The 60948-nt window shown below is 37.8% G+C and overlaps 4 protein-coding genes across 12 annotated transcripts; 3 read left to right on the top strand and 1 right to left on the bottom strand.

Moving 5' to 3' along the window:
• The first annotated feature begins 306 nt into the window (after positions 1 to 306).
• On the top strand, positions 307 to 24571 carry map7b (microtubule-associated protein 7b). 7 transcript variants are annotated; one of them, XM_044107476.1, is made up of 19 exons: positions 4891 to 5068; positions 12508 to 12654; positions 12769 to 12846; positions 13315 to 13478; positions 14102 to 14219; positions 14889 to 14999; positions 15848 to 15943; positions 17990 to 18109; positions 19685 to 19833; positions 20411 to 20547; positions 20699 to 20943; positions 21023 to 21173; positions 21260 to 21431; positions 21703 to 21807; positions 21895 to 21945; positions 22028 to 22052; positions 22146 to 22263; positions 22371 to 22555; positions 23022 to 24571. In XM_044107476.1, the coding sequence occupies exons 1-19, from the start codon at positions 4906 to 4908 to the stop codon at positions 23030 to 23032; spliced, it is 2346 nt and encodes a 781-aa protein (XP_043963411.1). In that variant the 5' UTR covers positions 4891 to 4905; the 3' UTR covers positions 23033 to 24571. The 7 variants fall into 7 exon arrangements, 5 of the variants coding, with proteins under 5 accessions (XP_043963414.1, XP_043963411.1, XP_043963410.1 ...); XM_044107475.1 differs by having other exon boundaries at positions 19661 to 19833; XM_044107479.1 differs by lacking the exons at positions 4891 to 5068; positions 15848 to 15943 and adding an exon at positions 307 to 463.
• Positions 24572 to 24800: 229 nt separating this feature from the next.
• armc1l (armadillo repeat containing 1, like) lies at positions 24801 to 27009 on the bottom strand. The gene is made up of 7 exons (XM_044107481.1): positions 26929 to 27009; positions 26365 to 26543; positions 25970 to 26061; positions 25652 to 25835; positions 25459 to 25575; positions 25267 to 25341; positions 24801 to 25193 (listed from the first exon to the last, which is right to left on the bottom strand). Exons 2-7 carry the CDS (start codon positions 26515 to 26517, stop codon positions 24999 to 25001), a joined length of 816 nt encoding a protein of 271 aa, XP_043963416.1. The 5' UTR covers positions 26518 to 26543; positions 26929 to 27009; the 3' UTR covers positions 24801 to 24998.
• A 60-nt stretch (positions 27010 to 27069) lies between these two features.
• mtfr2 (mitochondrial fission regulator 2) lies at positions 27070 to 32389 on the top strand. Its single transcript, XM_044107480.1, has 8 exons — positions 27070 to 27244; positions 28104 to 28277; positions 28408 to 28512; positions 28890 to 29014; positions 30093 to 30310; positions 30385 to 30700; positions 31299 to 31482; positions 31564 to 32389. Exons 2-8 carry the CDS (start codon positions 28206 to 28208, stop codon positions 31615 to 31617), a joined length of 1074 nt encoding a protein of 357 aa, XP_043963415.1. The 5' UTR covers positions 27070 to 27244; positions 28104 to 28205; the 3' UTR covers positions 31618 to 32389.
• A 3202-nt stretch (positions 32390 to 35591) lies between these two features.
• LOC122825264 (cAMP-specific 3',5'-cyclic phosphodiesterase 7B-like) lies at positions 35592 to 57292 on the top strand. 3 transcript variants are annotated; one of them, XM_044106531.1, is made up of 13 exons: positions 35592 to 35909; positions 39910 to 39970; positions 48438 to 48527; positions 48715 to 48878; positions 48983 to 49046; positions 49222 to 49317; positions 49945 to 50045; positions 51064 to 51195; positions 51294 to 51385; positions 52078 to 52222; positions 52816 to 52912; positions 53070 to 53150; positions 53220 to 57292. In XM_044106531.1, exons 1-13 carry the CDS (start codon positions 35889 to 35891, stop codon positions 53435 to 53437), a joined length of 1362 nt encoding a protein of 453 aa, XP_043962466.1. In that variant the 5' UTR covers positions 35592 to 35888; the 3' UTR covers positions 53438 to 57292. The 3 variants fall into 3 exon arrangements, with proteins under 3 accessions (XP_043962466.1, XP_043962465.1, XP_043962464.1); XM_044106530.1 differs by lacking the exon at positions 39910 to 39970 and having other exon boundaries at positions 35601 to 35909; XM_044106529.1 differs by lacking the exons at positions 35592 to 35909; positions 39910 to 39970 and adding an exon at positions 43839 to 44448.
• Positions 57293 to 60948: the final 3656 nt, after the last annotated feature.

Genomic DNA, 60948 nt, shown 5'->3' with positions numbered 1-60948 from the left:
TCTGAAATCCCTCCTACTAGTCACCAGATGGCGCCCTTATACATTGTGCGTTTAATCCAGAACTATTTCACCTGGCCCTTTCTCGTATAAAAATGTCTGCAAACCCCTTAAAGATCATGTGCCATTTTTCTTCATTTACAGTAAATCGGGTACACGTCTCACCAATCCAAGTGTCAGAAATCGTATAAGCGCAATAACATAAATAATTTCAAATGTTTTTCTCTGCAGAAAGGAAAATTGTAATGGTTTTTATGTGTATTTATTATTTCTAAGAAGCACAATTTTTCTTGGTGGGGTAGAGTTGGAATGATGAGCCCGTACCTGTCAGTGGGAGGGGCCCCAGTCACCGCAGCCCTGTGTAGGGATCAGGTCCCTCTGGTTCCTGCTGCTGATCCCTCTCAGCTGACGTCAGGAGAAATGGCGGAGCAGGATGGCAGCGACACCTCTCCTCCGGAGTCCCAAGGTGAGCTCTAATGCCGAGGCGACTCTTAACTCCTATAAATAATTTTAACTTGCAGACATTCCGTCTGAGCTGTGACGCGGCGCTCACTTGAGCCCCTCTGGTGGTTTTCCCCTCGTTGATTTAAACTCTAATTTATAAACAAACTCGGGTTCCCCACCGGTCCGTCACGGGAATGGGATTATCTGTCAACCAACTCACCCAACCGGTTGCTTTACTTTAGTTTTGCTTGACTTTACCTCGAGCCTCTTCTCTTCACACCACTCTTTAGTTGTTCATTTGTCTTTGCTGTTGAACGACATTGTGAGCTCCTCCTGACAAACACCTGTTGCTGACATTTTGTCAGCTGGTCTCCGTCAGTGCTTCTTCCCTCGATGTGTGACAGGTGGATTAATGGATAAACGAAGGTTTGTTATTCTGGAGATTTGACGTAGAAAAAAAACAACAACTTTAAATTTGGCTTATTGATAAACTTACCGCCGTCTGAGAAATGAAACGAAATTGTTCCTTAGACCGGTGTAACTATTTTTCTTTTAACATCTATTAGTAGCATTGCAGCAAAAGATTAATCAAAGTATAAATAATTGCTGGTGTGAGGGAATTTTAGTTTATAAGAAAGAAGTTCTGTTAAACGTTTATCTCTTAATAAACTTTTTCCCCCACATGTAGCCACACCCCTCAGTGTAATAGGGATTGAGCAGGTGCTTGTCATCTATTGTTAGTGTACTACCTACTGTGACTCCATGACTGGGATTTGTCATTGTTCTTTCTTCCGTAGTGTGTTGGGTCATGACTTTTTCTGTTTGGACAGATTTACAAATGAAAATTAGCGTGTCATTTTACAGCATGAATCACTTTCAGTCATTTTCTATTTTTAACTATTAGTGCAGCATTTTGGCAACAAAAATAAACACGTCAAACATATAAATTGAGAAATATGAGGAGTTAAAACGAATAAGGGGCAATAAATCAAGGAGTCTTATCTTTTCTTTTGTAAATTTTGCTGTTTTGTTTATATGCTGGCCATTATGATCTTAAATTTATGTGAAAGTATAGGTGCTACTTGTATTCCTAACCTTTTATTCACAGACAGTGTTAATCTGTCTGTGAATAAAATGATTTGCTGTTTTTGGTTATTACAAATAATGTCCAATTAAGTAGGCATGAACTGGTTTCCTGTATCGAGGAATACCAGGTTTTAAAATGTTATGGTTCCTGGATTACTAAATGTCTCAACGCGGTGGTCACTATATTTTGTCTTTGCATACAAGAAAAAAAAGTGTCTCTCAATATTTTTGGCTGCAAAGACCCCGATACCCTGACAGTGATGCTTTGAAAGAAACAAAAGCATGCAGGTGGCAGCATCATGCTTTGGAGATGTCCCCAATCACTCTAACTAAGGTGACATTATGTTATGAATCTAACAAATCTAACAAAACAATCTGTTTGTTAGATTGTTGTCTAGTTTTAGAATAATAAATGGTGTGCATATTATAAAAAATATGATAATTCATGCTTTGCTAATTTAGCAGAACAAGGAATATGTGTTTCAAAATAAATGAATTGGATTAGGACTAGTTGCATTTGTAAATATATGAGTCCATAAAGCTGTGGTATTTTTACCCAATCATTGTACCATGAAAACTTCAGACTGCCTCATACCCACTGAATTGTAGCAACAACACGTTTTTACTCTGAATCCAGCCCTAAAGCCTACGCTCTGACGCTATGAATGGGCATTCAGTGTTGGCTAAAGCATAATTAGTTTTAGTTCTAAAAGTCAATACATTAATACCAGGGAAGTGTAGTTTCTCCACTACACTTTCCTTTCTCCAGCACACCTGAAACATATTAATGGCCTTATTTCCTTCCATTAATATGATTAAGATTGTATGAATGATACAACTGAATGATGCTCTGATGAGAAAATTCAGCTATTTGATTCAAATGTGTTGGAGAGGAGGTGGATCTAAAAGTTGCAAGATAGAATTTAATTTCTGTGTTTGTTGTCTGTTGTTTTGTCTTTAAAGAATTTTTTGGGGCACTGTTGGCTTTTATTTGACAGTAATCAGACAGGGAGGGGGCAGAGAGAAGTGGGGAAAGACATGCAGCAAAGGGATCGAGGATGGGAGTTAAAATCGGGATGGCACGAGGTTTATAGCCTCCGTATGGAAAAGGAAAATGGGGCATAAGAAAATATTGGTTTTCGCTCTTTGTGTCTCTCCATCCTCCCTTTCTTCCTTAAAAACATACTTCCCTTTGCCCCTCCTTATTTCCTTCCTTCCTGGTGCTTTGCCTACCTGCCTTGTGCCCCAACACCTTTTCCTTTCTTCAATATATTCTTCTTTTGTCTTGTTTCTTTTGTTGTCCTTCCCTTTGCCCTACACCTTTTTTGTATCCATCCTTCCCTTCATCCTTCATTTGTCTCATTCCAACTTACTTGTGCTCTACCTTCTTTCCTTTCTTCCTTTACTGCCTTTCCTCTTTGCCTAAGTTCTTCTGTTCCTTTCTCCTCTTCATTTTACTCATTCAAGCCCTTCCTTCTTTCTTTCCTCCCTTGATCATAACACACTTCTTCCTTCTGTCCTTTTCTTTCCTCTTATTTCATTGTGTTAACCCTCTTTTCTTCCTTGTGTGCTTTCCTCTTTCTTTCATTTAGTACTTCCTGTCTTTCACTTTCTGGTTGCCTACTTATAATATATATTATATTCACTGTAGGAATATTTGATATAAGTTTTTGTTAACTGTAATATCCCAGTATCAATACATCCACTCTCAATAATGAACTTCATTTACCTTTTTCATGTAAAAATCCTATTCGTACTGGTGCTTCATTGCCACACTGAATATGAGTGAGAAGGGTGTGTTGCAGAGCCTATCACGTTAAAGTCAGGTGTAGGCTTACAGCGCTGCAGTGTCCTGTGGGGACAAAGATCAGATCGCTCGTCCATGATTGTGTTTGTGCAGCACATGCTCCCCGAGGAGATGAGGCTGCAACTATTGGCCTGAATTCCTTTATATTGTTATTACTGGAAAAAAAGTTTCTTTAAAGGAGATATTAAATGAATAGCCCCAATGACAAACTATTCATTAAGCATTTTGACTTCACAAATGTATAAAGTGTTCACAGTCATTAAAACTTTTCACATTTTGCCTTGTTATTGCTATAACATGTTAGTTTTATATATTATGATTGTATGTGAGTAGCAGCAAACTAGTGTGTAATTGTGAAGTAGAAAGAAAAGCAATGTTTTTTTTTGTTTTTTTTTTGAAAATGATGAATAAAAATCTGAAATAAAAAAAATACATGTAGACTGGGGAACCCCGAGTTAATACTTCTTAAAACCATCTTTGGTCAGTAGGATTGACAAAAACAACAACAAAAAACTTTTTTTAAAGTTTGCCTGCTTATTTGGTTGTTTGTTTGTGGGATAATATATCAGAAGCGGTTGGCACTCTGAGTTTTAGGGGAAGATAAAAGAACAGGTTGAATATAAACACATCAACTGAGCATAACTTGCTACCAGAAACCGGCCCATATAAAAATAATATGATTTTTCTTTAAATGGAGACGGTGGGTGGAGCCATAAACCATGTGCTCTCTGGACTCCTTCCAAAGCAATGGCTCCTGTACTGCATTATTTGACTTGGAGTGGGAGCATCAGCAACTGTGCTTCTTTGCTCTGACGTCCACCTGTCAAACTCCTACTTTTGCACTGTGTCACTGGTCCTTGTGCTGCTGTTGTCAGGGAAACCCATTACGTTGTGCCGGCTCACCTTCCACTACTGGAGCTGCACTGAATATTTTATCGACTCTCCTAACCTCTTTTTATCCTCCTCGTCCCTGTGTGCGCATATCTTTATGTAGTAGAAGGAATTGCTATGTGATGTAATTCTCCTGGCAGATTTGCAGATGAGATCTAGTGGGGGGACTATAAAGACGGGAGGTGGGGCTGTATGTGGAGACAGCAGATGCAGCATCCTCCTGAGGAGTGCGGGAGTCACTTGTGCGGTTCTTGCAGACCTCTGCGGAGCCACTCTTGTGGATTAAGTCTTCTTTTCTAAGCCACATCACCAGAGCTCATCCTCATCCTCACTCTCTCTGCTCGCTGGTCCTCTGAGCTGCTCTGTTTGTCTGCTTCCCATTCCTTCCTCTGCATTGCTCTGGGTTTATTCTTGACTCATCATTTTTGCCTTTCTCTGGCTGTCCTCAAAATTACTTTATTTTTGTATCATCTGAAAACCTTTTTAGATTTAAAGTAGCTTGTTTAAAATGGTTATTTATCTGTAAGACACCTACATCTTCCTGAAGAAGAGTGCTGCTAGGGGTGACCCTGACCTCCAAAGTCCTCTGGAACAGTTCACTATCTCCTATGGGTGGGGTGGGATGGGCAGAGCTCAGGTGAGTTAGCCTGGGGGCTCGAGCGGTTGCAACAGGGCAGGCGATGCCGGATAGGAAAGCAGGAGGAGGTGGAGGAAGTGGATCACCCAGAGACAAGTGGAAGCTGAGGAAGAGAGGCAGCCGGCTGACGATTCAACCGCTCTTTACCATCACTGAGGAAGAGGAGGTACAGAGACGGAGGGAGGCTGGCAGGAAAAAGAAACGAGGTATGAAGGAAAGTAGACTGACGGGTGTCCAATGTGACCATGCAAGTTTGAGTGTGCATTAATGTATCTAAATTGAGGGCATTATCTGGGACAAAGAGTTTATAATTGAACTGAGGAAACTGAGCATTCTCCAGAGAGTCGGAGCTGCAGATGCTCTGAAAATGTCAAGCACCAAAGATTTTTTTACTGTATGGCTCATTATATATTTATACTCAAAAGTAAAATATCTTGCTCCACTTTGCTTTATGGGGTTTGGATTAGCCTGCGCTTTGCAGACATTATTGGTGCACAGAGTCTGTGATGATGGACACTTTTGTTTGTGCAAGAAAGAAAATTAGCTGAGCCTGCAAGATTGGGTCAAGACAAGGACAGCAGAGATGAGAGCGGAGGTGCAGTGTGGTTCACACGTGTATGCGATGGCAATGCGTTTGTAAGCAAAGAGGTCTGTTAACACCCCAGCATACGACTGCAGTCGCAGCAGTAAGAAATGTGCAGTGCTGGGACTTTCTCTTAAAATTGGCAGGTCTTCAAAAGTTAAGTATTTCTGGTAATACTTTTTAGGAAGAGGTTGGAATTACAGCTTTTACCTGTTTCTGGTCATAAGATACCGCAACTGACAATAGCAGTGGCTGAGAACTAACACATCACCCTGAACATGATATTACCACTGTCAAACGTGGTGGTTGCAAAATTATTCTGTAGGGAGCCTTTTTTTAAAAAACAGCTTATAAGAAGATGAACTGAATTAAATGCATATCAACATTGGAAGAAAAACCTAAGAGACTGCAACTATTGGAGTTTCTAATAGATGAGTGCTGTCGCTCACACTCCATCAGGATGAACCTCAATCTATAGCCATTAGCCAGAGCTATAATGACAAATTTTAGATCTTAAATTTGAGTGTTGAGGTGCCCAAACCTACATTTGGTTAAGAATGTACAGCAAAACAGTTTACTTGTTTTTCACTGACTCCATGGGGAAAGGTTTCAGCAGACGTCTTTTCTTGTTACAACTATGAACGACTTTGCTTTCCCAATAAAATACACTGTAGTTTGAGGGTGAAACATGACAAAAATGTGTAAAAACACAAACTTTACATTTTTTTAATACATACTATGTGTTTTAACTGGACGGAATAGCTGAAAGTTTTGATTCATTGTATTTTGACTGTTTAACTTGCTTTGCAAATATTTTCCCAGAAAATTATCAGATGAAGTAATATCACCTTTAACTCGAGTCTCAAACATTGTGGACAGTTCAAAAGTATAATAAGGTAGCCTCTGAAAAATCTCTTGACAAAAGTAAGATGGCACACTTTCAGCCTGATTTTTGTTCTTGCATAAATATTGCTGTTTGTGAGGACCTAGCAGACATTCTTGCGCCCAGTGCAGGTTGGAGCACAAAATTCTAAAAACCTCTGTTGTTGCACCTTTCGTCCAGACCAGAATGCCCATTCCAGAGCTATAAAGGAATACTCTCAACCCTGCCCCCTTTTCCGCTCCGGTGTTTGGAGGTTACAGTTTGGCTTAGCATTAGCAGCAGCTAATCCTCTCAGGCTGCAGAGAAGGAAGGAGCTGCACACTGTGCCTGCCTGTTACCCACTGGCCTGGACAGCAGAGCATTAATCGCCAACTCTGACCATTTAATCTGACCGGCGATGAATGCAGATAGACTGGGGGTGGGGAGGGTGTGCAGACAGACAGACAACGAGCGTAGAAGGAGGGAGGGCCAGATTAAACAGTCACACTCTCGCTTATATCTCACGTTGTGTAGCACATATTCATGCAAAGCGCATAAACACATACACACATGCACACGCAGACAAAAGGATAGGGACTGGCGAGCGGTGACACCGTCTGACCTCGTTCAATTTCTAAATCTGATTTAGAAAAAGTGGGATGGAGGAGTTTTCCTTTTGGCTTCTACCTGGACTGTGGATTTTGTATTTGAGCTCAGATTCTGCCGGGAAGAATGTTTTCAGGAAGTAGGAACCCTGCTGCCGACCCTGTGATTGATCTAGTTGAAGTGGACAGACCAGGCAGGGTCAGAGGTCCCACATTTGGATTAATACATCTGACATTATGAACAACTCAGGTAAAACCTTGTGCTTTGACCATGTGGAGGCTCTGTATGAAATAAAATTTTATTGTTTATTTTGATCAAGCAATAGATTAAGATAAGAACTGTGGAAAAGAGGAGTGAAAGGGCATGAGATTGGGTTTTATTATGATCAGAAGTCAAAGATGATACTTTGTATCTTTTACTGTGCATTATGCTTTTAGTTCACTAAAATCTCATTACCATCTGGAGATTTTTGTACTTATATTCTGTACAGTATTATATTTTGGCAGGGGAAACAAAACTTTTATCTCCAAAAATTGAACACTTCATGAAATGAACAAATCTTCTATATGTACATGAATGCTGTCTGGCTAAAGTCATGTGCTATTTTAATTATTTTCAGATGATTATTATCACTGAAACCACAGACAAATATGAAGGGTGATAAATACAGTGGATTATCAGAAGAAAACAAAAGTAAAATTGGAGATGCACAGCAAAAATTTCCTTTTCACCACTTAACTTGTCAGTTTTAACATCTTCAATCACAAACCACAATCTTCCAGTTTCCGAGAAGCCCTCCCTTTTATGCTTTGTAATGTATTTCATTACTTAACCCACATAGTTCAATGTTTAAAAAAAAATGTTGGAAGCTTAAGAGCCGCATGACAGGTGGACCTGGTTATAGGACGCCTCTATTGTGAGCAGGTTCAATTACACTGCATAGCAGGTTTAATGTGTTTGCGAACGGTGTTAAACAGCAGGCGAGTGTGCACAAGCAAATAGACTGTGCGCTATCTGAGGTTTGTTGATTCAGTGGCCTCTGCAACAGAAGGATGCCTGTGAGATGCACAGAAAGGACATGGCTACGCTGAAAGCAAAGCAGATCAGTGGAGAGGTTATTTTTTAAAATATGCTATTTGTACCAAAAGTTTGATTTTATTATTATCATCACTTATTTGATATGATGTACCCATCACTTGTTTTTTGGTTATCCAAGATCGGGTTGCAGAGATAATGGCTCTCTCTTCCCAGTTACTCTGGCATGATTATTGGTTTTTCACTACATGGGTTTCATAAACTCCAAGTGAACGTTCAAATTTGAAGCAGAAATATAAGGCAGTGTTGGGATTGATGTTTAAATCTTTCATTTTAATGGACAATATTGCTTCATATTATGGGGATAAATTGGAAAATGACATTGCACAATATTGCAATGACCATATCATATCACTTCAGTATATAAAACATGGGAAAATAAAATAGAGCACAGAACAAATAGTATTTCTACACTCTAGTTTCTGTCTCTCTGTCTGAAATGTCCATTTATTCATCCACCGACTGATCTTTTTTCTTGCAGACTTTGTGTTTAAAGCCTAACTTTGCAGTAAATTCACTTAATTTAGTTTGTATTTTCACATAAACTTGTATTAAGAATTTAAGTATGTGAAAGTATGAAATTTTCTCAGGAATACATTGTGGGGATACACTATATGATTACTTATGTATCTTCTCTTTTTTTTCTTCCTGTTCAATAATCAGTCTATGAACTTTAACCAGTTGGTGACAAAATCAGGTTTGAACATTCAGAGCAGTGAATTATTTCAACTGGCTAAAGTATGTGCTGTTGGTGCATAATAGCTGAATTAATGGGACTAGGATGTCGCGTCAAAATCCTACGCTTAGTTTGTCTGAAGAAGACACTTTTGTAACTCATTAAATATGTATTTACCTCAACATAGTCTCATGTTTTGAGCATGTCCTTGTTCACATATATATTTGATAGCCTCTGTGTAGCTTTCTTTTGGACGATGCACACTGCTTCCGAACTTAGCTTTGTGCATTTCTTTTAACAATGGTAGAGTGGGGCATAAAGCACCTCACACTACTGAGCATCCTGTTCTGCATGCTGCACTCAAAATCCAGTTTATTTAAGCTTTCACTTCTTGGTGAATCCATTCACACAAACTCCTCTATATTGGTGTTAGTGTTTTCCAATCACTTTGAGATACTCTCAACTTGCTTTTTGTCTTCAAAGCTGGCCCTTGGCAAGTATAATTCCAGAGCTTTAATTTAGAACCTTAATACGTAACACTGTATTCAAAATCCAGTCTGAGAAACATGCTGCTTCTTTTGATCTTGTAAACCCCGCCACCCTTCTAGGTGTAGGGGCCAAACAAAGAATGTGTGGTCTCTTTTGGCACAATTGAACGGAAATTAGCACAGTGCATGAAGCATGAAAACTGAGGAAGCTTTTTGTCTTGGTTTACTGCAAAGCTAAAGGACCTACTGAAGTAGCCTAACCATTATGATAAGTAATTGTGGACTTTAACATTGACAACACTCAGCTCTTTCATACTGCAGCCTATTGTGTTGAGTTATATCTGAATTCTGCTGGCTAAGAATAAGGTGGCTCATTCCTGACATCTATTCAGGAGAAAGTCAAAGTAAGGATGCACCAATCAGGTGATCAGAGGCACACAATAAAAAATCAGCTACTACATCTTAGCTATATATGCTTTGATGGATCGTTTGAGATAATGCAATGCCTTCATTTGTGCTAGATTCAAAACTCTACCAAAGAACCTGTAGCATATTTTTCCATTTGATGTTTTAGCATCAGAATAGGTAGCTCAGACCTCAAAGGAAACTAGACATTGTCAATAAGAAAGGATCCAATCAGTTAGTTCAGACAAAACTAATGTTTTGCCCTCTCTTAAGTTACTCTATATCACAGACAGGTTTTTGGACATCTTGCTCCTCTTTAACTCTCTAGATATACATTTAATAAATTTCTCACTAGGACAAGGCCTTTTAGGACAGACTCTAAAATGAGATGAACAGGTTTTATCTCATCTGATTCCGACCTTACCTGGATGAATTGTGGGACTAAAGAGCTGGGGAAAGTTGGCTATGAGGGAACATATTTGAATGGGACATTGAACGAGGTTTATTCAAAGCTTTGGGAATCAAAACAAGTTGCCAGTTGTGGTGGAGTGCTGCACACCCCCCCCCCTACTTGATCTCAGAAACTCAAATCTATATTTTCTTGCACAATTTTTTAATGTCATGCCAAACTCATAATGATAAACTTCTAGACAAATATCAAGTTAAATATTGAACTCCGGGAAATGATCCTTTCCTTTTTGAACTGATCTTTTATTTGAGGAAACTGATTTTCATGTGCGAACAAAGTCCTGGTTCTGCCTTTCTTGTTCTAACAATAGTCATTATGACCACATCTACCTGAGGCAATGCAGACCTGTGAATGCTTGTGTACACACCTCTGCAGCTGCCCTAAACACGGTGACATACAATACTCAGTCATCTGTGACCTGATGTCTTTTCTCGACTCTTTGTAAGTTTGTGTAAAACTCTAAGCCTGGTGTGGGTGGAGTCAGCGACGTCAGATGCATGAAAGTACACAAGAAATTGAGAATTAGGTGTTTTAATTTTTCTCTAACCTTAGACACCGGTGGAGTCAAATATGAAATCTGTACTTTGCTCCTCTTTTGCATTGTGGGTAGTTACTAAACTAGCTGTGATGTTGCTGAAAAGATAGGAAGCTTACATGAATGTTGAAGTGTATTATTTTATTTGGGCTTGAAGGAATTGAATGAATTGTGACATTTGCCTCTTCCACACAAATTTCTGTTTTATTATTCTAGTTATATTTGTACATAACTCTGTTTTTGTCATCTCAATTTACTAATGACACTAATATTATAACTCAAAGGGTTTTAGTGCTTTTATTTAAAATGTATTGTAGCCCATTTTAAATAAAGCTTTGTTTCCAAATGGCTAAAATTGAGAGCTAAGTCATCCTGGAGCCAATAGAATCAATAATCAATAGCTCAGCTCTATGAGAAGTGAACATTGGTGATAACAAAAACAAAATATGAATATCCATCCATTTTCTGTTCACCCTTGTCCCTAATGGGGTCAGGAGGTGCTGGTGTCCATCTCCAGCTACGTTCCGGGGGAGAGGCGGGGTTCACCTTGGACAGGTCACCAGTCTGTCGCAGAAAATATGAATATAAATGGGGGGGTTTTCCTACAAGGAGACCGTAAATATGTAACAGAAACCACAGGCACACTCTTAGTCTGCTTTTATTCTCACAGTTCATAAGATGTGCTTGTTTTAAGAAATCTTAGATTTATTGCTGCAAGCATGTTCCAAACATATAAACACACCTCTCTTTTGTTTGGACATTTGCACTATAATGCAGCTACAGTATGGCTTAGGTGTATTAGAATACAGCATGCATGGAGTTTTCATGCTCTCATGTAAACTCCATGCAGAAAGACCCCAAGTAGGAATTTGAATGCCGGACCTTTCTTTCCTTTTATTTTGGTTTCAAAAGTATGCATATCTCATAATGAACATGAAGATTTGGGGGGGGGGGGGTGCATTCTGTAATATACATTAACAATTGGAATTGGTAGATTAGACCTCAGTGAAAATTAGAAATTGTCCAAGAAAAGCTAAGTACATCTCTATTTAAGAGAGATATTTTATTGAGACTTTTGACTTTAGTCTTCAGGATTATGACATGTATGTCTCTACTATTGTACTATGATAATTCACAACTCATGAAATCTGATTAAAGATTTCATCTGATTCCGACCTTACCTGGATGAATTGTGGGACTAAAGAGCTGGGGAAAGTTGGCTATGAGGGAACATATTAATGATTAGTTAAGCAAATTCCAATTGGACAAGTTCACTACCATTACAGTAAGATCACTGAAATGAGCTTTGACTACTGACAAGTAAATAATACTGCAACTAGTCACATTAAAAAGAAAGTTCTAGGAGTTATGGAAGTTTATATGGTATGATTTTAAATACTTTGCAAAGTAAAACATTATTTAGAGAAAATCTTTTTTTTTTTTACAATTTAAGTAATTTAACAGTTGCGTAAAGAGTAGATCATTTCTAAGTTGAAACTTTAGATCAGATATTTAGATGTTTTTCTCAAATGTGCTTAGTGAGAACCATTACACAGGAAACACCCATTACTAACTCAACAGTGTAATGAACCAGAAAATCCTGTCATTCTGGTCCTTTCAAAAGTAAAAACACTATTGAAATCTTATTAAATCACTTCAGTACCTACACTACAGGGATGCAGTTACTGTTATAATAAATCTCAAATTTAGGGTCTGATGAAAAACCTCATCCTGTAGGAATAATGCTGACTGTAGTTTGGAGGTAAAACTTCTTTGCCTGGGGTGGTTTCTCATTTTTCCATGTTGGACCAATTAATCTCCTCTTGTGACTTTCTGTTTTCATGGCCCTGATGTATCCTAGCTTTTTTTTTTTTCCATCTCAGTCTTTTTGCTCAGTGTTTGATGCCAATCTGTTTTTCTTCTCAGCATCTTACTCCCAGTATAGGTCTGAGGATTGTCGAGGGTCTTCAGCCTCTGGGCAGACCTACTCCCCCACTGGGACACCTATACCCCCTCCCGTTCCTAATCGGACCACCAGCAAAAATACAAGTAGTTATGCTGCTACCAAAACAGGTAACTCATTTAGAATAAATGCCTTTTACTGAAAGAAACCTGCCAGTTTCTCCTGGTTTTTTTTACCCCTCTAAAAGGAAGACTTGCTAATAGTACTAGTAAACTGTGCTGCAGACTCGTTGCTCATTAACAAGATTGATGAGAGACAGAGGCTGGCCCGTGAGCGCAGGGAGGAGCGGGAGAAACAGAATGGTGAGCACTCTTTATTTTCATGTGTTCAAAGGCATTCAGAGGGAAATTGATGTTTTAAGGCAACTTAAAGTGAATCTGTGGCTGTTCTTCTTTATTCTCTCCTGACATTTTGTGGCTGAACTTGGTTGGCAGCTGTGAAGTGCCGGTTTCCCTGGATGTTACATAAAATCCAGGGTGAACCCAGGCATCCAGTTGCCATGGATTCTACCTTATATAATACAGCAGTCCATCAGGCAGGTCTTAGGAAGGCTGAAAAGTCAAAAAGCTGTTTGTTACACGTGCTGATCATGTTTTACATAAGTCAAAGATCTGACTTCATATAAGCATTTACTCTGTGCTGGAACTTACAGCATTCTCACAGGAAGTGCAGTTGACTCTTCTCCTTGTTGATATGTGCATGCATGCGTATGTGTGTGAATTTAATTATGCAAGTCAAATTCCGACTTGTCTGTGCGTACGTGCATGCAGTTGCCAAGGAGGCCCAGTGGCAGGCGCGCGAGGAGAGAGCGAGGCAGCACTATGAGAAACAGTTGGAGGAGAGGAAGAAAAAACTGGAAGAGCAGCGGATAAAAGAGGAGAAAAGAAGGGCCGCTGTGGAGGAGAAGCGAAGGCAAAAACAAGAGGAGGACCGGGTATACATCTGTTTGGGTTTTGTATGCTTGACAAGCCTCATCTGAGAATAATAAAAGATAAATAAGAGTGGCAACCAATATGGAGGGCTCATAAGTTATAAAAAACTGCAATGTTATGAATATTTTTTGACACCACATCCCATCTGTTTGGATAAAATAAGTTCAAATAATATACTTTCATCCATTAATTATGTAGACTTGCTTGACCTTGTAGGATTATATTGGGGAATTCAAATATGGTAAGAAAAAAATGTCTGAAAATTGTCCTTTTGAAAGTTTTCTGGCATTTATCAAATATAAATAATTTTGGTTACTCTAACTTACCTAAAACAAGACAAGTATGAGACAGAATATGTTTGTATCTTTTTATTTGGCGTATTTAATCTTCTGACTTCAACTGTACAGACTGGGCTTCAAGTTTTTTTGTTTCAGCAATGCTCCACATACATGTTGATGCTGAAATTTAAACTGTAACACTTTTCACAGGGGTTTTTATTACTCACACTCACCCCTACAAAAACACTTTCTTCTCTACCACAGAGACTGAAGAGATTATATTGAGCTTGTTCAAAGCCTAAGAAGTTGCCACATTGAGTATTTTGTCTTTGTTCTTGTGACTGAAGGTGCGTCATGAGGCAGTGATACGCCGCACGCTGGAGCGGAGCCAGAAAACCAAGCCGAAGCAAAACCGCTGGTCCTGGGGAGGAGCGCTGCACACCAACACTCCAAGCATACCAGCTGGTACTACTGAAGCACATTCATACCCACAAAGGCCCAGTACAAACACATCAAGTCTGCCACAGAAATCACAAATTTTCCAGCCGCCTCAGCTTGTCAGAATTGTTCTGCCATGTTTATTTTTGCACTTTTCAGGTTCACTGCCTTCTGTTGTTACTGCTTACTCACACCCTTCTCCGCCTTCCCTGTCTTTCTCTCTTTCATTCTCGTGTTCAACTTCTCTCTGACTCATTCCCTCCTCTATCTCGTCTTTGCTCTTTCTTGGTTCAGGTTTTGTGGAGTCTGCTTTCCTCTGTCCACTCGACCTTGCTGGACTGGAGCACATGCAAAGTGCTTTCAGTTTCTACCGCAGATACGGATTGACGTCCCACTGTGAATATTATAGCTCTGTGTCTGTTAGCTGGCTAGTTTTAGAGCACTAGTACTAGTACACATGTAGACTGATGTGGGCGACATTGTTAGTATTTGGTTAGCAGCACATCACGTTACCCACAGTCGTATTGCAAAGACACAATATTTCCATTTAGCACTAATTTATTTATTCTTTAGGAGTTGGTAGTTTTCCAGTTCTAACCTAACTTAATGAATGTATAGAAACTTAAAGCCTGCTGGGTCAGGTCTCACTTCCTTTTGTTTTCTGTCATTAATTTATTTTTCCCATTTTGATTCTAGATGCTGACAGAAGGTCGGTGTCCACCGTGAATTTATCCAAACACACGGATCCCATCATTACCAAGCGCCTCTCCTCCTCGTCTGCCACACTCCTGCACTCGCCAGACAGAGGTAATGGAAATAATAACATGCACATGTCACCTCCTTATATCTTTACTTCCTTTTTATTTATTATTTATTATTTTAATTCCTTTCACACTTGTTCATGTTGGGATGTTCCATAAGACTTGTAGCTGAGAGTTGGAGTCTGCTTAATCTTTTTTGTGAAGGTTAATAAGAATATTTGGCTTGCTGTTAGTGTACAGAAATTATGATGGGAATTGGAATTTGCTGAGTGTTACTTTGTCAAAGTTAGGATAGATTCATTCGGCACAAAGTTTTTTTTAAATTTTTTTAAAATATATTTTCATTTATCTCAGGCCATGTACACAAACAGCTGGATCTTTATAAAAACAAATATCCCTTCCACATTGTTTTCAAAAATAATATTGTACAGATGGGATTGGTAACAGTGTATTGGAATGTAAAGTTAAAACCCAAGACAATGTCGATTGGGAATTGTGTCAAAGCAAGTTTGTAGAAATATTTGTGCAGTATTTGTCACAGGCTGTAATGCGTGAGACCATAAATTCCCATTTTTCTATGTAAACACACAAACAGAGTTTTCTCAAATCTCTTTGGTTTGCACTTTCATAAATAACCTTTTTTTAGAGGTATTAGGCTGAGTTTTGTGTGGATGAAAGACCAAAACATGCAAAAATTTATTTATTTTCCCAGATACACGTGCCTCTGATAGTTGTTTACAGTAGCACCATAGTTTTTGGAATGGGTGGGTAATATTGATTGTGTTGTCTAATGTTTGGGGGTGTTTCTTGAAATGTTTATTGTTTTTGAAGTATCTTTTCTTGTGCAAAGTTTGAAACATCATGTATCCTTTGATGTTTATATGTTGCTGACAGGCTTACAGATGAGAACAGCTTCCACCCCTGTAATAAGCAAAGCTCAGTCCAAACCCCGCCTACATCGGGGGAAGACCACGCAGCACAAAAACACAGGTTTCATTAAGGGCACTTTTGACTTCTTATGTTATGATGCACAGAGCAGAAAAGATCATGGGCTGAAACCTGCGAATGAAAGTAAAAAGAATAGTTTTCCTTTAAATTTAAACAATGGACGTCTGCATTCTGATTTGAAGATTGTGCTTAAATTACAACTCACAACAGTTCACTATATTATGAATGAGCACATGCTTACACTGGAGTATTTAATCTCTAGGATTGGGCTCCAACGTAACCCTTTTCTATAATCCTTTGTAGGATAATCTTGTTTTTTTATGGGAATAATATATGTGTCATGGCTAAAAAATGTTCTATTTTATCAAGCTTGTTTACTTGTTAATTCCATTTAAAATTTTCTTCAATACCTCGAATGCTCTTCCAAAAAAAAAGAAAACAACTAGGCATAATTAAAAATTATATATGTACTATAATTGTTTAACCATACATTGAGCATTCATTCCTTCAGTTTTCAGCTTATTGTTCTTTTACTTGCATACTTATGAAAAGTATTTTCCCCATTACATTACTTATAATGTACTTCATATTTTATATAGCTAAGCAAATTTCATATCAATCAAAGATAAACTGAGCAAATATAAAAGCAATTTTTTATGTGGTAACTCATTTATTAAGGACAAAAGTTGTCAAAACCAACCTGCCTGACTTATAGAATCAAGAAATTACTGAAATACACAACAGGTCAATAAGATCTAAGAGACAAGTTATGCCCCAATCTAAATAAATTTAAAGATTGATATACCTTTATATCTATCAGCCTAAAAAGGGGGATAATAGTAAAAGCCAACAGGAGGCCAGACTACCAAAATTGTTCCAACAGCACATCATTGACTTACCTTGGAGGTCATAAAAGAAATTAAAACATCTGCAAGCCCATCTTGCTTCAGTCTGAGAAAATGACAATGACTTGCAAAGAAGAAAGAAATTAGGCAAAAATAGAACCTTTGGAGAAAGTGAAAACCAACTATGTCCAAATAACTCAAAATAATTAACTTCCCAAAGAACGTTTTGGGAAAATAGTTTATGGACTGATGGAACAAGATCGTGATCGGGAGCGCATCAGCAAGTCCACTGTTAAGATTTTGAAGTGGCTTAGATACACTTCAGATTTAATCCTGTTTATGCAAGGCTTAAACAGGATTAAATCCTGAAGCTGTGTCGAGATGTTAAACACGTTCTTACAATTCTGAAAACAGTGGCTCAAAATTCCTCCATTTATTACCAACACGCAATGACAGTTTTTGCCTCCCAGGTGGGCAGAACCATTATAGCGGTCAATTTCTTTTTCACATAGGGACAGGTTGGTTTGTCAAAATTTTTTTCCTAAAATTTGAGTTCTCTTCAGGTGTTCACTCTGAGTACAAATTTAAATTTGTCTTATTTTTTCCTTAATAAATTAAGTCGTGTTCTAAAAACTGAATTTTGCCTTTACTCGGGTTATCTTTGTCTGACATTGAAATGTGACTAATCTATTGAAGTGTGCCAAGACAATGCAAACCAAAAGAACTCTGGGGTGAAAGTACTTTTTCAGAGCATTGAATAAGGTCCAAGCCTGCCCTGCCGCACTGCATGTTTCGCCTGTTGTTGTGTTAAAGTGGGTAAACAGATTATCATGAACTTCATTTATATGTGTGTTCCCAGTGAGCAGTCGGGGAGTTATGGTCAGATATTTAAACTGCTTGTATAAAATCCTGGGAAGTCTGGTTTTGTAATTTGATGCTGCTTTATGATATTTTATGCTGCATCCTTCTGTTATTGCTCCCCTGCTCTCATCTTGCCTTTTGTGTGCAGTTCACTTCAAGGTTTTTCCTTCCACTGATAATGACCATTTTAATGCATGCAATGGGGTGTCCATGGTTTAAACTTGACTTCTGTTCACCTTTCACTTTGGATAAGTAAAGGGAAGATGTGCTAGGCCTGCGAATGGTTTATAATCTGCTATGACTGACTGCTTGGGCTGATAAGTGGGTGGGTAGTAGTTTTAGCTGTTACCAAAGCTCAGGTGTTACATGCGTCTGTGTTCAGGACTCCGCCGCCTTCCGCTGACGCCATGGGAGAGCAGCATGGTGAACCGACTACAGCAGCCAACACACTCATACCTGGCCCGGAGCTGTAGCGCCATGAGCTTGTCTGGAGAACAGTCAGGTAACACACAGTCCAGTCCGTGGTTCTTTCATTCTGGGGCGTTTGGTTATCCTAAATTTGATGAAAGACTTTTTGCAATCACTCATAAATTTCCACCTGTACAGTAGAAATAAGTAATGATATTTCTATAGAGTCTCTTGACCTCGAGGGTTTTCAATGTTAATAAGATTTGAGTGGACTTAAAGCATTACACTGTACCAAATTGCCTTTACCAGCCTGTATCAGGCACCCGAAGCTCACTGTTGGTCACCCCACACACACACACACACACACACACACACACACGTAAACAAACACGCACTGAAGCAGACCGCAAGATCCTGGTGTCTAAGCTGTTTAGGAAGTATTTACCCATCAACAGCACTGGCTGCTCCTCCTGTCTTCATAGCAAAATGTTTGCAAGGTTACTTTGTGAACTTTGTACAACTTTGCATTGTAGTTTTACAGTAATCGTAAATAATTTTTAATACATGTTTTTTTTTATTATTATTTATGTTGAAAACTACAAATTTCATTAAAAAATATGAAATAAAATGAAGCTCCATAAAAGGTTGAAGACAGTGATTCTAAACTCGGGTTCACCAAATAGCTTGATCTAGTGTTAATCCATTCAGTCTATGCCCAGACACAGTAGACTATTGGACTTCATGTGTGGGTAGTTTTCTCAAAAGCCTTGCATTTCAGAACAGAGCAAGCTTGAAAAGGATTGGGCATTGGCCACCAAGCAGTCACCATGGATGTGGGTTGTTTACCAAACAATAGATTTTTTTTTTCTTTTTTTTTTTTTTTTGGTGAGGAACATTTTACGTAGCCAAGTATGTCTTTTTTTTCTTACAAATTTATGTATGTGCATTGTACCAATTTTAATAGGAAATAAATATATCCAATAGTGAGATCAATTAGAAAAGTTCATAAGAGTACACATTTAACTACTACATGCTCTGGGTTCTCCATATGCATGTGGTAAAGTTCCTTGTTTTTGTAAGAAAGGAGGTACTAAGGAAAATATGTTTGGAAGTTATGGGCTAATTGGGAAGTCTTCACCTCTGTTCACCTGCAGACTTAAACAAAGTTAATTCTGTCTATTTTTCACGTTGTTCTTTGGCCTGACATTAGACACAATGTGTAAATGTGCACTTTAGCTTTTTGTCCATGTTGTAGTTTGTGCACATTTTCTATGTTTGGTGTTGTGTGTAATGTGTAATACTGACTAGGTTGTCCTGATTGAATAATAAACTAAATATGTTTCCCTCTGCGGTGTGTTTCTTGTGTTAGGTAATGTCTGTATATATGTTGCGCTTCTAATCTGTAGCACTAACAGCTTCTTTCTCACCTTTTCATTTCTTTAACCCCATGTTTGACCTCCCTAAATGCATGGCTTTATTCATACCTACCTTCCTTTACACTTCCACCTTTCCTTCTGAACTTTATTTTTATGCACCGTTTTGCCAAATCTTTCCTGGTGTCCCACAAATTCTCACACTGCTCTAAATCATACCTGCTCCAAAACACTCCAACGCTCCCCTCCCACCTTGTGCATCATCACTGTAGCCATGCCTGTGTGTCCTCGCTCAGTTTCCTGCCACCCCATGGGCGCCATATCATTCAAGACCCTGCAGGCCCAAGCACTCCCTCACTGTCGCAGCCAGGACAGGAACCTGAGCAGAGAGAAAGCTTTGCCGGCCTCCGGCACCACTCGTCGGAGGACCACAGGAACTACGCAGGTATGGAAGGAATAATTCCTGGCACAAATGTTTTTCAAACGGTCACAGATTCTCAGTTGGAATCAGGTCTGAATTTTGACAGGCCTGTCATAACACACGGGAAGGTTTTGATATAAATTATTTGATAGTTGCTTTGTACAGTTTGGGTCTCTGAAAAGAGCATCTTGCCAGCATAATGCTGCCACCATCTTACGTCATCACAGGGATGTGTCAGACCTCTTGGACGCTTCTTTAAACGTTTCTTTTCTCTCCTGTCCATTTAGATGGATAGATCCATTTTATTTGAGGGTATGAGAGTTAAGGAGGTTGAATAAATATATGTATGTCACAGACTTCTGTATTTGTGGAAAACCTGAAAACCATGCGTCATTTCCTTCTGCCTCCCAATGATGGTCTACTTTGTTTTTGCCACAACGTTTTCATTTGGTATGCAACTACCCCAAACTTTTAATTTCATGCTGTATAAGACATAATTACTTTAGCATGGGATTGTACCAGTTTGCTTAGATACTGAGGGAACAAAAAGCAAACAAAGAAATGTATGTTAATATTTTTTTATCATTGCATCTTTAAAAAGCATAAGGACCGTGACAACGTCAGGAAGTCTTGGAGCAACTTGTCCCTTCCACTGGCTCCTGTTCTGACGTTACCTCCCAATAAGTCAATTTCTTTAGGCAAAAAGTCCAACAAAGCAACACCACCCTCTGCTGGCAGGTAGATGAATCTATTGTTCTCTCCAAAACAAATATGAAGCTTGAATAATGAAATTTATCGAATAATATAACTTTATTCAATAAAGCTTGAATAAAGTTCTTGTTTTGACCTTATCTTCTAATATAACATTTTAATTCTCGTTTGCTCACAGACCTCCACAGAAGACACTGGGACGTCCTCCAACTCCAAAGCTGCTTAAATCTCCAGTTTCAGATGATCCCGGAAACCTTCGTCCTGTCAGGATCACACCTGAGCACTCTCAACCCTCAACGCCAACAGCAGCTCCAAAGGAAGAAGAAGAAGAGGAAAAAGGGAAGATTTTCAGTCCTCCTCAACCCAGACCTCAGCCACTGGGTGAGAATAAACCCCAGAGTGAGGCACCAGCTGAACTCAACGGTCAGTCAGAAAGACACAGAAGCAAATCATCTCTGGAAGGATGTGTTTTTTTCAACAATTATTTTATGATGTTTTCTAGAGTCTACAAGCAGTCCTCCAACTCAGAAACCTTCTGCTGGTACCACAGATCCAGAGGAGGCCAGTCGGATCCTGGCCGAAAAACGGCGGCTGGCCCGGGAGCAGAGGGAGAGAGAGGAGGAGGAGCGGAGGCATCAAGAGGAGCAAGCGAGGTACGGAGGCCCTTTGAGGACATCCGGTGGTGTCACCAATGCTGTAGGTTGACTTGCATCAACGTCATTTGTTTCTCTCCGCTCAGATTAGCGAAGGAGGAGATGGCCCGCCGTAAAGCGGAAGAGCGAGTGAAGAGAGAAGAGGAGGCCCAGCGTCTGGCAGAGGAGAAGAGAAAGCAGGAGGAGGAGGAGAGAAAGGCTTCAGAGGAGGAGAGGCTTCAGAGGGAGAGAGAAGAGGCAGAGAGACTCCAGAAACAGGTCAAAGGACACAGCAAACATTTTTTTTTGTTTTGGTTCCATGATTATAAGTACTTTTATATGTATGAAAAGACAAGATTTATTTTATCAGAAAATATATATATTCCTTATGATCAATTAATATATTTTACACAAAAATGTTATGTCATGACCTACATAGTAATTGGTATACTAAAGTTTTTTCCCAAAACATTAAATGTCACAATTGCAGTAAGATTTACTTGAATTTAGCTGAGCTCTGTCTCAATGCTTGTCTCTGTGTTTGGATTAGAAAGAGGAGGAGGAGTCTCGATTGAGGGAGGAGGCAGAGCGACTGAGGCAGGAGAGGGAGAAGCACTTTCAGAAGGAAGAAGCAGAACGATTGGAGAGAAAAAAGGTGACATCTTCAAACACTGATAAATAATCCATCCAAAGATCATCTATGTTTTTGAATTAAATTTTCTCCTTTCTTCACCTCCTGCAGCGTCTTGAGGAGATCATGAAGAGAACCAGACGCTCAGACACATCAGATAAGGTAAAAGCACATATTGGTTAAAAAACGAAAACACGCCTAAGACACCTTTGAAAATGTTTATTCTCATTTCCCTCATCTCCAGAAAGTCAGGACCGGAGACAGCGCAGGTAACACGATACACCTCTCTTCTCCCAAAAATGCCTCTCCTCAGTTGTTAAAGTGAAGGATGCTACTGATAGCTGCTGTTCTTGTTCCATCAGTGAGCGCTGGTTCTCCTGCAGCACCTGCAGCCACCGTGCCTCAGACAAACAGCAACAGTCACCAACCTGACCTCAGCCCACAACCCAGCACCACTCCTCTGAGCCGCCCTGACCAGAGGTGGTGTAAACAAATCACACCGCTTTGTTTCTGTCCTCTTTAATTACAGTGCTAATGGCAATTTAAAAAATAAAAATAAAAAATTTCTTCCACTCTGTTTTTGACAGGGAGAACGGGGAGTTCGAAGAGGTGATCTCGCTGCCTTCACATTCCAGGTTGTCTCCACCCGAAGGAGAGGAGCAGCAGGAGACGGAGGAAGAGGAGAGTAAAGTTTCTGTCGTAGCCTTCATGGAGAACGGTCTTCTAAAGCCTCTGAGTGCAGCTGAAGATATATCAGCCCAGCAGGGACCAGGTCAGTAAGACTTACATCGCATATCTATTGTCTTATTATACTACCTTCAGTTGGATATGTGTCATGTTATGTGTACACTCAACCTCACAATAGAAATATGTGAATGTTGGTGCTTGTGGATAATTCCTAGCAGACAAGTTCAACAAAAATTACACCGGTTTTTATATGGTTTTCCTACACAAATGTTGCACTCATCCAATATAACTGTAGGTGGTATTAGTTCATGTTGTCGGTTACAAAGTGCATTAAACTATGAATATTCAAGATAACTTGTACAAGAAACAGATGACAAAATTGGACTGTAAATGTATTGTCCAGGACTGTTCAATTGTAGATGTGTGTGTACGGGAAACACTTGCTCTTTCAAAAGAAATTTACTTTATTCCTTCATATTTTTAGGTCAGTGAGTGTTATTCCATTTATTTATTTACTCTGATTCGTTTGCCTTTTCTTTTTTGAAATTCAGATGTAGCCTGATGCTGCTTTGGAACGTGACGACTCCACAGCCACAAAGACAGGAGAAGCTCGGAAGGAGGCAGAGAATCATGGAGCTATAAAGACTGAACCAAAGGAGAGATTAGCAGCACCATATTTATATTCTCTTTCTCCTGTGGGCAAAAACGCCATTGACATGTCCCAAAACCGGTGTCTCCAAAGAACTCCAAGAAAAAAAAAGACATCCGTTCCAAGAGAAGTGTCTTTTCCTTTAGGAAACTCAGGCAAAGAGCAAATTTTCTCGGTGACAGTTGGTCATATCTTCTTGTTCCCGCCCACTTCTCCGACGCCCCAAAATCACAATACAATTTCCACTCATGAGATTGAGTGAAGAAAAATTTATTAATTTTGTAAACTGAGATTACCTTTTAAGTTTCCAACCATGATACTTGAAGCGTTTTTGTTGTAGTTGTTCTTTAACCAAATTTTCAACGTTGGCAATGTGAAGGAAAAAAGACTCTGATGCAGTTTTTGTGTCGCTTCAGCATTTTTGGTTGAATCAGTACAAAAGTGATGGTATGAAAGCACTACGTTATATAGAGAATACCTGGAAATGTCACATAATGCAATGTATTCTGTCTACAGTGTTTAAAACTAGAGATTTTAAGATTAAGGCCAGGGTGATTGAGTATTACAAACTTTGTTTAGGTAATTATTAAAAGAAGATTCTGGTTTTTTTAGGCAACAGAGAAATGGGGCATAAACTTCAGATTTCTGTTTAGCTTTATTTAATTGCTGTACAGACAAAATGTGATTCTTCTAGTTGCCTACGTCCTTTTTTTTTTTTCTTCGGAAATTTGCTTTGAGTTGAAGCCAATTTGTTTACCCTTTTTATAGTTAAAACAGTCAAAGCTGTATCCCACAACTTGCCCCAGAGTACTGGAAGAGTTTTACTTTTTCTTTAGCTGGGCTGTTAGAAGCAGAATTTTATTCGGCCTAATACGGCTCAAAATGACTTGAAATAATTTACATCTGATACTGAATAAAACAAATGAATAATTTTCATGAATTAATGCTGCTAATTGTGAAGTTGTGTTGCCTTGCTGCTTTGCAGTTGTGTAGGGCAACATTGTTTCTACACTGAGTTGAAGGTGAATCTGCATTCCTGAGTTTTGGCATTCGCAGCCAAACTCTCTCCTATGTCTTCCTTTTGATGCAAACATCTGAAGCCAGATTAAATGCTCTGTCCCCACTGTAAGCAGCTTCTCATACATTTTTCACTCAGCCTTTGCTGCTACGCTTTCCAGCTAGGAAAGCGTAGCATCAATACGTACTAGTTGTGAGCACGAGGTTTCTATCAGCTGTTAACATTATGGAGGATACCTACGTTTGTAAAATGTACCAAGTGGAAATTTTCTGAAAGACCATAAAGATTTGAAAGCAAACATATCCTTTAAGGACAGTGGATGGGAAGAATTTTTTGAACCATTGTATTACTGAAGTCTATAATTATTACATCCCTATTTGTTGGAAAATTAGAAATTTTGGAACTGATTAAATATTCACTCTGGTTATCCTGGACATACTTTTTTGTTTACTTCTTAGAGCAAAAGAGTCAATGCACAAAAACAATACAGGCAAACTTTTGTACATTTATTTCAGCATAAACCAGTTCAAGTAGTTACAAACAGCAGGACAGTAAGATTAACATGAATGACATGTCTGGAGGTAAACAATGCCTAGAAAAGGCAAAAACAGAAATTGAAAAATCCACAAAAATGGAACATAAAAAGAAAGAGACATACAAAAGTTTACTTTCATATAGCTTGAAAGCTTTTTTAGACAGCAAATCTGTACATGCACATAGCAATGATTTTGTAGTTGCTTGTTGAATGGTAGACTCAACAAAATCCCTCATATCAGCAATCATTGTAGCTTATATGAGGACTCCGTCTCAGCAGTGAGAAGAGTGAGTCTATCTGGACACTTCTAGGACAAAATCAGAGCTTCACCAGTAGAAGGTTTTAGTGAGGAAACTAGCAGCAGCATTCAGCCAGCTCCCATTGGAATCTTCTTTAGCTGCAGTGCGAGAAATTGCTCTGTCAACCTCCCTCTCTGGGCTCTCCTCTTCCTCTGGGAGGTAATCTGGAATGTCTGTGTTTTGTGGCACCTGAGCGCCACAAGAGTTCAGAGGGACATAAACCTGGAGGCAGAGATATAAAATATTTTAAAAGCTCAGTCGGGTTTCGCAGAAATTCGATCTGAATGATATTCACCTCCTCTCCGGCCTCGTTTTTCACCACTTGCTGAGCCGACAACACCTTAGTGGAAGCGATAGCCGTGGCCAGACTCTGACAGAAAATGTACAAGTTCAGACCAAATGCACCACTTTTTTTTCCCTGGTTGGATCTGACAGACTTTATCAGGCACAAACCAGAACAAAATAATATTGAATGCCTTCTCTCTACCTCGGTGGGGAGGTCTGAACGGATGCGGACTGTACACCTCTTCGAGGCCATTTGAAAAGTGAAGCTGATCACTCCTTTGACTTTCAGAAGAGCCTCTTCACATAAGCCTCTCTGTTGCTTGAATGCAGCAAGAAAATGCAAGAGTAAACAAGATGAAGTATAAATCAGATTGCAAATAAGTTAGTAAACTTACAGTGCTGTCCAATCCCTGGATGTGTAATGTGACAGACTTGGCCTTCTTGTTGGTAGAATTGATAAAGAACTGGGGCTTCCTCCTTTTCTCCCTCTCTGGTGTGCCTGGTGCTGGATTAGCAGGTGCTCTCAGAATGCTATAAACCTCTTTAGCCAGAGCTGTGATATCAAGAGACAGGCCCTCCCTGTGTGGAAAAAACATCACATATATACCGTATTGATAATCTACAATGGGTGATGCCATATTTTCCAGAATAAATGAATCACCTTTATGAAAATATATTAACATTGTCTTTTTGATATTGTCAAATTTTCTTACCTCCTGATAAGATTTTCCAAGCTCACCATCATACCCAGCTCATTCTTCATAATGGGTACATTGAGAGGCAATTCAGCCAGATAACGAAGAGTCTGAGTACAAATAAATAAAAGATTATGCATTGTACATTTTTTATTTCTTAGACAATAAAGACTGAGTTGTTCAATATGACTGACTGATTTCCATTTTAACAGTCAAAACAAAAATAAATTATTGTGGTTCATACCTCAGAAAGGCAGAATATATAACCACTTAATTATTGAGATAAAACATTTCGCGAACATTAATTACTTTCTTTCTACTTTACAACGCACAAAAAAATCTAATGATATACACATTTTGATTAACTAAAAAAATTTGAAGTGGAAATCAATACTTTTGCAACATTTCTGTACCTGCAGGGTTGCAAATAACACTTCTGGATTCTGATGGTCCAGGAAGAGAACCAGTCCTGGAAGACAACCTTGGTCCTGGACAATCACAGCTCGGTTCTGTGGTTCAGACGCCAGATCTCGCAGCTGACACACCACCGACAGTGCATCCATCATGTCTGAAAATGTGGCCAAACCTGAAACTGGAAGATACATTCAATGATAATCCGGCCATTTCTGACGTCAAAAACCAAGTGGTGAGAGTCTTGAAGAGCCTGAATCTCAAGTATGCAACTTGTTTTAAAAGAGACAAGAGATAAATATAATCAGATAGTAACGTATAACATTTATCTTTGGAAAAAAGGTTATTTGTAAAATATATATAAACGATCCGATTCTCTGCGTTCCATTATGGCAAGCTAATGACGCTAACTACTGTCTTATGACACTGTTAAGAAACTATGCGACTTAGAATACATTTAATTGATTTTTCATATTTTAAACAATGAAACTTCGCTAATCATATTCAACAAATGTCCCCAAAATGTAAGAGACGTAATTAAATGGAGCTTAAATACGTTTCCTTACCAAAGAGAAGAAGTAGCTCGCGCAGAAAAATACAAATTTGGTGGGTTTCCTCTCGCGACGTGCTATTGGTTGTCACATGGTGCCAAGCGTTTGTAAGTCGCTCTCTCCTATTGGATATTTGTCCCACTCCTCAATCTGCAGCCAATCAGGAAGGGTTTTGTTACTGCGGCATTATTTGACTTTACGGATGTACTGCTTAGACGTGTTAGGAAACAAACTGCCTTGTCTGAACTGGCTTAATTTTAATTTTGGCAAAGGTTTGAGGAGATGCCTGACTATTAACATGTGGCTTCTCTGACTATAAGAAGAGTTGACGGTAAGTTCTTATGTTTTATACTTTTGAAACCTCATATTCGCTGCGGCGTTCTCAGGTACTTACTTTTGATGACCTCTGCAGCTTTCCCCCATTCATTGCGGGACTGCAGTGGTCAGTCAGGACAGTACTTCTTTTCCCTTAAAGTTATCTTCTAGCTCTGATATCTGAAAATATCAGGGTTTGCAGCTGAACTAATTTAAAAGAGGATGATTAAAGATCTGAAAGATTTCCTGACCATCGGTTTATGATGCATTCAGACGAAAATTGTCCATTAACAATAAATGAAGTTGGTTGTGACCATGTTTTGGATTAAAATGGCACCAGCTTAAAGGGGTTTGCATTATCAGCTCTGCAGCGCTGCAGGTGAAATATTTGCCTTCTGTCCAGTTTTAAATCTGCGTCGCTGTCTCTTATGTAGTTTTGTTTTAATATTTTCTCATCATTGAAGAGAGTCCTGTCCTTCTTTCCTAATACCGATTACACACACACACACACACACACACACACACACATATTAATCAGCATAAAAACATTGAAGCTTGACATTCTTTTTGAATTTATGCAGTTGCCCATTCACGTTATTATTGTTGGTTTTTTTTAACCTCTCCAAATGATTTTATGGACATTTTGTTTTGGATTGTTTTTTTTTTCCATGTCCATATATATGTGTGCTAATATATGATATACAAGTTTTTAACCTTTTAAATAGACCATGCATTAACTGAACTTGTTGGATGAATGATTTGGATTGATCTATTTTGTAAAAACGTCAGCTTATTCTGCATTAAACTGTCTGTCTTTGCGTTCTGGAATTTTATGTCATCAAATCTTAGTTGGGTCTGTTATGTGGTCATTTCAGGTGTAAGGTATGTGACTTCTCTTTGTGGTGGCCTCACGCGCAATCCGTCAGCAGAAATAGAAGATTTGCAGTCATCAGCTGCTGCAGGAAAAAGTCCTCGCCATGTCTTTAGTAGATGATATTCTTTATGTGCTGCGCATGGTCCTGGACTACTTTGGTGTACCTCCAGAAATGGTAAGCTTGCTGACGCTGCAGCCCTGTTGCAGCTCAATAACTGTACTATTTGTTATCTCTCTTCTCACCGCTGCATCACATTTAACTTCTGTTATGTTTGTTTCTTACTTATCTTTCATCCTGACTGCAGCTTGTTCCTGTGTGGGACACTCAGCTGTGCGGTCAGTATCGCAGCATTGTACGAATGATCGGCACGAATCTCCCACTGAAGCCCACTCCACGTGTCCATTTTCAGGTAATTAGAACATAAAGTTGTGTTTATCTCGAGATAATTACACAATCTTTGTTTTTCATAGTAGCTCTTCTTAATTGATCCAGTAATTACTTTTCACACAGAGCACTGTAGAGCTGAGGTATTTGTTCATGTATTCCCTCTTGCACATTAATGGGTTTCTGTTTTAATTAATTAAGATTCCTTTTGGTCACAAGAAACGTTTTCTGTAACCTTATGTAGTCAAGCTATGTAGATTCCTACCATTTTCTGACATTTACTGACAAAAAAAATCACACTTGAAATATTTAGAGTTGGATTAAAACATAATATAATAATTATTTCCTCTCAGAATCTTAGCTATGTGATTTTTTATTTATTTATTTATTTTTTTATCTCAGATCCCTTTGGTTACTTATAAGCCCCATGGATACATTGAGGTAGAAGCAGATGCACCTGCCATACCAACATTTGCAGATGTCATGTGGGTGTTTGACTACGAGGGAGAGAGCTTTGCCAGAACCAGGTACACAATGAATGACGATGCATCAGAAGATCAAAATGCCTTTTTTTTAATCTATCTATAATTGTTTTTTCCCTTTTTTATATATATTAGGAAAACACAAATTAAACTTATTTAGTGATAGCCTGTAAAAAATAAATAAATAAACTAAAAAAAATTTACTTAATTTTATGAGCTGCAGAGTTCAGTCATTTCTATGACTGCAGTTGGTTATAAATCTAACTTTGAAAGCTCTCATTAATCTTTTTAATTATTTATGATAAAAGGTAGATAATCATCAATTTTAGGGCTGATTTGTTTCTAGGAATTTTGTAAGGATGCACCGATTGAAAATTTGGGTTGATGTCCAATATTAGTATTGCTGTTATGGCCGATAACTGATATTATATGTTTAATTTTTCACACTTTTGATAAAGTGTAAAAGCGACCATTTTGCCTATGTTGCTTTTCTACTTTAAACACCTCCATATGCACTGCATAACTATCAGTGTCACGTGACTGAATAAGTACTACATGATTAACTTTATTCCCTTCTGAAACACAAACAAACAGCGCAGTGCAACAAAATATAAATATACATCGTCCCTTAATGTTAATCCAGTTTGTCTTACGGTACCAATACAATGACTTAAAAGTAACATCAGTAGAAAGTGATGATGCATTCCTAGATTTTACTGCACAATTCAAAAAAACAGTCAAAAAAACAAAAGGAGGGTGTGCAGACTTATGCAGCGAGCTTGTATCACCTTTTGCATTTTTTCCCATTCCTATGTGAAAGATTTGTCTTACAGATGAATTATTCAGGATTTGTGTCATTTATAAAGGTAGAGGAAGTTATCAAAAGTTTCAAATTATGTTTCAGTTATCTACTGTAATCTTACAACAAGGTTTGTTAAATATTTCACAAAGGAATGACTAACAGTGCTCTGCTTATTAAGTTTAATAGTTCTGAATTAGAATTAAATCTTTATGAAGAGTGGCCACATGTTTGCACAATTTACACACACATTAAAACATATTTCAATAGCAGGATTAAAAGGAAAGTAATACACTACTAATATTATTGTGTGTGATTTTTAAGGAACCATGTACCTCCAAAGAAGGATGGCATTTTTAATCAAGACTTGATGAGATTTCCCAGGCTGGCTCAGAATCAAGCTGAGAGAAGAGGAGGAGGAGGAGGGTGTGTGCAACAGCGGGTTGATCCTGAAGCCCTGCAGAAGATCACCCAGCTGGAGAGTGAACTGCTCAAGCTTCGGGCTCAGATCGCCATGATTGTTACTGCAGCTCCATCCTCAGGTACATTTGAGATTTTTCTGCAAACCAAACACTCTAAAAATAATGATCTTAATGAACCTTTCCTTACTTTTCAGCTCTGACTGAGACCCAGAATGCTCCATTTTCACCTCTGATGTCCCCTGCTCCACTCCCGGCTCTCACCTCCACACCTCGTCATGCACCTCCCCCTCCTCCACCACCTCCACCATTGCCTCCTCCTTGCCAAAGCTCCTTCAGCGAGAAATCGTCTGTAATGGATCTGATCAAACAGCGCAGGAACAACAACTCTAATAAGGGTCAACTTCAGGCCAAGCAGTCAGGGCTCAGCAGAATCATGGAAAACAAACTGATTCCTTCGATGCTGGACGTTCTGAGGGATTTAAATCAAGTCAAACTGCGCTCAGTTCAGAGGTAAGAGTTTGGTCAGTTCTCAAGGAGAGCTTTTGATTTTTATTGCAATTTAATAAGTTTTGATTTCTACGTTTCTCTTGTGGCATGAATGAACTAAGTAAAACTTTATTACAATACCGTACATAATTTGGTGTTGTATTTCAGAAGCAGAGTGATGGATGAATTTTTCACCTTTAAATTTGGCAGTGTCTAAAAAGAATAAAGGCTATTTTTGTGTACAATTTTCAGAATTAAGATCTGTCGAAGTATTTGCACTTAAAATTAGGTTTTGAGAAAAAAAAAAACAATAGTAATTGATTTAAGGAATTAAATTTCATTTTCATCCGTTATGGGGACCTGTTCAGCCAGTCAGAACTTGCGATAAACAAGTAATAAATTAATTATAAAAATTTAATAAATTGCATTATTTTTCCACAACACCTTCTTTACATACCAGAGAAAAGTTGAGTTGATGCTCCACCAAGGTATTTTTAAAAGACCTTGAGAAAAGCAATTTTTGAATTTGAAAGTTCCAATCTGAAGTATTTTCATGCACTACATTTCTTAACTGCTGCAGAAAATTAGCTTTTTGGTGACCATTAGTCTGTTTTCTCTACAGATCACCAGGAGGCACGCCAGTCAGGAGGAGAAGCAGTAAGTGTGATACTGCTTTGCTGAATGACCCTGCCGCTCTGATTGCGCGGGCACTAAAGAAAAAGTTTGCGCAGCACCGTCACAACACTTCCTCAGACAAAGAGAATTCACTGGAACTCTCTCCATTTGGCAGCCCAGATACGCCTCCTGTATGTTTCCACAGTTGCAACCCAAATTCCCTTTTCCTCATCGCCTGTCTCAGAAATATTAACCCCGTTCTTCTGTTGCAGGTTTCCCATCACGCCAGACGCAGTCAGGGTCGTCGCCATTTATTAACTGGTTAAACTCATGCCACATCACATGTGACCATCACTTAGGATGAACAAGCTTCTTAAGAGATTTCTGCAGAAACTACTGAGTACGTCTTTTTAACTTTTCTTTTTTGAGGGGGATTTCTGATAACTGTCTCAATATGTCTTTTTTTGTTCTTGTTGTTGGTATGTGTTGGGATTGAGAACCTTTTCAAAACTGTTACTTTAAACAGAGGTTCAGATAATGCTTCTATTTTTGTACATGGATATTTTATTGTTTGTAAAAAAGTAAATAATGTGATCAAGTACTGAAGCAGGCAGACTTTGTCTTCCTACCTTCATACTTACTGAAATATTTGAGGAAAATTGTGGAAATCAATATTCAGAAGTCTGTTCTATGCAATTTTTAAAGTTGTTTTTTGTTTAAGTATATTTGCACTGTTTTATGTTAAATGTTTCCCTTTGCTTGTTGTTCCCTAAGTACAGTTAAAATCTGTAAATTTTGTACATAGCAGCAGGTTGTCCCAGAGAAACATTGATCTATTGTCTTTAATAAAAACCTTCTTTTTTTTCTGCAAAAGCGTGATGTATACCATCATTATTTTTGCTGTGTTGTTGTCCTCTGCCATCACTTTTGGAAAAGACACAATCTTAAAAGATGGCAAAAAGGCAATTTTCTGTTCCCTCCTTTTCTGTTAAATGCAGAAGTGGCTCTTGTTTTAATGCCTCCCATCATGCCTCTTTGTCAAAGATCGAAACTTCTCAGGCAGGGCCATTAAGAATTAAAAAATACTTCCACTTTGAATCTTTTGCTTTTTATTTTGAAAGTTTTTAATATATAAGTGGAGACAGTAAAGGTTTCCTAAACCACTATTGTTCACGCCATGTTTTGCCTCCGTACTTTTTAGAAAGCGAAGCAAACCCCAGTCATGCCCAGGCAGACACAACATGCCATTTATTAATGATAAAGGGTACATGTAACTAAAAAGTGCTCAGGGAAAAACACAAAAACTGATTTGACTAAGGGTTTTTTGTTAAACGAAAAGAAGGAAACACTCTTCATTTCCACTAGGTGGCAGAAATAATTGTACAAACATCATTTCTCTGCCCTATCCAACCCAATGTATTTGGCCACATTATTATCCAATAAGCACCAATTTGGGTTTCTATTTCTTGCACAAATCAACCCAACAATTTTGTTTTACAGATCATAATGCATATAAAATGTTGCCATTATCGACAAAGGTCCTCTTAATTATTGTCCAAAGAATACACAATATGCTGTGTTTGGAGATAATTTACGTAACACTGATGATCACAATGCTGTTGGGCATTAGAAAACCGTATTTGTGTTTGTGTTATTTTCATAAGTACCGTCCTGATTTCCTTTCAGATTTGATTAATCAGGAAACACTGAGATTAAAAATATCTTTGCACAAGGATCCTTGCCAACGCAGCAACACATGTGGTTTTAGACACTATTTTCAAACATAAATTCATGCAATAAAAGCGAGTATGCTTTTCAAAAGCATCTCGAGCAATATTTTAAGGTGATTTATAAACTTCTACGTGTTCAGAGACACCTGAGAGATTCAGCAACTGGTTCCAGGCAGAAGAAGGCCACCTACTGAAAAGTAACCTAACCTTTTCCCACAACACCTTGTGAGAAAAGGTTGTTGTGGGAATCTTATCCCACAACAACCTTATGACCATGAGAAGGTAGACATTCTGTAAGTGAAGAGAGCAACATCCCACAGTCTTTTGGTTGATATAGCTTTGAAGGCATGTGAAGGGAATTCCAAGTATTGCCTTAAGTACACAATGTTGCAAAGCACAGTATGTGTTGCAAACACTTGCAGACCAGGCATTGCCCGTCAAGGTCGTAACACTGTCTGACCACAGTGACCTCCTCTGGCAGACAAACGGGCTGACTGGGTCCTAAACTGTGCAGGGAACCTATGCCATGTCATTTACCTATGCCAGATGGTATAGAAAGTAAAGTGCAAAAATATTTAAACAAACAAAAAAATTCTAAACTTACTTTAGATAAAATAGTGGGTCTTAATAACTTTGATTAAAAATGATAAGGATATAATTATTCTTTAATTTGGATATAATTAAAGATATACAATTAAAACACAATAATCAAATGCAGGCCTTAACAGTTATTTGGATTTATTTATTTATTTATTTTTTACGTAATGTTGTTTTAGACTTTTTTTGTCATTAAATATTGACATCTTTTTCCACAAATACCAATGACCTATGAAAGAAAATGTATCCATTCTGTTTTTTCAGTTTGGAACCAAAAAAAGAGACAAAGTGGTTGTTCTTTAAAACATTTCTTTTATCTCTTGTATTATAGCTATAAGAGTTGTTAAGTTTTCTTCTTTCAAAAGGTCATGTTGAATTTGTGTCTCTAAATGAGTTTTATTTAGCTGGTATGAGAGCAAATATTGGTCATTGGATTGTAAAGGTTATAGACCCCTTGTTTAGGCAATGAAAAGGGTCTGAATTTTTAAAATATTAACATTAGTAGCACAACATAAATATACACCCATGACACTGAAGAATAACTTTTATAGAGGCATGAAGCCTTGATATAATCCATCCATCCATCCATCCATTTTCTATTCACCCTTCGTCCCTAATGGGGTCAGGAGGGTTGCTGGTGCCTAGCCTTGATATAATCAGTTTCACAATTCACACCTTAAATAAAGACCAAACTGTTCAAAACTGCGTGTACACTTGCTTCTGGATATGGTTTAGTTAGTGATATCCATGTGATGTTGTTGTGCCACAGAGAATAAAATTCTAAACAAGAAGATCTTTATTAAAAGTCTGAGTGTTCACTGAAAACTGAAAGGTTTATTATGGAGACTTTTAAAAACCCAAAAGAAGCGTGTCTGTCCTCTATTTTAGTACTTCAAATCCTTGAGGCACAAACAGCCTCAGATGTTGACCTGGCCTCCAAATATGCCAGATTAAAATCTGAGCATTAGTGATTTGTCCACAAAGAGAATCACATAGAAACCATGGAAGAACTAACTTTCCTGTACTAATTTGTCTAAACTGTAATCTCAAACTTATTAATAAGCATATTCAATGCTTATTTGTTGTGTTATTGCTCTTTGTTATGCCTAACCCATGTATAATTCCATATCTTTATCCACTTATTTGAAAAGTCAAGGATGATTAACAGCTCAATAAAATGTTTTTAAATTAAAGATCTAACGGTATTCTTTTTATTTTTTGGAAAATATAAGTTTCAGAAAAAAAATTAAAGTTTTAGCAATTTGGGTTATAGTCTTAGTGAACTTATTGCAGTTTTATATAACTAGACACAAAAAGGCTAAAAGGCATGCAAGAACATGTAAGACAGGCTTCATCATGGACTCTGTCCTAAATGACACTAAGTCAATCAGGTAGCTGCTGCTCATCCAAAATGCTCCTATCTGTTTCCTGAAAAGCATCAGGAAATAGTTGGTTTAAAATGAGACATTTGGTAATCATTGTTGTGAGGCAGTAGGCCGTCTTGGATTTGAATATAAAGTTTATGGTTACATGGTTCATATGTCAAAGAATGAACCATGAAGACCGCTTTGGGCATCAGAAATCTGTATACTGAGCCATCATTTAATTTCTCTTTCACAGCTCTATAATCAACTTCCAGACACGTTTACAATTCTTCGCCTTAAAGGTAAAACATTCATTTATCAGATAATTTTTAACTTGTCTTCAAAATTTGTTTTTACGTGATTGCTAAATTGTTCTACTATTCTTTCAATGTTTTGGTTTTACTTCTTTTACTTTTCAATTGTAATTAATTAAGATAATAAACCTTGAGTAAATCTTATCAGTGTAGTAATCATAATACAAACCATGTTGTTTACCTACATTTCTAACCAACCAATCTTAATAATAGCTGTGACATTTCCGATCTCTGATTGGTCCACTCCGTCTTAAGTCCCGCCCCCCTGGTGCTACAACCAGCCCCTCCCCTCTCTGCTCTCTGCGGTTCAGCTCATGATCAAATACACACGTAGAGCACGCGGACAGACGCTGCGGGAGAAAACACCGCTAGGTTTTTCTTTAAACAGCCTCCTGTTGCTCCCACACAGGGTGAACAAGGTCACTAACGAGAGGAGCATGAAACAACTGGCTTTATAATAAACAGGTGTCAGCTAGGGCTCCGTCAGTTCTCCTGCTGAATGCGGAGCTCTCCTGCGTTTCTCCTGACATGAAAACACGCCGCCAGATTCCGTCGCCTTCACTTGTTCTCTGCGAGCAGTCGGGATGGTTAAATGTCCTGTTTAATGGTCGAGGTATGTGAAACTGCCAATTTACAACTGTGCCTGGAAACAAGTAACAGTGTTGTGTTATTGTCAAGGTACTGCTGAGACCCTTAGACAATAACTGTTACACTTTAATGACCTGTGAAGTCTGTACAATGATACGAGGTAACTTAAATCTATAATGCTCTCAGCAAGTTACATCCGTGCGTGCCCTTATATTATAAAGCGTTATGATATTATCGTATATAACTGCATGCTTCACATCCATTATGACCTTTTTGCTAAGGTTATATATGGCAAGTTAATATTTTAATTTAATTTGCTTAATTTTCTAACAGGGTACAGCAGGCCTTGTTTATTATTATTGCAATGGGTCACGTCAGTGTATTGACAGATTTACAGCAGTCTACCTGCAGCGTAGATGCTGCAGAAAACATGCTAACAGAGGGCAGACACTTTATATAAAACAAGACAGATTTGCACTTTGTGTTTACTTATGTAACAGTTCTTGGTACAAACATCAACTAATGTCTAAATAGACATGTTTATATATAAGAAAGGATATATAAGGATTGTATATGTGATTCTGTAATTTAGGGTATGTATGGCATTTGAAAAAATTTCTGAAAAGAGGTAGTTTTTCTTGAAATTTCTTGTTAAATACATACAATTTTGATAAATTATTAATTGTTAAATATTAGCTGCCAATTTTTCCTACTTTTAGAAGACATGCATTTCCACATGATGACTTTTAAATATCTCATCATCAGTTTATGTAATTTTTCATTAAACTCATTACACAACTGTCTATCAGATTGTCATAATATTCTTGCATGAAACTATTATGATTCCACTATAATCACAATGGTCTAACATAAATATGTGTGCTTCTGTTTGAAAAGCTCACCAGGCAGCTTGTAGCTTGCAAACTGTAGTTTAAAACGCTTGATAAAAATTTCAAACGACCAAATTTGTCTTAATTTTAAGTGCGTGAAAGGCAAAAGTTGTAGCTTTTTTTATTAGCCGGTTGACCAAAGGTGCAGAAGTAGCAGATTTTACTATGCCTGAACAGCTAGCCTTTAGTTGTGAGACACTAAAGGAATCAGAGTTATGTCAAAAATGTTCACTTATGAAATAATCTGTTCTCTTTATATTAATCTAAAAGTATAAAGGTGCAATTTTAGTAGGATTATTTAGACTTATGAAGGTAAAGTGATTGTGTAGAGCTTCATATTTTACCTGAGAATATGTCTCATGAACATTTTTGAGGACATAGCTTTAGTTTAAATGACTCTGTATAACATAAGCACACAAAAAGAGGGGGTAGAGAGTTCTGGTGGTAGGTTGATATGAATAACATTACATCCGAATAGAGAGGAAAGAAAACCCAGGCTCCTGTCCTGTAAACATGCCATAACCACGTGGGGAGGATGAGTGATCAGTAACTGCGTCTGGGTTTCCTCCATCCACCCACTTCCTGCCTGCCAGTAAACAGTGTGAGCTAGCTCACATGTAAATCCTCCTGCTCAAGGTACATAGGTCTTCCTCTGGAGGGCTGAGACTTAACACTAGCGGATAACGGATGATTTGTTGGATGTTCATTGGCCCAGTGAGTTTATCAGCCTGCAGTCAAAATACAAATGTGTGCATGTCTGCCCTCATGTGGTTAAAATACCACAGCTCAGCGCACTCAGTCCTCTTTCACCTTCATCCACTATTCACATACACAACATATTTTAGTAATGGCAGCCTTTATTATATATGACCTATGATGAACTGAAATGTTTCACTGGTCCTCACAAAAGCTTCCCCTGTTACACACCGGCAAATGCATTACAGTATAATATTAAGGGTGTTATTGAGGTGCTCTTGGGGTGGGAGGTACGCCTCTGATGGTGTGTAAAAACATTTTACAATAAAAAGTCCATAAACTATGACATGCATTTGTGTTCTGGTCCCCCGAGACAGTGTTTAGAACCAACTTATTGAGGGGCGTCTACTAGCTTCACTCATCGACAAACTGAAATCCTGCTTTGCAAGGCAGCTTTAGCTCAGTCAGTTTTAGATGGGGTCATCTGTGAACATCAGTTTTCAAGTCACTGATCCTCAATTGGCTGCATTATTTATTGTGTTTCTGGAAGATGACTGCCCTGTATTTATCCATTCATCTATCCATTTTCTGTTCACCCTTGTCCCTAATGGTGTCAGAAGGGTTGCTGGTGCCTATATCCAGCTATTTTCCGGGCAAGAGGCAGGGTTCACCCTGGACAGGGTGTCTGTTGCAGACCCTGTATTTAGCGCCACCAATTTTCTCATCATCTCTGCAGCTTTCCAGTACATGCTACTGCCACCACCGCATTGCATAGTGGGGATATTGTGCAGTGTTTGATTGCAGTCTTACATAGTGCTTTGCATATAAAATGACCAATTTAGTGTCGTCTAACCAGAACACATTTTGCCACATACTAGCTATGTCTCCTATATATATTGTGTCAAAATGCACATTGGATTTCTTTTTGGTTTCTAGTGTTAGTGGTTTCTTCTCACCTCTTTCCCATAACATCTAGTTATGTGGAAGTCACATCTACCATAATAATTTTCCATCCAGCAGATTCACTTGACCACTTGAGCTGTGGCTTTCTGCAGTATCCTCAGAGTTACCATGGGACTCTTGGCTGCTTTTCAGACGAATGCTGTCCTGTATTAAGTATTAAGGTGACTTTTGAAGCCCATTGATTGAACTCAAATCTCTTTTAGGGTTTTAGTGTAAAGGGTATAATAAGTGAAAACACACACATAATTTTAAGTTTGTTTGTGAATAAGAAGATTTTATTAAGTTGAAGGAGAATGACAACTTTTATGAGCCAAGTCTCCTTGTAGTGCAAGACAGAACTTGATCCATAATAACCTGGTCTTAATCAGGATACAGTGAGCAACATCATAACTCAAAGACAAACAAACCATTGTTCACAAGAATTAAGCATTTCTCTATTCTACAAGACTTTCCAGATTTTCTGTGAAAGATGAGCATCATGAAGTTCTAGTTTCGGCTGTTGAAGGTTTATAAAATCATGGTCGCAATTCAATAGACTTTATTATAAGACTGGCCAAACATAAGCACGTTTCCGAAGCTTAAATTCAAAGCGTATTTTGGAGAAAACGTCACTTTGATTCACAGTCTTTTTCTATAAGAGTATTGATCATTTTAGATATTCATAGATTGTCTTGTAGTGAACTGAATAGGTTGTTGTAACCTGTGTCCTGTTTTCTTTGTTTTCTGTATTCTGTTATCAGAATTTGCTGCAGGAAGGATTAAACCATAATTATCTTGTGACCTGAATTGATTACAAACACACCTTTGAACAACTAAAAAAAGCCCACTGTCCAAGAGACTGAGTCATGTGGAAGCATGTGATTTATGTGCAGATCATTGGCAGTGTGTGGCACTGTGCTGCTTGACCCACTTTTTCTAGTGTCATTGGCTCAAACACAGGCATGGTGATACAGGAACCACAGATGCCAGGGTCACTAAGTGCACCTCTTCACTCACTTTTTAGTAATCCCTGTGGTCATGATAGATAATCATGACCACAGGGTGGTTATGATTATTTTAATTTGAAATATACCACATGGATATTTTAATTTAAATTATTTAGATTAGTAATTTAAACGTTATATTTGATTGTGTACACTCAGAATTAGATCATGCATCAGTAAAAATGTAGATTTTGACGTAATTAAAGAAGGTCATAAGTAAAAGTTGGTTAAACAACTAAAATTATTTATGTTTTACACATTAATAATCTGATTCAAATTAATAGCCCTCTAAAGAATAAATATAACAGCTTGTGGGTTAAGTTGTCCCCGCTTTCCAGGCATCACATGAATGCAAGAAAGCGCTCTCATGACTTTTAACACACCGTTTATTTGTTCATAGGGTCACTGTTGGACTCTGAAGGCATTTAGCAAAAGCAATACTAACACAGGCCTCTCTTTTTTCTGTCTTTTTCCATCTTTTTCTTTACCACAGAGGTGTGGAGGTGTCGCATTTAAATGGTTGGAGCAGAATGTCATACAGGTTCGCATGCTGGGTAAGAACCTTTGATGCTCTGGAACAGGTCTGTGTAAACGTGAGAGACACACTGTGTGTAACACACTGTAGTTTGGTGTGGATTCACTTACCTTTTACCCAGCATAATATCTAAGTGAAATATAGAAACATACACTCGCATTCACTGTATATGCTCATATAATGCCCATATAAGGATTGACCTAATTAACCTAATTGTACTTGTACATGTACTTGTTTTGCATGACCCAAAACAAGTACATGTACATGTACATGTACTTGTACATGTACATGTACACGCAAAACAAGAACATGCACGTGCTTTGCATGTTCTTTGTCTTTGAGTACATTTTGCAATGTGTCAGGACTTAGGTCAGTACACTAATACGGTAGCTGTAACTACAAACCACAGACTTGGATCTCTGTGAGCAAAATTTTTAATAGATCTTTAAATTAATGGAAGAGAGACATCAGACTTTGACAGCCTTTTATAGATTTTTTGCATTACAAACACAAACTGAATGATTTGTGTTTGTGATGCATCATCGTGAAGGCAAATAAAACTATGTAAAAATTTTTGATTTTTTTTTAAAACCTTAAACCAAATAAGATTGTTTTTCTTTTATTTCAAAATCTGAAGAAAGTTGCTATTGCAGATATTTTTAAAAATAAGCAATTTTGTTTTGAAAGTTTATATAGCTTTTGTCGCACTAAACATGTTGGCCCAAAGGCAATAATGGCTCATAGAGTTGTTAAAGTTGCTGACCCTGGCCTTAGGAGGTCTAGTTTGCCTCTTGGCACAACCTATATGAGTGACACATAATTGCAGAAAAATATAGTTTGACTCTGGATGACCGAATAAAAATGCCCATGACACTTAGGGCATTTACTTTGCTCATTTTGTTGTTGTAATGTGTCAAAATGTGGAAATGTTCAAAAAATATGAGTATTTCAAAAGACCCGCTGCTGAATGTCTGAGTTATCTAAAAAGAAAAAAAAAAAGATGTCAGCATGTTTTTCTTATGGCTGCAAAGCTCTGTTTGCTCACCCAAAAATGGTTTCCTGTGACATAAACAACGACGAGTCACATCAAACTAAACAGCGAGAACAACAGTGTTACCTCAAATGACGTGTTTAAACTGAAAAGTTGCATTTCAGCGCAATTCAAAGATGACCTCCAACAAGTGTACATAATCTTCACCTTCACAGCAGGATGCAGATTTCCACTGCAGAATGAAATGGTGCCAGAAAACTGTGTGGGTAAAATTATGAATAAAACTTGGTTTCTGCTAATAAAGAGATCCTTTGAAATTCAACATATAAGCATCACATGAGGGTATTTTGATTTCTTTTAAGAATTTTAAGCAAATTATAACTAATTATTTTAAAGTTAATTTAATCCATTAAATAGCCAAATTGAATGACTCACTCATATATCCTCCACCAATGGAGATAGTGCACATGATAAATATATATCTTCACATATCTTCCTGTGTTGTTACGCTGACAGAAGGGAGCATTTATGAGGCAGAAAAACTTTTGTATTAGTGGCTTACAAAGTATTTTAAAGGAGGAGAGTTGAAAAATAAACATCAAATGAATCCAGTAAAAGCTCATGACAAAAAAGCTCCACAAAAAGCTCTTTCAGTATCTCAGGTCTATAGTTTGGCTGCGTTTCTGCTCCGCCACACCAGAATCAGACAGTTGAATTATCTCTTTGGCATGTCACCAAGTTCAGCAAGAGCCTGCTGTAGAAGTTTATTTAAAATATGAGGGTTTAGCCGAGCAACATCTAAAACATGCAGTACACTGGCCCCTCGAGGCCCAGAACTGTCCGAACCGTTCTGGAGGACAGAAAGTGATGAGGACAGTTTTCCATTTGAAAACTCAGAGTTCGGTTCATGAAGGCTTAATTCATTCAGCAAACTCCTAAATGTGTAATCTGCATAAACAGACAGGAGTTTTTAAGTTTTTAGCCAATATCTAAAGTGTGGGTTAAGAATGTTATTGATGTAAAGCCCTAAAACTACTGCAAGATAAAGCCTGTATATGACCTAAGTTTTAAAATGTGCACATTCTTGCAAGAGCACATTAACATAGTCTTTATTTGTTGCCCTGACCTGTCAAAAAGTGTGACCAATTCAGTTTTAAACATGGACCAAAAGCAAATGAATCAACATATTGTCCCATTTGTGTAAGCTTCTCTGCCTTTAGCAACTATTACGGCCATGTTTAGTCTTTGAAGGAAGGATTTGCAAAAATAGCTTTGGAGCCAGCAGTCCTCTCCCCGCCTAAGTTTATTAAACAAGACTTCCACCGACCTCGTTATCTGCTTTCTTTCTTTGGAGTTAGCATTTTTCAACTACATTGAATTTATGCTGTTCATGAACAATATATGTTCTTTACTTTGCCAAATAGATGTGAAATCTATTGTATATATTTATGTCTATCTTTAACAATCTTGAACATTATTATTTAAGTATAATATGTGCGTGGACAAAAACATTAAGTTACAGGTGTGATATGGAGAATCTTGTTTAACTAGATTACCTGATTAGTTGTTTGACTATTCCCATAAACTGCACAGAAAGCAACAAATTCCATATTTTACTCATAAGAGTTGTGAGCAATCATTTACAAACCACTATATGTTGCCATGGTGCTTTTGTGTTTTATATGATCTCCCTGCTCCCTTTTCCATTTTTCCCAGGCTGTTTCTTTGTCTTGCAGCTTTTACTAGAATAGTTTCTTGTTGCTAACTTCTTGCATCTGATATGTGATGTTCAAGGCCATGTGGATGGCTGAGTGTGTACGTCAGTGAGTGTGCTAGTACATTTGTCTTCACTTGACCGTCATTTGGACTGTGGTCCATATTGTGGAGCAGGTCTGTTGATTTAAATAAAATAAAAAATTTCAAAAATTCTATTTTCATGCAATTTTAACTATTTTGCTGAAGATTATGTTTGGGTTTTTTTTTCATTCATGAATTTCACTCCATTTATTTCATTTAATCATCCACTGAATGTTTAACTTTCTAACTTTAAATATTATTTACAGTTGAACAACACGTAATTGTCAGTTTTTCTAGTTATTTTGATGTAATTTGTAATTTAATCAAGATGAAACATGCCCTCATCACATAATGCATAAAACAACTGATTAGAGTTCTTTTGAGCAGGTTCATATGTTGTTAGTTTTCATCTGTATTCTCATTTTCCTTTCTTTGAACACATCTATATGGCTTATACAACTTATGGCTTATAGATATGGCTTATACAACATGTATAAGCCATATCTGTACTTCAGAAAAATTTGGCTAACTATAAAAGTGCACAATTTTTAGTAAAATCAAATGGCAACTTTAAATTGAATTATATATTTAAGTCTATCCGAAGTAACAATATGTCCTTTTATTTTAAACAATGAACTGAATATATATATATATATATATATATATATATATATATATATATATATATATATATATATATATATATATATATATATATATATATATATATATATATATATATATATATATATATATATATATATATATATTATATATATATAAATATATATTATTATATAAGACAGTGGTCTTAATCTCTTGTTCAATTTTAATTGTCCGATTGATGTTATATAAATTATTGCTAGAAAGGCAAATGTGTGGGGATATTTATTAATTTGTGTTATAAATTATTGCTAGAAAGGCAAATGTGTGGGGAAAGCATTAATTTGTGTGCATGGTACTAGTCGGGCTGGCAGCATGTTTGGGTAGCAGCGTATTGGTTGAGTGAGAACGTGAAAGTGAGCTCTGAGCTGAGAAAGGAGGGGCTTTTAGACTCCACAGCACAGACTGAGTGGGACCGTGGATATCAGTTCTGGATTCTGAGAAAGAGAGAGAAGGATGCCGACAGATTATTCTCTTGCTTTTTGGACTTTCCTCTTTTTCTCTTCTGGTTGGCGGTTTTGGATTGCTTTACTTCCTTTAAATCTGTCCCTATGCTTCTGATCTCATCTCTCCGGATGGTATTTGATACGCTGATTCCAGAGTTTTTTCAGCCTTAGTTAGCCCCCCGTATTATCTCTCATTCTAATCTGATGGTGGGCTGTTCCTTCTTCCATGTTTCATTGTCACTGTCATCATCTCGTCTCTGCACCATTAATTTCTTTGTGGTATTACAATGCCAGTACTGGAGAGGCTCTGGGGTCCAGATCTCAGGATGCAGGACTCTGGTCTCGGTGTCGGGGTCTGTCCCGACGAGGTTCCTGGCTCACGAGTGTGGACTCCTTCTGTTGCTTGTGCTGGCCTGTCGCTGGCTCTGGAAATTCCCACTCTGATCCGGCAGCTCAGGGCGGCCTGGAGAACTCGCAGGGGAGACCCTCGGGGGCCGGAGAGAAGTGAAGGCAGCAGTTGGGTGGAAGAAGAGCAGGAGGAGGTTGAGAAGGTCAAAGAGATCAAGCAGGTCACAGACGACAGCAATACACATGTGGAAGGTAAAGAATCCATGACAATTCATAACAGAGTTAAGCTTGTGGAAGACACATCTAATAAATTCATAATGTGTCTGGTTAAGACATATTATGTGTCTGCAAGCAGCAGTTCAGACAGGACAATAATAGCTTAAGGTTTGTTAAAATTATTAACACTGTGATGGTTTTGGTCTTAAAGATCTCTCTCCCTCTTAGCAATTTAGGGACATTTTTTTGGAGCTCATTTTTAAGATTCACAATTTAAGCTCCAGTTTTTTGTTTGGTTTCACGCTGAACTTGAAATTAGATCTCCCTCTTCTGTCCTGCTTGTGTTCATATTTACAGATTTGACAAGTCCATAGGTGCATGTGTGACAGATTGTCTCTGACAAGCATGCCTCTGGCCATATGTTTACGAATTACGTAGGTGGACGCTTGGAGGCGTTAAGACAGCTGAGTAGATGAGACAGAGAAACGAGGGATTTGGGGCGGTTAGAGCCGGAGTTTCCAATAAATAAAGCTGTGGTACCATCTGCTGAGCTGCAGTTGTCCCCATGACACTGACGTAGATTCAGTCAAGAACATAGGTTTTAGAAAGGAAAATGATAAACTTAGACACATTAGACTTGACACTTACAAGCTCTGCTGGGAGTATTGTAAGTAATCTGTCAATCACAGGAAATTTTATGCTGAAATTATGATTAATTCTGTGGGAAATTCCCTGCAGTGACTCATAAGGAGGAGGATGGATAATTCTCTACAGACTTTTCCCTTGAACTGTAATAACCTCATGTGATTATTTATTTTAAAGGGGTGAAAGGCTTTTGATATTGTAAGCCTATTGTTTCTAGGTACTGTGAGATTTAATCAGATATGCGGTGATGGTCGCTGGGACATTTTATGTTGTCAGGATAATAAATGACTAAGAATACCCCAAGTTCAGGTTTTGGAGAAAAAAAAATCAACAGAAAAATAATTTTTTGTGTCTCTTTTTTACATAAAAGAAAACTTCTTAATGTAACTTCTTAAATGTAAATTCAGAGTGATTTTTCTTTAAACAAGTAGTCAAAAAAATTAACCCAGACAGTTTTATTTTAGATTATATTTTATCAGTATCGCTTTGTCGTCATTAGCATTCTGTGAGTCTGCAGTTGTTTTCTTGACAGCAACAGCAAGTTTCAGGAGGATACTCTACAATTTTTTTAATATCTGAATTTACACATAAAGCTGGAATCTTCTATGAACTCACATTTTGATCAGTTGATGATATTTTCATGTGAAGCAGTTTGGTGATCTGGTAGGCTAACACTGGCATGTTTACTGTCTGTTTTGATATGAAGCATTGACAAATTATTATCTCAACATGTTTTGTTGCAGATGGTTGCATTTGGACAAAACGTGAAGCAAAAGTTGCTCTGCTTCATGCTTAGTGATTTCCTTCGAATCACCTGTGATTTAATGATAGTGTTTCATCTGAATTCACGATTCACATCTGGACTACAGGCTGCAGCAGCCAAAACAGTAATTGTAGAAGGGAAACACTATTTATTTGGAAAAATTCAGATTTGTAGGATGATATGCACAAGCTATATCATAGTATAATAGCCATGGACTGAAAAATAGACCAAAGTTTTTAAAAACGATCACTTCAAATTTGACCATAACGAACACAACCAATCAGATCCAGGAAAAGGATCTTAGTGCTGCCAATCAATGTTGTGCAGTGTTGCTCAATGTGCTAATGGCGGAGAAACAACTTAATGTTCCAGGAAAATAATTTATCTGCCTTCGCTGACCTTTAAAAGATTTAAGAAAATTTATATCTGATTTAATGTCAAAGTAAGAAAATGAAAAGTTCTGTATCTTCTTATTGATTGTGTATTAATCTCAGATTCAGTTATATATTACACAATAGTTTTTACTCATTTTTATAGTTTATTATTAACACATAGCTGAATAGATGCATCACATGCATGTAAATAAAGCAGCAACAGCTGCAGGCAGAAGGAAACATCATCTGCTTCTGTGTATTCACAGCAGGTAGATTTGGGATTTAGCATTGCTCACTATGGCATCATTTTAAAAAGTAAGAACAACACCAAACCACAGTTTGTGCCACTAACACCCACAGACACAGTGAAGCCCGCATATTTCGATCAGCTCCATGTGTCAGTATGTGAGCCAAATGTGCACTCATGTTTTTACCTCTCAAACTGGGATTTAACCTCATTTGTAAGTGTGTATACACATACCAAATGAGTGTTAATGTTTGGGCATGTTGGCGCTTCCTTAAGCTCCCTTTCTGATTGACTCGCATTTTCATCGTAAATGACCCAGTTCTGTGCCGCATGAAAACAATCACCTAGTTACTGCCAAGCTAAGGGAAGAGAAAGGGACAGAGGAGAGAGGCGGCTGGCGAGACGGAAGCATTTGATCAGATGGAAGGAGGAGGATGTAAACACAGGAACCAGAACTGAAAGAAGAATTGGGGGAAAATGGAGCAGAGAAAGGAGAAGAATCAAGTGCTACAGAGAGCTGGAGGAGGCTGATTGTGTGAATGAATGTGGTTGTCTGTAATCTGGAGGTGTGATGTGTTTCTGGCCTGTTTACCAGAAGATGCATTTTGTCCTCGTCTTCTCTGCCAACGCTCTGGATTAAAACAAAACCTGTTCTTCCCCGTTTGCTTCTTTCGTTGCCCAAAGTAGGCCGCTTGACAACGATGAGTCACTTTTCTGTGTATTTGTTCATGCTGCTGTGCATGCCAAACTAGGAAGTTGTACCAGTTTTCTCCAAAGTTGACAAAAGTGATGCCTTGTTTCTTCCATGCTGAATGATTTCTGAGGCTGCAGGCGGGATCCGGCACATCCCGGCAGTTGCCACAGTGACAGCAAAGCCATTGCCAGCTGCTTTTAATGGCAGTCACTGAGGTGATGTGAACTGGCAACCTTAGGGATAAACTACGCTCCAGTTCCTATCTGCTGATCTATAAATTATTCATTATCCCCATAGTTTTCAGACTGTTCAAGTGAAGTTTTTGTGTGGGTGTGTGCCATGAATTGAGACCTCATTCTGTTTTATCTTGTTTGTCGCTGGCCTCTGGGTGTGTGAATTGCTCATATTTTCTTCAGGATTCTCTGTTATTATATTTTTTTTCTTGTTGTTTTGTTCCTAAATCTAGAGTTTCCCCAGCAAGTAAAGGCCTGGAGATATTTTTGAATAATTTAAAAAATAAATCATTTCTAACACTACTTAAACATGATATAATTTAGGGTCACATCTATGTACACAGTGTTGTTTTATCAAAAAACAACTGTCAGGTACTTGTGTACCTTTTTGACTAATTAGACTTCTTGCTTAGAAAATATTGGGTTTGGACAAGATTGCTGCATGTATATATATATATATATATATATATATATATATATATATATATATATATATATATATATATATATATATATATATATATATATAAATTTCCTTTCTCACCCACCGCGGGTGGTGATTCTTCTTCCTCTTAGCTCGGGTCCTCTACCAGAGGCCTGGGAGCTTGAGGGTTCTGCGCAGTATCTTGGCTGTGCCTAGGACTGCACATTTCTGGACTGAGATGTCTGATGTTGTTCCTGGGATCTGTTGTAGCCACTGTTCCAGTTTGGGGGTGACTGCCCCGAGGGTCCCGATGACCACAGGCACCACTGTGGTCTTCACCTTCCAGGCCCTCTCCAGTTCCTCCCTTAGGCCCTGGTATTTCTCTAGTTTTTCATGCTCCTTTTTCCTGATGTTGCAGTCACTTGGTATTGCCACATCCACCACAACGGCTTTCCTCTGTTGTTTATCCACCACGACTATGTCTGGTTGGTTCGCCCTCACCATTTTATATATATATATATAAACATGCAGCAATATTTTCCTGTTAAAAAACCACTGACACTTCACTTATTATTTTGTCATTTTATCTTTTTATTTATTCTTGGTGTTTTTTAATCTGGCTCTTCTTCTCTTTCTTTCTGATAGCTGATGGCAGGCTGAACGCCGGTCATGCTGGTGTGTTGCTGGCTGAGAGACGAGGTTCTTACCCACCGATCGATCTGAGGATCCTGAAAAGTATGATTCCTCATTGCCTCAAATATTTTATGTTGATGTCCATGAGACCATGGTTTAAACTGTTCACTATTTAAGTATTGATTATTTTATAGATAGGTATATAGATAGATGAAGGACATTATGATGCATCAATGAATATGGTTTGACTTTTGCAATTTTTTTAAATGAAATTTTTATTTTAATTTAGCAAATTCACGGCCAGGGGAGGTCGAGTCTGGCACAAGGAGGAAGCTGAAGCGTCTGTTAAGCTTCCAGAGATACTGCCATGCCTCCAGGTTGTTGAGGGGATTAATGCCTCACACTCCCGGGACCCTGCACTTGCTGGATGATGACTACTTGGGACAGGCAGCTGTGAGGGCACAAAACCGCATTACCACGCAAACAAAGATGGACATATAATTTTTAAGATCGTTTGCGAATAACAAATCAACTCTTGTAAATGTCTGTCTTCACAGCACATGCTCTCAAAAGTAGACACATGGAACTTTGACATTTTCCTCTTCGATCGTCTTACAAATGGTGAGATTATTTTAATCTGACATGACTGCTCGTCCGTCAGTTTAACAATGTCCTTCACCAGCTAAATCTATATTATGTATTTGATCATGATCCAAGTGTATATGCCTTTTTTATGTCTGAGGATGACTATGTTTTTATAGTCTGATGGATTGAAAGATACATTTTATCTGTGTAGGTAACAGTCTTGTGACTCTGATGTGCCATCTCTTCAATGTTTGTGGATTGATTCACCACTTCCAGCTGGACATGGTTAAACTACACAGGTTTCTTGGTAAGCTAGCAGAAGACTTTTGCTGTTATGTTTGTTTGCTCTTCCAGCAATGACAGCTCAAATAATGTCTTTGTCTTTTCAACTTCCTGGTTTACATGAGATGACGTTTAAATTGACATGACTGCTAGTTGACAGTTTTAAAACTGTTTATATAGAGCCTATTATACTCATTCACAGTGAGGCTGTATTTATAGCACATTTAAATAGCTGGCCAAAGTGCTTCATGAAATATAAAATCAACCAAAATTTATTCCTTAAAATATTGATTACAACAACCAATAAAACATAACCAGATAAATAACAATTATAATTACCGGTAATAAAAATAATTGTGATAAATAATCCAGACGTGGAGCCGTAAATGTCTAAAAGAAAAAAGACTTATGATCAAATTCATACTTTTTTTTTTTTTTTACTAAACTGTTTTGATGATAATGTGACCCTTTTAAAATTCTCTGAAAGAGTTGCTATGTTTTTGGTGTTTTTAATGTGGTTATGTTTTTGTTTTTTGTACCAAATGCCTCCATTATCATGTGTTTCAACTAACCAGAATAAACAGAGACCTTGTAGATTTGTTTTGTTACAATCAAATCTAATTAATTATTGATAATTTACAATGTTTTGCAGGAATGGTGCAGGAAGATTACCATTCCCACAATCCATATCATAATGCCGTTCATGCTGCTGATGTTACTCAAGCCATGTACTGCTACATAAAAGAGACCAAGGTAAACATACACACACTTTTCCTGTCATGCCCAGACTGTAAAGCTTCAGCAGGCCTGAGCTTCTCCTTGACATAATCTGTCAGCTGTGCTCCCATAGGGACGTTTCCTGCTCACTTGAACTCAGTGACACATCCATCTAGAGCTCAGAGGTTTTTCTGAAGCCCTCTGACCAGATTAAGCGTCTCTGCATCTTTCCCCTTATTCAGTAATTGCTTTTGTTGCTCCAAGAGGCACTTTGTGATTAATCTATTTTCCTAAAAGCACTAAATGAAATTCAATACGGCACACTAACCTGTACATTGAAGATAACAAACACTCTCTGAGAAAACGAAAGTCTGCATTTTTACTAATCAATGTGCTCTATTGTCCTTTACTTAGCATTTAGGATTTACTTCATGCTTTGATGCATAATGAGGCTGGATCTTTGGCTACCTGTAACGATGCCAGCTTTGTTTGTTTTTTTTAACAATAATAGCATAAAGCTACATAATTTTTTTAAGTTTAATCAGTAATACTTTTATAACAACCTTATGTCAGTTCATGATTTCTTGGTTAATGTCAAGTTGTCATAACAAAGACATTTTGAATAATATAAACTATGTATTAAAAGTGTCATGATTTACCGAATGATACTTTATAACAGTCATGAATATTCGTGTAGACTTACTCACGTTCATGACATGTTATTATGTCATGTTTATGACATAACAAGTCTTATTCACAACCCGTCAAATAACGGGTTGTGAATAAGACTTCTTACCTAAACTTACCCAATCTAATCTTGCTTCCTAGTTGTCAAAAAAATCTTGTTTTTACTATCCTTCAAATTTGACAAGTTTTGTTTAAAGGTTTTTCTCACATACGTTGGGTTATTTGACAACTTAAATAAACTTTACATTAACCAGAAATTGAACGTTTGACAAAATAGACGCTAAAAATTCAGATTAGGAGGGATTTCTCAATTAGATTTTTCACAAGCATGTCCCTTGGAGAGTCTCAGAATATTTGTGTTTTGCAGCTGGCAGAGCAGCTGACTCCTCTGGATGTGTTCTTGGGTCTGATGGCAGCAGCAGCTCATGACGTGGATCACCCTGGAGTCAACCAGCCTTTTCTCATTAAAACCAGACACCACCTGGCGTCCCTCTACCAGGTAAACACAAGCAGGTGGATGGGTGTCAGCATCTGGGTTTACCTGTGGTGTGTTTAGTGTCAGACGAGCAGATACTGAATGACATTCCTGCTGTACAGAACACCTCTGTGCTGGAGCGCCACCACTGGAGATCCACTGTGGGTATGCTCCGAGAGTCTGGTCTGCTGAGCCACCTGCCGGCTGACATGTCGTAAGAACACACATCTTACTTCATCTGATTTTTAATCAGAATATTTTATGATTTGGTTTTAGAAATCTTCTTTTTAGGTTTACTATTTTTATATACTTTTAGAATCTGATCTTTTGGGCAAGTTTCTACCTTATTTAGAATGATCTCTTGTTATCTACAAAAACTATGCATATCCCCCACCACATTTTTACTAGATTGTATATCCTAAAAGCACTGCAATTACTTAAAGTTTACTCATTAATGTTTGGAACATGTTACTGTTTTGTACATTGCAAATCTAATTTCAACAAACACAGTACACTAAAAACCTTGGGCACCCATGAAGTTAAGGTGAACCCTTTTGGGGAGTTTTAGTGTGAGAGAGTGTTTTTCCTCTTACTATGTATCTGATAAGTATTTATTCTCTCTCACTGAAATAAACAAAATTTAAAGGTTGGATTTTTCTTATTATTTTTGTTGTAGCTGTAGGTTTTCTTTTCATATAAATAAGTTTAGCATGAAATTATAACTCAATAGCAAGTTTTGCTGGATAAAGTAATAAAAGGATTTCATGTGACTTTACTTTTAGTCTTCACATGAATGTCTTTGACCAGGAAAAATAAGATCATTTGGCTGTTAAAGGGAAGGCATGGTGTATGAAACTTGTAGCAGGTGAAGTAGAGCTCATTAGTTTGTCTTCCTCAACTCAATAGGCAGGACATAGAGCAGCAGCTGGGTTCTCTCATCTTGGCTACAGACATCAACAGACAAAACGAATTCCTGATAACTCTCCGAGAGCATCTGGACAACCAGGATATGGACCTTCAGCTGGCCACACACAGGCATTTCATACTCCAGGTACACTGCCTATTCCCCTTCAAATGTACTGTTGAAACTAGATATTTACAGATAAAAAGACACATAAGACACTCTAAGACGCCTGAAACGGACACGTCCAGTTGTTCAAATAATTGTATGCAAGCATAAACATCATGGAACTGTCCGCCCAGTATGCTGTTCAGGAAAGAGAGTTTGGTTTTGTGTCCCTGAGATGAATGTGTTTCCATGGGAGTGTCATCATCTACAGTGTAATAATAAGGATACCTAAAACCTTTAACCCAAGTCATGAAGCTTTAAATGTAGTGCTGTTAAATACTAAGGAAATGTATGTAAAGTTCTAAACTTAGAGAAATTAATAATAAAATTCTCTTGATGTGCCGATATTTAACGAGTTGAAATAATTTCCATGCTCATATAAATGGGAAACATTTAGCCTGATTTTTTTTTTGTGTCACAGTGAAGAAAAAGGTTGTGTGTGTTTTTATACAGTGTGCGTAAGCACGTAGATTCAACTGTATGGTATCCAAATGATAATTTTCTCACACAGCTTTAGTAGTAGACCTCCAGATTGTTGTGACATGTTTGTATTCATTTATCTTCTTTTCTTCTAGATTGCCCTGAAATGCGCTGATGTGTGTAACCCGTGTCGGGAGTGGGAGCTGAGCAGGCAATGGAGTGAGAGGGTGTGTGAGGAATTTTATAGGCAGGGTGAGTAAACTTTTACATATCAAATTTCAAACTAGAGTTAGTATTGTGGTGTGCTGAAGAAGATGTGTATTTTAAAATGCCAACTCTATGCAGTTTATTTCACTGTTTGCTCTTATTGAAACTGTTTTTATCAATTCTGTCTTTGTTGACCTGGAAGGTGACCTGGAAAGGAAATTTGATTTGGAGATCAGTCCTTTGTGTGACCAACAGACCGACTCTGTGCCAGCCATCCAGATTGGTAAATCTTGTTTAATTCTCAAGACAGTCTCATTAAATAGCCCTTATTAAGGAGTTTCACGTCTTTCAGGTTTTATCTCCTACATCGTGGAGCCTCTGTTTGAGGAGTGGCAGCGGTTCACTGAGTCCAGCATGCTCAGCCAAATAATGATGGGGCACCTGCACAAGAACAAGGCTTGCTGGAGCCGACTCAGATACGTACACACACTTCCAGAAACAAAAACTCACCCCCATGCCGAAGAGCCTGAGCCTCAAGGAGGACAAGAGGAGGCAGAGGACATCCCATAATGTCTCTCTTATTGCTCTGATGGTTTTTAATCTCCGGCATACATGGAGGGGAGACGTTTGAATCCAAATCCATGTTTATTCTCCAGCACGTTTGTTTCTCAGCTGGTTGCCCTTACAGTGAGAGCACTGGAAGGCAGTGTGGCCAGGAAACAAGAAATATAGCTCCCCCTGGTGGAGCTGTGGTTGAATGTAGCATTGCAGGAGAAACGGAAATGGAAGTGGATTCACTGAGGAGCAGAATGATCTTAGTAAGAAAAACAAATGTGGACATGCTTTTGTTTGTAACTTTGCGCTCAAATAGAACTAAAAGGTTAACTAGTTAACATGTGTTAACTGAGGGTTCAGATGTGAATTTTGACATGGGTTTAGCTGGCATAATAGTGATAAGAACAATAAAAATGAGACGTATATAAAAGCCAGCTGGACTTTGCTGAAAAAATATGACAGAATAACAATTTCCTCACATCCTTTCTTGTTTTTAAAATTTAAAAATGCTTGCACTCTTGTACAATGTTTTTTCATGTCTTTATCTCACTTGTCTACCTTTCACTGAAGTGCGTTTTTAACTCTAAGCTTTGAGTCGTTATGTCGAGGTACTGTACACTTTAACATCCAGCATGTTCTCGGTGTAAGACTGACTCAGATCATCAATTTAAATAATGACTCACACTAAAAGTGGCTTAGGTCAGTGTTGCCAGCTTGATGTTTCATTGTTGAGCTGAATCACCAACTTGAAGAGCCAAATAATAATAAAAAAAAAAAGGTTTATCTTCATATTAGAAGTTGTATAAACTGTATATACTGTGATGGATAACCTGAACACTTCACATGCCAAAACCTTTTTATCTCTGTACTCTGTAAGTCACTTGAAAGTGTAACTCTTTTCACTTTTCTCTAAAAGCCAACTGGATTTAATCACAGCCTCACTTTACAAGGTCATACACAACAAAGCCTTAACAGCCGCTTGGTCTGTCAGTTAAAAAAGAAAAAAAAAACTTAATAGGGTTTTCTGAACAATATGTTTCATATTAAAGTTTCTGCCTCTTGTTCTTCAGCCATATCAGCACTGAAACACAGGCTCAGTACTGTAGCATCTTGTTCCTGGTTGGTTTTTCACTCAGTATCAGGGTCAGATTTGGCATCTCAGAACTGTGAAGTAATGCCAAGGTGTTGGTGTACTTTTATAACACATTAGCTCTGCTATGTAAGGTTTTTGTTTTAAAAATGCTTCCATCTTATTACACTTTGAGCAGGTCCTGTGTGGTGTATTTCTTAGGTTGATGAAGAAACAACGATGTCTTTACTTAAAATCTACATTAGCTAGGGATGTACTGATTTAGGTTTTGTGTCCAAATTCCAATTTTTGTTTTTGTACAGCTCTGACATGGCCAGTGCTGTATACCATTCTGCTTTTAGCTAGTTTCCATTTCTCATTTAATTAGAAAATATAAGTATTCTAAATATTTTTTTAGCCTTCTATCCTTGTGTATAAAACATGGGTTGTTATTTAACAGGGTTCACATTTGTTTTAGTGCAAAAAGAAATTATATGAAGTTCAAATTTTAAGCTGCCTTTAGCACCCTATATTAGCAGCTGGAATAGTTAGCATTCATAGCTGTGAAAGCCCTAGAGCAGTGCTTCTCAAACTTTAACTCCTCAGTAAATGTTACGTTTTCCAAGTACCTCTGTCTTTATGAGATGTAGTTGGACTTTTTAAGTTTGTTGTGTTAAATCATCAAAACAAAAGGGATTAATCACCTCACTCTGGTAAATAATGAAATGCAAAACAGGTGAAATTTCCAAGCTTTATGCTTGGAAAAAATTAACAAAAATGCTAATTGAAGTTTGGAGTTTCTCACATACCTTGACTTCAGAATCCACTATGCTTGTCTTTCACATACACCATGTTCTTAGATTCTGTGAAAACTGTTTATTTTCACCTCTAACATGTGGTTATTAGTTTATATTAGTAATAATACCTTGACTACTTGATATTGATATCATAATACTTAGAAAATCCCATTGGTTTTCAAAACTCAGAAAGTGGTGAAGTTTTGGAAACCAGTATGGACAATATGGTCTTAAAATTGTCCATTGCAATATGTGATTAAATTGACATATTACTATTTTAAGCAATATGGGCTTAATTGTATCACCATATTTTGTCATATTTATTGCAACAACATTAAAGGCCTTTAGCTACACCATCTACATTAAGCAGTGCTGCTAAACAGCGTGCAAGTATCATAATAATTCTTATTTTAAAATACTGATATTCGTTGATGCCCTAATAGTATAAGAATAGCGATCGCTATCATTTTGGGATTGGGTTGGGAGTGTTTGCAGCACCAGCTCATAAATCACATTTTATACTGCAATATCCCCCCCACTAACAATAAATTAAATGATAATAGGCGATCCCTACTTGGAACTGGAACATGTCTGTTGGGTTTGATGTCAATCCCAGATTTACATCTTGACTCCAAAGGTAAAGGGAACATGATGACCAGAGGTACTTCTACTCCAGTTTGAGAATCATTGCTCTAGAGAACAAAGTAGCCCATTATTTGCACTCTGATATTTACAAAGGGCTGCCAGCATTTAAGCATGTTCAACTTTGCTGTAATATCTTCTTCCCTTCTGCCCAAACAATCCCTGTTTGCAGTCTTCTCTCTACAGAAAACAAAAAAAGCAATATTTTTAATGCTTCCTATGCTTTTTGTGCTTTCTCTGATATTGTTTGGAACATCTCAGTGTTACTGTACATAGCTAACTATCACTCTTTTTTTAACAAGTAACATATTCCACACCAAATTGTGAATCCAAACACGATAGTGTTTGTGCTGTGTTCTTATTCTGTTTATACTCCAAAGTCACATTTTCCAAGGTCCCGATTGGAAATACAACAAAAACACCACCTGAAGTTTGAATTCCAACTTGGAAAATCAGTGATCTCTTTAAAGTTATTGAGCTAAAAATTACAAATAAAGCTCTTTTGCATAATAAACATAGTTAAAGTTGTTGGGACACACTATTGTTAGTACTTCTGATGGTTGGTATCTACCATCAGTCATATCACTAATATAAGCTGTATATTAGTGATATACATAGAGATGTTAAACCTTTATTTGTAATCTTGTTACCTTTAATGTCTGAAAACATAAAAAGATGATAAATGTATTATTGGAAAGTACTGATTCTAGAAGTTGGCTCTGCAAAAATAAATTGCAAATCCCACTGGTTTTGAGACATGCAGCTAACATATACAAGTATAGTTAGACATTATTTCGACATCTTATTTCAAACCTATGGGATAAATCAAACAGCAATAGCTTTGGTCTGTTCACTGACTGGGAAGCTATCAGACTGTTGAGTTTCCAGAAGTCTATCACTGTTCAAGTTAAATATCATCTAGATCTGGTCACTAGCCAATTCCTATGTGCAACTGTATTTATTTGCTTCACTTAGTGTTAAAGTATATGCTACCTTTTACTATAAACATTGGCTAAAAAGATATTTATGGGTAATATATGTTTAACACCCATGGATGCACTGAGCCATGTGAAAATAAGGCTTTTGATAGCAGGTCATCCAGTATTTGTAAATACAAGTATAGAATATATGTATGATTGCCTCCCTGCTTTAAATATTGTATAGAGGTTGTTGAATTTAAGATTTGTTGCCAGCAGAATATGGTATAAAATTATGAGCTTGACGAGAAATGCTTGGTTAAAGTTATACAATCTGCAATAACTGCCCCAGTTAAGAGGTGCAGTGCAATAACGTTAAACTCCTGTGTATAGTTCTGGCTTGTAAACTTATGTCGGTTATATATAGCTATATATGTCTTCACCATGGCACTCTGCTTGCTGTGCTAAGATTTCCACTTTGTTCGAGCAGCACTGGTGCAACGGGGAAGCACAGACAAAAAGGCCTCTGTAAACACTTAACGGGGTTAAGTTGATCAAAGAGCACAGTTGCCTCTTTGAGCAGCAGAAAGTGACCCGAAACACTGTTTCAGTCCTGTTTTGATTTTTACAGCTTCCAAACCTAAAAGCAGCTATGAACCGGGAACAAAGTGACACATCAGTTTCTGAGTATGCTACCTTGCAAGTGCTCCAGATTATTCGCTATGAGTCATATATTTACTGTCAGTGCAGACCTGGTCCAGGCAACAAGCATCAGGCTGCCTTGTTTTTGAATACCTCTCAGATTGAACACTGTTACAGGGTAACTGAGCCATACTGGTTTTATTCAGCAGGACTAACATGTACTGTATGTTTACATACAGGAATGATATCAGTTTTACTATAATTAGCATCTTAATGTATACCAGAAAAATGTGCACGTTTAGTGTGAAGCTGTAACAATTTGTAATTTGGTACCATGAGATATTCGAATACATCTATTTCTGTTAAGTTCTTGTATTTCACTCTTTCTCCAAAAGAACAAAAAGGCTTTGCAAAAGTATCCATATGTCCTAAACTTAAACATAGTGTAATGCTACAACTACTAACTTTAGCATACTTAATTGGAGTTTTGTATTATGAAACAAGACAAACCTCAAAATAATTATGAGTGAGGTGAAGATGAAATGATGTTTTCTTTATTGTTCTTTACAGATTTGAAAATTGTGCTGTATTTGGCCCCATCAGCCAATATTTTTATAAACATAAATCTATCTAGTTATTACCCTTATGAGGTATCTGTACCAGCTGTGCACAACTGGAGACTGAAATGCTTGCTCATTATTTGCAAAATAGCTCAAGTTCAGATTCTGCAAGCATTATTTCCAAGTCTTTTTATAAGTTCTTAACTGGATTTGGGGTTTAAGACTTTGACTGGGTCATTTTAACACCTGGAAGTGGTTCGATTTAAATCATTCCATTGTAGCTCTGGTTGTATTTTTATGATGATTATCCTCGTAATATAGGAACATAATCACATGCCAAGCACAAGCTTTCGTCCAGGATTGCAGTGTATTTATCTCCATTCAGCTTCTCATCAAACCTGACTAGTTTTCTGTGACTGCTGAAGCTTTCCCACAAAATCATGCTGCCACCACTATAGGGATGGTGTGTGCAGAGGTATTTGCAATGTTTAGTTAAAAATCTAATTTGGTCTTATCTAACCAGAGCACCTTCTTCCATATTTATGCTGTCTCCCCCATGGTGTTCAGCAGACTTCAAACAGGAAATTGTGCTTTCAACAGTGGCCTTCTGCTTCCCGCTCTTTAGTATTAGGTAGGCATCCTCTGAAGGCCAGTCGGTTGCACTGGATTATCTCTAAGGGTATCAGATTTAAGGGGGCTGATTACACCGTTTTGTAAAATATCGTTAAAAACCATAGTTTCCCTGCCACTTCAGTTTTATTCTCTACTCTTTCTTGACCAGTCACATAGAATCCCAATAAAATATCTTAACATTTGTGTTTGCAATGTGACAAAATGCAAAATTCAATGGGTATGAATACTGTTGCAAAGCACTGTGCATTTTATACACTGTTAATTTGTAAGCCTTTGACCTAATGCTTTAAATTAATGCAATTCAAAGTTTGATTTTCTTCATTTTTTTTGACTGTTTTTATGTTGATAAGATACAAAGTTTTAAATGTTTTTATAAACCTTGGGATATCTGTAGTAGATGGACATTGATCGGTTTCATTTTTTAGGATTTCAAGTGTCTACTTTCTGGACTAACATTTTGTGCAGCGCGTAATCTTTCAATAGAAGCCCTTGGTGTCAAAAATGACTGTAAAAGTATGTCAGGGTGGCTCACCCGATGTCTCTGTATCCATTTGGGCACTGTGAATAAAACAATAAAGTTTTTTTGTTTTTGAGGTAATTAAGATTTGCATTGACTTGTTTGTGTTTACCATCAAAAGTTTGAAAAGGAGGAAGTTGCCAAATTCAAATGACCACTAGATGGCAACAAAGCGATTCTGGTGACTGTGTCAGAGACCTATGCAAAAGGGAGGCCCTCCATCCCGTATGGAAAGGGGGAGAGGAAGGGGCTCTCCGCAGGGCCATGTTGATAGTATAAATAGTTAGGTCACGTATGAATCAAAGTGATGATTTCTCTGATGTAACGGTAGCTTGGGGCTATAAAGTTTATGTGTCAACAAGAAACTTTGGAGGCAAAGTTGTGATCGGTTGTAGTTTACAGGTCAAACAACAGAGAGGATGAGGATGAATGAGTCACAATGTTGACTCTAGAAATTAAGATACTCTCTGACCGCTAATGAAAGCTGAACTTCTCTGGTAAAACCTGCTGAAAAACATAAGTGTCTTTTAAATAAAGAGCAAGAGTAAAGCTACTTTTTTTATACACAAGCGAAAGAATGTCGGGTGGTGTTCTGTACAGATAAGTGTTGCAGCCAGCCTGTGTTTCCCTCATTTGCATGCTGTTGATTTGCAATGCAAATTAGGCTTGTAGATTGTGTAAGATGTGGGGTCCGCTAATAAATCACATTACACAGTGGCGCCTGACTTTTCTAAACTTTATCCTGTTCAGAGTTTCAACCAGAAGCCTGTATTAGATGCTCCAACAAGACTTTCTCTGTTCTCTGCAACTTTTAAAAAAAAGAAATCATCACTCATGACAAGAGACAAACAGTTACTTGCAACTGCAAGGAGTTTAGGCAATAAAAGTTCCATTTTTTATTGATTTTAAGATACCAAAGTTATGATTATGACCTTAGTTGTCTCACTGAGGCATGTCAACAGGTGCCTATTCATTCTCCATGTTCCACTCCCCCTCAGCCACCCAACCACACACACACAAACACACGCCCATACAATTTAAGTAGAGTCAGTCAGCATTCATCCAGCATGTGTCACTATAAATATTGACACTGCAAACAAAGCCCCCTCTTTAGCCCCTTAAATTACACTCATTTAAACGCTCCCTTGGTAAAAACACGCGTGCTATCAGACCACTGCACAGATAAACATCTACCTCCGAATGTAACCCTGCCATCATCTATAGCTGCGAGACGTGGGATTCACACCCGACTTAATAGATGTACATTTTTAAACTTAAAAAAAAGAAGAAGAAAGAAATGTCAACTGTAATCTGTCTTGGCCCTGCAGCTCAAAGATAGAGCGCTATGTGCAGAAAGTGAAAAATGAAACTTGTGGCATTGATGTACGGCTGCTTTTTCTGTTCACATGTCTGGCTTTTGTGCTGTGCACCGAAAGGGTTAATCTCCTCATGTTAGTCAGCATCCTCTTTTCTGTGTTTTTTGTTTTGCCCTTTGTCGTTCCATTGTCTGACACTTAATCTCCTGCTTTGAATAACTAAGATTTAGTGGGATCTTAATTCAGTTATCAACACCATGGCAACAGCTGCTAGAACAGTATTTGCTCATCTGCCAGTAGCTCTTAGTTTAACAGAAATAAAAAAATTACAGAAAGGGATAAAGTTTCCACTTCGAGTTCCCCTCAAGCACAGCCTCTAAGACGCCGCATATCAATTTGTGGACCAGATTAATGAGCCTGTTTTCCCCAAACC

This window comes from Gambusia affinis, linkage group LG22 (assembly GCF_019740435.1).
Source record: "Gambusia affinis linkage group LG22, SWU_Gaff_1.0, whole genome shotgun sequence".
Taxonomy (NCBI): domain Eukaryota; kingdom Metazoa; phylum Chordata; class Actinopteri; order Cyprinodontiformes; family Poeciliidae; genus Gambusia; species Gambusia affinis.
Note: the sequence above shows the minus strand (reverse complement) of the source record. Positions and strands in the feature narration are given on the sequence as shown.

Coding starts and splice junctions, on each gene's coding strand:
- map7b (XM_044107475.1), top strand. CDS start 4,906: ATGCCGGATAGGAAAGCAGGAGGAGGTGGAGGAAGTGGATCACCCAGA. Junction 13,479..14,101: donor AAAAACAAGAGGAGGACCGG/GTATACATCTGT, acceptor TTGTGACTGAAG/GTGCGTCATGAGGCAGTGAT. Junction 21,946..22,027: donor GCTCAGACACATCAGATAAG/GTAAAAGCACAT, acceptor CCTCATCTCCAG/AAAGTCAGGACCGGAGACAG.
- armc1l (XM_044107481.1), bottom strand. CDS start 26,517: ATGATGGATGCACTGTCGGTGGTGTGTCAGCTGCGAGATCTGGCGTCT. Junction 26,062..26,364: donor TGTTATTTGCAACCCTGCAG/GTACAGAAATGT, acceptor ATTTGTACTCAG/ACTCTTCGTTATCTGGCTGA. Junction 25,194..25,266: donor AAAACGAGGCCGGAGAGGAG/GTGAATATCATT, acceptor CTCTGCCTCCAG/GTTTATGTCCCTCTGAACTC.
- mtfr2 (XM_044107480.1), top strand. CDS start 28,206: ATGTCTTTAGTAGATGATATTCTTTATGTGCTGCGCATGGTCCTGGAC. Junction 29,015..30,092: donor GAGAGCTTTGCCAGAACCAG/GTACACAATGAA, acceptor GTGATTTTTAAG/GAACCATGTACCTCCAAAGA. Junction 30,311..30,384: donor TACTGCAGCTCCATCCTCAG/GTACATTTGAGA, acceptor CTTACTTTTCAG/CTCTGACTGAGACCCAGAAT.
- LOC122825264 (XM_044106529.1), top strand. CDS start 44,136: ATGCCAGTACTGGAGAGGCTCTGGGGTCCAGATCTCAGGATGCAGGAC. Junction 48,528..48,714: donor CGATCTGAGGATCCTGAAAA/GTATGATTCCTC, acceptor ATTTTAATTTAG/CAAATTCACGGCCAGGGGAG. Junction 52,913..53,069: donor TGAGGAATTTTATAGGCAGG/GTGAGTAAACTT, acceptor TTGACCTGGAAG/GTGACCTGGAAAGGAAATTT.